At 35.5% G+C, this 72,089-nt stretch overlaps 1 long non-coding RNA gene across 1 annotated transcript; it reads left to right on the plus strand.

Moving 5' to 3' along the window:
- Positions 1–24,778: 24,778 nt before the first annotated feature.
- Positions 24,779–34,331, plus strand: LOC140624322 (uncharacterized). The gene is made up of 3 exons (XR_012023810.1): positions 24,779–24,830; positions 24,940–25,022; positions 31,868–34,331. It is a non-coding gene; the product is annotated as an uncharacterized lncRNA (long non-coding RNA).
- Positions 34,332–72,089: the final 37,758 nt, after the last annotated feature.

Consider the following 72,089-nt stretch of genomic DNA (forward strand, 5'->3'; position numbering starts at 1 on the left):
AAGAAAGTAAAATTCCACCATATTCTCTGCCTTTGCTATACCTTGACCGATATCCAAAGTTTCAGAAGAGAGAGTTTTATTGACTAAATTTCCTTCAAGGTCTAATTGAATCTAGTGGAAGCAATAGAAAGGAAAGCATCTAGCTTTACCACCCAAGTAGAACTTCACACAATAGGGAAAAGACAATTCCCCAAAGAAAAGAATGAGAAAAATGGGGAAGGGGTACTGAATGACCAAAAGGGAGTAAACATCCACATCCCTCCTTTTGCTTTTGTGGGACAAGTGACAAGTCTCACTGTCAGGAGACTCAAAGAATAAAAAAAAAAAAAAAAAAAAAAAAACTTACTAAAAACTCTGAAGTTGAAGAAAGTAGGTATCTTTTTACTAAATACAAACAAAATAAACTAAACTAAATAAAGACAAAACCTACCTCTGAGTTAAAGTAGGGCTGTTAAATTTTAGTATCCAGACATTTCTTTTGCTTTCTTTCAACTCTTCATTCTCTCATGAGATTCTGGAAACAAAACTCAGCAAAGAATACTGAGTAGTTCTAAAGGTACCACCAGTTTGTTTGACTGGTCGGGCTCCCGTATCACTCATTGTTACTTATTTACTTAACTCTCCAAGCCATGAGGCTATAGTTTTAAAGTCTGGATGGATTTTAGTTAAGTGGAGGGTGGATAACGCTGGGTTTGGAAGACCCCTCTAGCTGCAGAAAGGTGGTGTGGTGGGGCATGGAGTCATTTCTACGGGATCTTTGGCATCAAACTGAAATGTGACTGGAGAGGCTAAAAGCAAAGTAAAGAGCCAGTACTTAGGGAAAACATCAATAGAATAATAAAATCCTATGGTCATCACAGAGTTACATTGATCTGGAATGGCAAATACTTGTTTACAAACTCTTCTGATCTCACCCTATACTCAAAACATATGCCGCAGATCATTCAAGATACTCCCTACGGATTAGCTGCAGAGAAAACTGCCCATTGTTCCATCCTTTCCAAGCCCATCTACTGGAACACTGTTCTCATTATCTTTCTAAAATGTCAGACTAGACCCCTAAGACTCCTGACAGTCTTGCTCCAAAAGCACTTACTCTCCAACCCATATCCTCCTCAAGTCACAGTGACCTTCTTACCATTTTCTTAAATACATCTCAATCATTCACTATTTCATGACTTTATGTGTGTAGTTTGTTTTCTCAAATACTCTGACCTTCTTACCTACTGGTGAACGTCTTCCCATCCTTCAAAACATTTTGTCCCCATTTTATCTTTAAGAACTTACTGAATTCCATCAAACTGAGTCTGTCATTCTTATCCTCTATACTCCTGTACCACTTTGCATTTCTCTAACACTTTCATTGAATTTTACGCTTTATACGTCTGTGTCTCCCATTAGGCTTCATGACACTTGAAGGTAGACATACATCTTATTCTTCTTTTGATCTGCTCTACCTTGAGGACAGTCCGGCCATTGTAGATGCTCAATAAATGATATTGATTGAATAAACGAATGTCATCTGAATTTCATAGTCATCCTGCCATAACCCCTGAGAAAGGAGGGATCTTTTGACTCCATGTTACATTTCCTTCCTACTGAAAGGTATATATCTTAAGGTTCATGTGTATAGTATATGACCTAGCTTCACTTGAAATATTAAATTGAAGCCTATAGTTTTGCCTGTTTCATCTTGCTTCAGCCTTATTTGTATATTGGTTTTTGTAAATGTAAATTAAAGTCTTATGCTATTTAGGGAAGCTGAGATTCATCAAAACCCCTGTGCTTTAAATGGAATATTCATATTTATTATTTGAATTATATGTAATTCTGTTTATTTTAACAACATTTTTCTGGATACAATTTTGAATCTCATTGAGTATATGTCCATTTTCAACCCCATCTCATCATATAGTATTCACAGGAGTGTTTTGTTTAAAAATGCACAAAGGTATCTTATTAAATAATGTCACAAACATGAAGTTCATTATTATGCAAATGCCATCCTTGGAACAGATTTGTTAATTGCAACTCATTTGCATAATTAATGAACTCCCAAATGAATTATGCCTTTGCAGATTTGTGCAGCATTGTTTTAAAATAAATTATAAAATACATGTCAAAGGAAGAGCGCTTTCTGGGTTCCCATAGCATTGTTTGAAAATTAATTACCAAATGCTTGTCAAATTAAAATGAGTTTGTAGTTTTTACAATGTTATTTTAAAATTAATCACAAAATAAAATGTCACTGCATTAAAGTAAACAACTTGTTATTTTCTCTAAAAGAACCACAGAAAATAGCATTTTAACTTCAATTATATTGTTTAGTGATTCCAGTGTTTTATGCATTTCGTTTTTACACTGTGACTTAACAAAGTTGTTAGCATGTTAATGTTTTGGTAAATTGAGATTCAATTTAATTTTATTATGTAGCTTATTTTATACAGTTGATGATTAATGCATTGCATATGAACCCAGTATGGGTTTGTTCATGATAAAGTGGGAGTTTAAAAAACATTCAAGGTCACTTAAATCTGTTGTATAAACAGTCTTCTTAAGATTTATTTTATTGAAATTTTGACTGCTGCCAGTTAAAATGATTAAAAGCATATAGTGAGGTGTCTTCCCACCTATTCTGTCACTGACACTACTGTAATTCCTTTCTTCAGTCTACTGAAAGCTTTTGGTCTCCCACACTACTCTCTTCACTCTGTGGCAATTCTCTGTTCTTGCACAGAAGCCACAGCTACTCCCCAGTCCTGGCGTCTCCAGTCCACGTGGAATCCCCATCCACCTGAAAATTAGATGGAAAACACCAGTATACTCAAACTATGATTTGGCCAAAATTACTTTCAAAACAATAGATTTGGTAAATAGTTTTCAGGAATTAATGTTGCTAACCAAATACCTTTCAAAGCATTAAAATATCACCACCACCACCACCACCACCACCATCATCATCATCATCATCACCATCATCATCATCACTGCCCAGCGGTATAACACCTAATGGTGAAAACAATCGCTTTAGAAGAAGTTGCTCTTTTTTTGTTTTTGTCTTTTTAACAATAGTATCCTCTCTTTGCTCCATCTCTCCTTCTCCTTATTCTCCACAGCAAACCAATTGTCTGTGGTTTACATTCTATTTTGTCAGCTCCTGACCATGGAATGTTAATCTACGGGGGAAGGCCTTTGTTTTACATGATTGCAACTATGCAAATTGATACCAACTAGACAATAATTCTTAAGATGCTAAACCATGTCCTTTCTGTTTTTTGTTCTGTATATAGCTACCTTTCTAAACTCCTATGAGCTATTCCATGTTTCCTTTTCTATAAATTGACAAACATAGCAGTCCAGTTTAGAGAGGCAGTATGTCTTCTAATTTATAACTGGCATGTGAATAAGAACCCAGTCACTCATGTTGATAAATAACTTTAAGCTTCGGTCATTTCCCATTCAATTCTGGCACAGATATTAGCCAAACACTTAAAACATATATTTTTAAAATAATTGAATCAACTTTAACTACAGTTGTCAAAGCTATGATGCTGCCCTATACATATTCCTTTGTTTAAATACCTTGGGATACTTTTACTTGACATCCTTTTCTGAAATCCTATATTATTATGCTTATCAGTACAAGAGAGTAAAACATCTAATAGACAAAACTGTCTCATGACTAACATTTTCAGTGAACCAACAACCACATACTGAGAGCATAAGTTAATTTGTACAGATGCAGGATCTTTGAATTAATTTAATTTAATTAATTCCCATTGAATTAAAGCAGAAGTATTCTAAGAGAGAATATCATCCACAGTTTATGTTCTTCAATGAACTGTAGTCTGTGAAACAGTTGTAGACATTCCAGTCTTTGGAAAATTTCATGTTGATGGGAATCAGAATAAACAAAGACATAATTTTTGTTTCATATTTTTTTTCATAATTTTTTATTCAATGTCAACTTTTTGTGAACTTTTATAAGAATTACCAGTCTTCTTTTAATATAATCTTCATTTTATAGAAATGAATTCAATTAGACTTTAATTTAGGCTTTTTAGACTGCATTCATCTCTGTATTTCATTATATAAATTTTAGGATTTTAGACTGAATCCATTTCTGTATTTCATTAAACAAATTCTAGAAACATGGATAAGATTGCTATCCTGTGGAATAAATCATAATTTAAGCTTTCTTTATTAAAACCATAGCTTTTTAACTGAGTTGGGATGGCACTTTATACAGAATGTCATATATATTGGACTTGGAGGAGGCAATGGAGTTTTTCTTTTAAGTTCTCCTGGAAGCCTTTCCGGTCTTCCAAAAGAGACTCTATTGTTTCTTTTTCTGGAGGTTTTGCCAAGCAGCTTTATCATCCGGATCAGAATGAGAGCCCATAAAAACTAAATCTCCCTATCCTTTATTCCCAAGAGTCTACCAAAGAGAAATAGGTTCAATGGTGCTTTGTAAACCAAAGCTATCCTTGAGGCTGCAATGTCTAGAATGTTAATTTTCTATGATTTTTGTTCTGGTTATCTGAAATTGACTCCTCCCTCATCCTTTTCCTGATTGCCTTTATAGTCATTAAATATATGCTATTCAAAATTTGTAAGTTGTATATATATTTTAAGCTACAATTTGAAAAACTTACATTTTTCCCCAGACAAGCGATGAATTATTGTTATCACTGGACATCCATTGGTCATGTCCTTCATAAATGATTTTGAAAAATAAATTATGTTATTTATAACATAAATAATTATCTCATACAAACTTTATACAATATTGCATATTTAAATAACTAGAAACTTCAGCCTTTAATGGAAAGAAACTTTCAAATATTGCTCAATACTATGTGGGTAAAATAACTGAATTTATTTTTACTTTTTCAATTACATGCTTTGGCTGTACAGATACATAATTAGAAGGAATAATAGGCATTCTACGGCTTTGTCAGTTGCACAGAATTTCATTTTATTTGTTTTTTCTCTTATTTTTGAGTGTACCTATACTCCTTTCTGAATCTTAACTTGTGATTGAAAGATTCAGACTTACTGAATATTCATGCATAGAATTTGAGATCTTTCTTCCCTAGAGTTCAAATTGAAATACATTGTTGATATATGTCCACTGTGACATGATATGACACTCTTTTGCAGTTATTTTTAATTAGATATAAAATATTAATCCATTTGAGTTTGTGTATAGAATGCATTTGGAGGAGGAAGAAACCTGAGGAAGCATACTGTGACAGAATTTTAATTAATTTATTTTTAAAAAGAAGCCACATTAATTTGAAGGGCAAAAAAGGTCTGTCTTACTAATAGCCTCCTTTGTGATCAAAAGAAGGCAATTCCCAGTAACTACAATGTATAGAGAAAACTAAAATCCCTTTATGGTTTGGTTCCACTAATCCAAAATAGGTAAAACAACTTGTTTTCTCCTGGGCTTGAAAAGCAAGATGCTGAACTTCCGACTCTTCTTCAAATCATACACTTCTGCTCCTTGGGATATCACTTTGTGCCAAGTTTCAGTGAGTAGAATATAAAGCATCTAAAGAAATTATATTGGTAGCGGATCTCTGTCATGCAATTTCGGGTTCCCTCCTGAAAAGAAGTCTAATTCCTAGAATTTAAAGAATTTGTCAAGCCTTCTCTGCTGAGACTATTAGATGACTGTTATTAAGGAAAAAGAATGACTTCCACCTCAATAGTATTTTGAGAGATGTGATTATTTAGAATTCCATCTTGCCAATATCGTGGCCTTCTTAAATCACTGAGTAGCATCAAGAACTTCTACTACCTTAGGCTATGCATATACTGCGAAGATTCTGCGCCCATGAATTGGTCAGTGAATGTTGATGCACATATTCTGATTCTTATTTCTTTTTGTTTGTTTGTTTGTTTCTTCAGTTTGGCTCTATCAGCTAAAATGGTGGGGAACGGGGGAAGCAGATGACAACTGACATGAGCAGTTATCATTTGATACAGTAAATTCGGTGATGGTAGTATGTGGAAGGCTGCTAGTACAGCTTGGAGAGAAGTGGGTCAGAGAAGCCCAGAAAATGCTTCCAAGTGTTTTAGCATCATTGGAATTTTCCCTGCTGTAGAAGTCATCTGACCCATCTGACCATCTATCTGATCCTGTATGACTGGATAATAGCAGAAAGCTGATGTAAGATTGGTGATTGCCCTGTGCAATAGCCCAGTACTCCACATCATAGGTAAATGTGGAAACAGTATTATATATAGAATGTTACTCTAGTTCATTAAAGACAAATCAGCCCAAACTCTCCATTAATTAAACTCTGAAGTGATCCTGTATGCTGAATGTTTAGAGAGTCCCCAAATAATTCTGAATGGGAATATTATCAAGATTCCATACATGGTACATTACTCACCTGGTTTGTACTGATTGGTCATCATTTCCACTCCCATCCTCACCCCCAATTAAATGCTGAAATTCTTTCTCCTTTCATAAAATCAAGTCAGTTCAGAATTATATGTACTATTAACTTTCAATTGAATCTGCATGAGAAGGAAACCATAATTGCCATTTCAAAAAGCAATGAATAGCTAAAAATCTATCTCCCTCAGTTCTTAAAAATAAGTACTTAGTGCTTTACATACTCTATCTTGATTGTAATAACTCTATTTGGTAATACTATTATGCTCATTTTACAGAGAAAGAATTTGTCTCAAAAAATGAAGGAAAGATATGAAGTCATCAGAAAGTAAGTTATATGGTATTTCTGTATCCATGCTCTTAACTACCCGCTATGCTGTTATACAAAATAGTCATACTCCTAAAAACACTATATTGGCATATACTTCAAAATTCTTCTTAGCCTTACCAATTTTAGGTATTGAGACAAAAGGAGAATGGTATATCTAAACATAAAGGAAATTGAAATCCCTATATTTGTACAACATGACCTGACATATTCCTCTGATATTCAGAACTTCCCCCAAAGATTGCAGCTATCATCACTCAGTTCTCTCCTCAGTGTGGAGCAACAGCAACAACAACAAAAATAAAACCAAAATCTCCAGTCCTGCCACATTTTTCCAGTGAAGGGGAGAAGTCTCTTCACAAGATTTTCTTCGTGAGCCGAGGCTAGAGTCCGAAAGGACAGCATGAGTCACAATTCTTTCAGTATTCAGCAGATATTTACTAATTAACTATTGGACATGTGGTCTGTGCCTCCCTGGAAAAGTTACATAGAAGCTGAAATCTCAATAAGGAATAGGGGCTAACTAGATGAAGATGGGAAGGATGTAGGAAAAGGATAAGAACCACCTTAAGAAAACTGGACACTTGAAGATATTTCAAAGACATAAAATTAGCTACGATGTAACTATGGTTTAGAATAAATCTGATATGGTTATAAATAAGATGTCCAACTAAGAAAAGATTGGAAAGATGATGATGATAATAATAGCTCATATTCATCTGGAACCTACCATAGTGGACACATTGTTTTACCATATTGCAATGTACTATCTCCTGTAATATTCCTAACAACCCTAAGAGAAAAATATTATCAGTAGCCACATTTTACAGATGAAATAATTTGGTCATGGTCACATAATGAGTAAATGGCAGAACTTTGCACTCAAGATTTTTGATTCCAGAGCCCAAGTGACCTCTGATGTCTTCAGATTATGATGGGCCTTTAAGGACATAAGAATTTTTGTCTTTATCCTGTAGGCCAAAATTCTCCATTTCTTCAGTATGCTCCCCTCCCCAGACCTACTGACTCAGAAACTCTGAGGCAGGCCCAGCAATACAGGATTCCACAAGCCCTGCAAGTAAATCGGATGCTCAGCAGTTTAAGAACCTTTGATATAGGCAGTAAGAAATCCTGCAACATAAGCAAAGAAGTCATGATGTTTCCTGAAAATCTGATTATTCTCTTATCTACATACCCAAAGGGAAAGTAATGGAGTTAGGTCTGATGGTTCTCTCTTTGGGGTAAAGGAAGATCCAAGCGTTCTCATTTTCCCCTCTACACCTATAAAGGCCAATACCTACTCTCCTTCACTTAACACAGAATGAAGTTAAAAATAAATGCTACTATAAGTGGCAGGACTAAAAAGTAACACAGCCATCTATTAGGGGGCATTGACCTGACTGCTGAATTGGAAGAGATGAAAATATCCTTTGTGATCTTATTGCAAGAAAAGTGCCACTAATCAGACAGTGTGACTTAGATAAATTTTAATCTATTAGACTCGCTTAGTTTTTTGAGCAAAAAGAATGCACATATAATAGTTAATAATTATTTCTTATTTCCCTGAACCAAAGGATATTTTTCACTAGAAATAACTGCAGTAATAAAAATTAGACATAAATTTTTCCAAAATATATTCCATGGTATTAGAGTTACATAAAATCTTCACTCCTCAAGAAAGGGGCCAAATCATAATATGAATAAAAAAAATTCCATAACCTTGCCTTTAGAAAGTCACATTCCATATGGACTATAGAAGGATCACCACAGAATAGTAATTTTCTTTTTTTTTAAAATTTTTTTTAGAATAGTAATTTTCAATTTGAAATTATTTTGCTTCTTTCAACTAAATTACATCCATTTCATTAACTTGTAGTGAAGTGCTCTTCCTCTACTAGGTTTTATATTTTAATGTACTTTAATCTGACTTTCAAGGATTATATTTAGGGCACTATGATTTATTTGCTGACACGTCGATTAACCTAGGAAACCACAAATTGTGAAAAACTTTTCAAAAAAACATCCACTTAAAAGTTGATTTAAAATCACCAATATGAAAATGACTGATAATGTCTATTCTCTTGAGGATAAAGCTAACAAATATTTGAAAAATTAACAGAGCAAATGACTAGTTTTTCCCTTAACTTGCCTTTGAAATGATTTTAAGAATAAATAAAGGACTTAATATGATGCCTGACCCCCCTCCAAGTTAGCATAAATTAGGGTAAAGATAAAGAAATTTCCTATTCATCACATGGCTAGGATTCAACATGTTGTGCTTTTTTTTAATTTATGGAAGAAAAACTAGGCTTTCAAATATATGTATATAATTTTATATGAATATGCTATGATGTTTTTTATGTAATGAGTCAAATGCCTCTTTAAGCTAACCTAATAATTTGATAAACAAGATATTCATTCTCATTAGTTGATGGATATAGGGAAAAATGACCACTCAAGCGAAGTGACCCCTTGCTTCTTTCTTTCTGGAATATTTCCCTTTCTCTCCTCCTTCTACTTTCCTCACTCATTCCTATTAGCTCTTCATGACTCCATCTTAACACTGTTGCTCCTTTTCCATACAACTAGGATAGATTTCTGTAAGCTCCCATAGTTCTCCGTACTTCTTTGGTGCATAACAACAATTGTAATTGAAATAGTAAACATTAGTCTTCTCCCAAAGTGTAATTTCTCTAAAAATTTAATTTCCAGTAGGACAGGAAGCATTCCTGATTTTCTAAAAAAGATTTTATTTATTTATTCATGAGACACACACAGAGAGAGAAGCAGAGACACAGGCAGAGGGAGAAGCAGGCCCCCCATGGGAGCCTGATGCTGGACTCAATCCCAGGACTCTAGGATCATGACCTGAGCCAAAGGCAGATGCTCAACCACTGAGCCACCCAGGTGTCCGGAAACATTTCTGACTTATTTCCTGTTGTATCTTCAGCAAGTAGTAGAAGAAAGGAAGGAAGGATCCTGCAGGATAAGGGCTCCAACAGTGAAAAGAGAAACACTGACAGTGTTCTAAGCTAAACCTTCATGTGATTAAATACCACTGCATTTTGCTACATGAATTCAGAACACTCTAGTTTAAACAACACCTACATGTTTAGGTAAATTATCATATGCTTATTACTGACAAGTGAAAGGAGACAAAGTTATCTGCCTTAATTCAAAGTGATTAAAACATATTTTGGAAATGATCACATGACTAAGGAAACTGCTGAAGAAGGACACATTGGGTATACCTATTCAGGAGAGCCAGAGAAAAACCACTTGACTGAGGGGGGAATAGCATAATTGATCCACATAATTAATGATCAAACATTTTCAAGTAGAGGCCACTCTGATCTGACATGTGGCTCCTAAAGGAAATATAAAGATAAAGTGAAATAGGGATCATGAAGAACGTGTCTATACAAGTAGTCCAGTTAACCGGCCTGTTGCTGCATAGGTGTGCTAGAAGTACACACTGCTTTCTACTTCCCAAGGCTGAGAAATCCGTTCCTGGAAGCAGCTGTCAAAAGAGACAACCTTTCACTTAGAGTTATTAGAAATCAATGTTTACTTCTCATTTATTCAACCAATATTTATTTAGTACCTACTATGTGCCAGTGGTGTTCTAGATGTTCAGGATACTTCAGCAACAAAAAGAAGCAGTAGATGCGAAACATGACTCTGGGTGAGAGTAAGTACTAAGTATAGAATAAATACTAAAGGATAGTAAGTACCAAACTGTATAAAATCTGATCCCTATTCTTGAAAAGTTCATAATCTTGAATGAGGGGGGGTTGATTCACATAAAAATGGTGACCTACCATTTGAGTAGCTCATGATGAGTATCAGATTGCCTGGTGCAGTGACTCCAACATTTTAGATGTTAAATACATGAGATTATGTCAGAGAAGAGACCACTTTGAACTCAGGGGTCAGGGAAAGCTTCATGAGGAACTGTCTTGAATGAGCCTCCCAGCCAAGTTTAGAGAAGCGCACATGGGGAGGAAAGGCAAAGGTGAATGCTCTCTGGAATCTCACGTACAAAAACTTTCTTGAAAGTCATGAACTGTCTACATTGATCAATTGAGCACCTGCTGTGAGCTGGATATTATAATACGCTTGGCAGAGTGTATAGTAAAAGTAAAAATTCACCCGCAAAAATTTATGGACTAGTAAGGAAGTCGTAAAAATGTGCATTAGTCAAAATACAAAGTAGAACGTTCTGAGAGTCATAAATAAGAAAGGTGCTGATAAAGTTTTATGACATTATAGAAGAAACATTCATTTATAACTGGTTATTAGAGAAGGCCTCGTGGAAAACAGGTGGCATTCAGTGGGGCCTTACAAAATATGAACGCGTGAAGGAGAAAGTCATGTAATGGCAGACTCAGGTATGAAGCCTGATAAACAAGTGCGAGAGATTTGAATGTGGGAGGGTCATTTCAAAGCTTTTTTTTTTTTTTAAGATTTTATTTATTTATTCATGAGAGACAGAGAGAATGAGACAGACAGACAGACACAGGGAGAAGCAGGCTCCAACAGGAGCCTGATGTTGGATTCGATCCCAGACTCCGGGATCACGCCCTGAACCAAAGGCAGATGCTCAACATCTGAGCCACCCAGGCGTCCCCATTTTAAAACTTATTGCAATAGTTGAGGTAGGGTAGTCTAGGTAAAGACATGGATATTTGTTGATTGACTTTAAAATTATAACTGGCCACATCTACTTTCTTGTTCCTCTATCATCTCTTATAAATTATTTTGCTATGTTGGTTGAACCACCAAACCTTAACATAACATGAAGTTTTCCTCACTATTTAACATTTAGCATTCGCATCCCATTAGTTTTCTTGCTTTAGCTTTTGAATCTTCAGATATTTCCAATCCCACACTTCATCATCAGATTTGATTAGTCTTCACAATGTTTCATGTTGTTTTTATTATTACAATCTGATTTTTATATGCATTTCCTTAAATAGTGGTCAATGCTTATTTTTATCTATTTTATCTTGTTTGCTGAGTTTCTTCCTTGTTCCTCTGGCTTAGTATGTTATGTATAAATTTTTAATCATTTATTTTCTAATTGTACTGTATGTGGTGAGTTATTACATTAATATTATCAGAATAGACAACACTAAAATATAAAACTTGGCTAGAATTCTATTCCAACTATCTCACGTTCTTTCTCTGACAGTGGCACTAAAGAGAATTATATGAAGTGCCTGATTTTTTCTCCAAGGTCAACTTCAGAAAGTTAAGGATGTACTTGAAATGGTATAGTTTTCTACAATATATTTTCTCTGTGAAAGGGTCTGAATATAAGCTACATGAATAGTGTTATGAGGATGGCGTTGGCCATGTGCAAAGGCAGTGATTTTTTGGCAGGGCACTGAAACTTTTACTAGTCTCAGAATAAATTATATCCCTGTTTATGTCCACAGTAGTAGGACTACTGACACCGAGAGCCAAAGGAAGAGGGATTGAGTATGGGCTCATACAGAGGTTTGAAGCAGGAAGAGGAACTTGCTCCCTGGGTCCCCTCTGCTTCCTCAAGGGATCCCCACTATGCACAGAGCCTCAGAAAATCCAACATAGGAAAGCATAGGTTTCTCCACTCCTTCTTGTCTATCCAGTCTTTAATTTTAAAAAAATGTATTGATCACCTATTTTGTGCTGGGGATGTAGTATCTGCCATGAGTTAAAACTTCTGCCATGAACCTTGACTGCTTTCAGCTTATAGTCTTGTGGGGATGACAAATGTGAAATGAATCATTATGAGTTATCACATCATTACAATGGTGACAAATGCTTCAAGGTGAAAGTGCAGAGCACTCTGAAGTCTAGCTAGAGGGTTGCACTGTGGCAGCACCCATCCCCAGAGCAGAAGAAAAAAAGCCAATTGTGTTTGAAACATAACACTGACTATCAGAATAAATTATAAAAATCTCCTTTCTTGGGGCAACAGTGGTGTAGAGGATATCCCAACAATGGTAAGGCATTTAGAAAACTTTGGCCACGGTAAATTATACATAAAATTTTGTTATCGTGAAGATGACAAGGAATCTCTGGAACAGCCCTCCCATCTTTCAATAACACATATTCCTCATAAAAAGAAGGAAATCTCAACTGAAATTTTATGCACCTGTGTTGCTAGTTGATTATTCACAAAGCATCATGGATATGATATATATTTTTCTCTACCTAATTCTGTTAGACAGTCAGTTTGTAATGCTAAACGAACTATGCACAGGAACCTTAAATAGAGCATTTCAGACATTCTCTGAACATTCACTTGTTTGTTTACTATGGGATATTTACAAAAATTAGATATGCACACTCATCATCTGAGACGTCTGTCATCTAAAATTGCCAATAAATATATTGCTTAAATAGGGCAGCCCGAGTGGCTCAGCAGTTTAGCACCTGCCTTCAGCCCAGGGCCTGTTCCTGGAGGCCCGAGATCGAGTCCCACGTCGGGGCCCTGCAGGGAGCCTGCTTTTCCCTCTCCCTGTGTCTCTGCTTCTCTCTCTCTCTCTCTCTCTCTCTGTGTGTGTGTCTCTCATGAATAAATAAATAAAATTATATATATAGCCTAAATAGCAGCAGTTAGGAACAGAAACTCTCACAATGAAAGAGCTAAGAGTAGATCATATAAATGATCAGAGCCACACAAAGATAACCCACCAGACAAGCCATGAAAGGATAAAATAACATAAGCAGTCCTTGACAATTTCTTCATGTGCTCCATTTCTAAGGATTTTTGAATAATATACAAATATAAATACATTATTTCCAAATAATTGAGAAAAGGAGGAATTAGTAAATGTACTTCATTAGAAGTAACTTAATCCTAGAAAGCAAAACCCAGATTTTATGAACCCCTTGCTCTCACTCCTTAAAAGTGGAGGCTACTTTTGTCTTTACACAATATATTCGTTAAGATTCTTTAGTTGCATTTACTAAAAAGCTAAATCTGGATATATTACTCTTACTGAGGTTCTTGAATTCCAAGCATCTCTTACTAATATTCCTCTCCTGGGTTATAGTGCACTTGTCAGAGAGGCCCTGACTTAGAAAGGAAACTCTTCTTACTTGAATGAAGTTCTCTGGGATGATGAGTGCAGAGGGAGCAGATTTTGAAAAGTTACCCATTCTTGCTAAACCTGCCATTACAATCAGAAAATGAAAAAAAGAAGCAAGAAACCCTTTCTCAAAAGCACCTGCCATCCAGGAATCCCCAGACAGAAGTAAACATGCTTCTGGCTTTGCATTGTGGAAAAAAATAATTAAAGGAGCAAATAATTCATCTTCCATTAAAATAAAAATATTCCTGTTTTACAACACTCTTTCTATAGTCACCAAAAATTACAATACTATGCAACATATGTATAGTGCTTTTTAGACTATAAAGATTTCAAATACTGTATATTATGCCAATTCTTTTCTGAGAGGACTGGAGTTGGTCATACATGTGTATCAACCTTTCAGATTCTTAGAGTATGAATCCCCATATACTTTGTAAGAGAAAGTCTTCTTAACTGATGAGATTGGAATTGATGAAACTAAAAAAATTTAGGTTAAATACTTATTTAATCAAAAATAGGTTAAAGCTTGGCATCATTAAAAAGCATATGCATATATCTTAATATATTAGTTTCACTCAGGACATATACCCACTCATTTGCCAAAGTTCAAATGTAGGGTCAAGATTATTTCTTTGGTATGGGGCTACTATCTAGAGGCCTGAGTTGGTTGTTTGCACCAACAAATCCAGAAGCACCTTCAATAAATACTATTTTGCTTTGTTTGTTTTGCATGTTTTATTTTATATATAAATAATTTATTTATATTTGTGAAATAAGAACTTAAAGACATAGATGAACAATTTAAAGCAGAATCTATCTAGGTTTCTCTGACTTTTTCCCGATTTTTTCTGTTTTCTCACCTGTACTTAATTTGATAGCAATGCTAAAATTTTTTTCAAAACTTGTCAAAGCATCAAATTTAGTGTTCACATAAATAAAAACTCTTTACAATTGCATTTTGCTCATTTAATATTAGGTTAAATGTTATACTTACAAAATGAGAAACAAATGTTATAAACAAGTTCAAGAATAAACACATTCATGTTAAGAATAAAGGGGTATGTGCTTATCCTTAAGAAGAGCCTATTTTGAAAGATCATATGATCCAATAACTCCACTACTGGGTATTTTCCTAAAGAAAATGAAAACACAAATTCAAAAAGTATATATGCACCCCTATATTTATCACAGCATTATATACAGTAGCCAAGATATGGAAGCAACCTAGATGTCCATCTAGTAAATGGATAAAGAAGATGTGGTACACACACAAACACACACACAGGAATATTATTCAGCTTTAAAAAGTGAAGTCTTGTCACTTGTAACAACATGGATGGACCTCAAAGATATTAAGTGACGTAATTCAGACAAAGACAAATACCACATGATTTCACTTATTTGTGGAATCTAAAAAACAAACCAAAAAGAAACAGACTCAAAAATACAGAGAATAAACTGATGGTTGCCAGAGGGGAGGTGGGTGAGGAATGGGCAATATTGATGAAAGTGATTAAGAGGTACAAACTTCTAGTTATAAAATAAGTCACAGAGATGAAAAGTACAGCGAAGGGAATATAGTCAATGATGTTATAATAAGGTTGTATGATGACACATGGGGACCATACTTGTGGTGAGTATTGAGTAATGTATAGAATTGTTGAATTAATATATTGTACACCTGAAATTATTAGAACACCATATGTTATGTTATACTATACTTCAGTGATAAGTATTTTTTAAGAGTCTATTTCTACAAGTTTCTGGGTACCATGGGGCGGAAGGAACAGACAGCAAGTCCAGCAAGTTGGTCAAGTAGGGAGTATATAAGAGAACATCCATGGTAATCATTATATTCCATATATTTCAGATGCTTCTCAAGAGTTATTATGGTATATAAATTAGAATTGAATTCATTTAAAATCATTTGAAATTTCTATGTTTAATGTAAGTTTTTAAAACAGAGAATTTCAGGACTATTACTTGGCATGGCTCCATGCTCCTCCTCATATAAAGAGAATCAGCAACTCCGCTGGCAAATAGTAGTAGATTCTGGGCAAAATAGCATTACTTTGAAAGCTCCGGGGTGCAACACTCTGCATTACACCCAAACACATTCCTTGCCTAGTATTCTTATCTGTCTATTTTCTACCTTATGAGCTAGATTCGCTTAGGCCAGTGTTCTCAAAACTTGAGGGGCATAAGAATTGTAGAATGAACCCTTAAAATGCTGATCAGAGGCTCTGATGGAAGGTTCTGACCCTGTAATAACAAGGGGGAAGCTCAGGAATCTGCTTTTCTAAGCATCTCCTATAATCCAAACACTATTTTTAGGCACTATTTTGACAAACAAAACTTTGAACACTATTCAAAATATCATCATCAAGGACCATGCCATCTATCTTTTGACTCCAGCCATTCTGGACTTCCTTCAGTTCTGGAAAAAACTAAGGTTTATCTCTCCTCAAGACCCTCAAGAACTATATATATAGTTCCCTTCCCAGGGCTGATTTTTCCCATACTTTTGGACCAACTTCAACTTCTTCAAGTGCAAATATCATTTCCCCAGGGGTATTACCTGCCTCTGTAGATTAGGTTATCAACTCTTGCAACACATTCCATTGTATCCTTTATCCCTCTTTGTCAAGCATGAACTATTCCTGTTCATGTCTTTCTCTTCTACTTGCTCCACCTCCAAATCATGAGCTCCATGAAGGAAGAAACCATGTTTGCTTTGGTCACCATTACATCTCCAACACTTCTTAGGGGACTAGGCAGAGTACCACTCAGCATTATTACATGAGTAAAAAAAAAAAAAAAAGTGAATGAATATCAATATACAAATCTCTTCATGAGAGACAATATTACCTGCCATTTAGATCCATTTTTAAGACTAGGATTTAATAGGAAAAAGAAAAAGGACATTTATTTTGGGAAAGAAAGAGGAAGACATGAAATCTAAAATGTCTCACTTCAATTTTCTCTAGAACTGGCTTGAAATAAACTGCCCATGTTGAGCTGGAGTATAAAAAATTTTCCATTCAGGGGATCTCTGGTGGCTCAGTGGTTTAGTGCCTGTCTTCAACCCAGAGCATGATCCTGGAGTCCCAGGATCAAGTCCCACACCAGGCTCCTTGTATGCAGCCTGCTTCTCCCTCTCCCTGTGTCTCTGCCTCTCTCTCTCTCTCTTTCTTTCTGTGCCTCTCATGAATAAATAAATAAAACCTTAATTTTTTTCCCATTCAATGCTCACTTATGGTTTGCAAATTGTTCACTGGTGGCTGCTTATCCTTATCGGCACAAGTTCTTATTGTTAAGAATTATACACTAACAATGTCAGGGGTGAGACTCATGAAATTGCTGCTGAAGATCTTAGGAAAGAATTCTAGAGAAAAATAGAATAATTAGTTACATGTCATTCACTAAGTGGGCCTCTACTATTAGATTTTGAGGCATTCAAACATGGCTATTTAGCATGACCTCTTAAAATAACAATAAAAAAACTGAGTACAATTATTTCATTGATAAATTAATTTAAAAAGCCATCCATCCAATATATATTAAGTAAGCCCTGAGAGTCAGACGAAATGAATAAAACACAGTATGTGTCCTCAAAATGTTTTTAGTCTGGTTGGTGATTCTATTAACAACCATACTGGACAGAAAAAAAGAAAAAAGAACAATAAAAAAATGATAATAGGAGTGCCTGGGTGGCTCAGCAGTTTAGCATCTACCTTCAGCTCAGGGCATGATCCTGGAGTCCTAGAATCGAGTCCCACATCAGGCTCCCTGCATGGAGCCCCTGCTTCTCCCTCTGCCTCTACCTCTGCCTCTCCCTCTCCCTCTGTCTCTCATGAATAAATAGATAAAATCTTTTTTAAAAAAATGAGAATAGTTTGGGGCACCTGGGTGGCTCAGTCAGTTAAACATCCAACTCTTTATTTCTGTTCAGGTCATGATCTCAGGGTCATGAGATAGAGCCCTGCATTGAGCTCCATGCTGGGCATGGAACCTGCTTAAGATTCTCTTTTTCCCTCTCCCTCTGCCCCTGTTCCACCAACTTGCACATGCACACGTGCGCTCTCTCTCTCTCTCTCAAAAAAAAAAAAAAAAAAAGGAGACTAGGTTAAGGGAAGTTAGAGACATCACCATGTATAATAACATTTGCATTATAGACATCGCAGAAAAGAGAGCAAAACAGGCAGAAAAGTTATTTGAAGAAATAATAGCTGAAAACTTTCCTGAATCTGAAGAGACATACAGATCCAGGAGGTACAGAAAACCCCTAAAAGAATCAATCTGAGGAGGTCTACATCAATACACATAATAATTAAAATGACAAAGAGCAATGACAGAGAATTTTAAAAGTAACAGGAAAAAAGAATATAATTACATACAAAGGAAACCCCATAAGGCTTTCAGCTGATTTTTCAGCAGAAATTTTGTGGGCCCAAAGAGAGTGGCATGATATATTCAAAATATTAAAAGGAAAAAATCTGCAGCTAAGGATACTCTACTGAGCAAAGCTTTCATTCAGAATAGAAGGAGTGATAGTTTCCTAGACAAACAAAAGTTAAAGGAGTTCATCCCCACCAAACCAGCCTTACAAGAAAGGGAATTCTTTGAGTGGAAAAAAAAGGCCATAATCAGGAGTAAGACAATTAGGAAAGGAAAAAAATTTCACAGGCAAATACAAACAAAAGTAGCAGATTAATCACTTAAAACACCAGTGCAGAGGTTAAAGCAAAAAGCAGTAAAATCAATTATATCTATAAAAATTAGTTGAGGGATTCATAAAATAAAAGGATATAAGTATAATATTATAGACATAAGATGTATGTGGGTGAGAGTAAAAATTTAGTGCTTTTAAAATGGGTTCTAAGAATGTATTTAACTTGATGAGCCATGTATAGAATTACTGAATCATTATATTATACACCTGAAACTAACATAATACTGTATGTTAATTATACTTAAAAAGTTAGTTTAAAATTTTTAAAAATACTTTTACAAAATTCATTCTTTTACCAAAAGAAGCAAAACCCCTCAAAAACAAAAATACATAACACACACACAAAACACCCACATACCTATGAAACAAACAATAAGATACTATGATTATACAACAATAAATATCTGTTATGTGTCTTTAAAGTTCAATTTATCTATACTGGATTCACTCCTGTCTTTGGTTGTAATCTGGGGGCAGACTAATCCAGGCTGGTATTGGCTAGGTCAACTTGGCCCTGCTTCCTATGTCACCTGCCCTTATTGTGGGACCAACAAGCTAGTCTGGACCTGCTATTTTGTCAGTGACTGAAAAACAAGAGAATAAATCCGATCTTTAAAGTGCTTCTTCAAGTCTCTGTTTGCATCTTATTTACTGAGATCCCATGTGGCCAAAGCTCATCATTAGCCAATTCAGAATTGAGAGGCAAGGATAATACTTCACCTCTTGTTAGGAAAACTGGATATGCACATAGAAAAGGGTGTGGATACAAGGAAGGGAAGAAGAATCAGAGCAATTAAATCAATCTATTATAGTAATATAAACAGGGAAGCAAAAGATTAGGAAGAAACTTCAAGGAGTGTCAGGATCAAGAAAATCAAGTTTATTACTTTATTTTTATATCCTATTTTTAGCACAATTCCAGCGACTTATTATTAAATTTTAGCAGCAAGTCAATGTGCTTGCTTAAACCTTACTAATTGGACAAATTTAAGATCTATTTGAAGGATCAAGAATTTTCCATTAAACCCCTGAATCTAAGTTTGCTCAACATTAGAAAAACATCAAGTAGCAAGAGTTTTAATAGCATGGGATAAGAGCTATGAGAAAGTGTCTTAATGGTATTTTAAAGCTACTAGGTATCAGAATACCACAAGGAGGATGCTCCGAATTGTGTTTCCACTCTTTATTAAGATGCTTTGTGTAATTAGTAGTGTTTCTATCAGAATAAATGGTAATTTGGAATTCATCCAAATTAAAAGCCCAGATGAAACAGGAACATTAGTGATGAGTAGAATGTTAAAAGAGTCAAACTTCTCTAGGGTAGATATGTCTGTGCTAGTCAGAGCAATTTAAATCAAATCTGTAGAATCCATGTGGAGTAAAGCAGAATAAATAGAGAGAAAGTTTGTGGGAGGAGGAACCAGGAACTCACACAGACTTCTAGCCAAAAGGGAAATTCACTTCCAATTTAGAGTTCAGAAAACTCGAAAAATCAGACTAAATTCTATATATGCCTTGTGAAATCCGCATTGGCATCTTAAAGAATTAAACAGTAAATATAGTAAAATAAATCATTATTCATCTCTTGTTACTTAGCATCTTATGGTTCCAATAAAGGTGGATGCTACAAAATAGAATAATTTCTTCATGTAATATTGTAATACTAGGACTACAAATACAATCTTCTATAGGAACATTGACAAAGTATTCCCAATATCATTTACCATGAGTATTCAAGAAAAATGATTAGGCAGCTTCATCTGGATCTGTGTTACTATGTTACCAGGAACATCTTGCTTCAGTGTCTGTTGGTCATATAACCATGATTTGGCAGGCCTATACACAGCCACATTGCACCTAGGTAATGATGACCAGTCTGTGATATTAAAAATTAGTTGCTTATCATGCCTAGGAGACAGTTAACATGGCAGTCCTGGCCTGTGCCTACCATAGAAGCAAATAATCATGAGTTTGAGATAATATAGGTAAGTGTCGATATTAAGACCTTCTAATCTCCTACAAAACTAGATTCTGATATAGTGGGAAGAGCTATGGCGTAGAAAACAACAACAACAACAATGACAAGAACCTCTTATGGAAAAAAAAAAATAAGCTCTAGGATTACCTCATACCATGTGTAAAACAGCCAAAAATATAAAACTTCAGGGAGAAAACACAAATACACTCTTTGTGACCTTTGGTTAATCAAAATATTCTTAGATAATACAACAAATTAGACTTCATGAAGCCTTAAAACTACTCTTCAAAAGACACTGTCCAGAAAAGAGACAAGCCAAATGCTATTAGCAAACCATCTACCTCTTGAAGGAAATTAATCAGAATATATAAAGAATTCCTGGGATCCCTGGGTGGCGCAGCGGTTTGGCGCCTGCCTTTGGCCCAGGGCGCGATCCTGGAGACCCGGGATCGAATCCCACGTCGGGCTCCCTGCATGGAGCCTGCTTCTCCCTCTGCCTGTGTCTCTGCCTCTCTCTCTGTGTGTGTGTGTCACTATCATAAAAAAAAAAAAAATTCCTACAACTCAATAAACAGAAATGTCACAATTAAAAAAAAAATTGACAGGAGATTTTAACAGACACTTCACAAAAGAAAAAATAGAGGTGACAAAATAACCATATGTAAGATTTCTCAACATCATTAAGTTGCTAGCTAAAAGCATAATGAGAAACCACCTTATAGGTACTATATTATCTAAAATAAGCTGAAAGCATGAGAAACTATCTCAAATCTATTATATTAGCTAAAATTAATAAACTGGAAATACCAAATGTTGGGAAGGATGCAGATTAACCAAACACTTATGAGGTGGGAATGCAAAATGATATGGCAACTTTAGAAAATAATTTAGCAATTTCCTGTAGAGTTCAATATATACCTACCACATAATCAAGCAATTCTATTTCTACATGTTTACTAAAAATAAAATGTTTGTCCATACAAAGACCTGTGTATGTTCATAACATTACTTTTTTCATAATAGCCCCAAATAACCCAGATGCATATTAATTGGTAAAGAGATAAATTGTGGTAAATTCATAAAATGTAATAATGCTCGACACTAGGAAAACAACTACCTCTACAGGAACCAGTACAGATGAATCTGACAATCATTATGTTCAGTGACAGGCTAGTCACAAAAGGCTACATTCTTTAAGATTTCACTTGTAGGATAATCTTGGGATAGAGAAGAGGTCAGATATTACTACTGGTGGGAAGGCTGAGGGGGCTGACTACAAAGGACCATGAGAAAACTTTATGGGATGATAGAAATGTTATATATTTTAATTGGCATGGTAGTCATATAACTGCTTACATTTGCCAAAACTTATCAAATTGTAAAACTGATCATGAGAATTTTATTGTATATAAATCAATCTCAATAAATCTGACCTTAAAAAATAAAAGAAAGAAAGAAACAATGGCAGCTTCAACCAGGACGAGAGAGGAAATGGGAAGAAGTGAAGGAGTGGATGGACAATTGCTGAAGACGGTGCCATGAGAGGCTCCTAAACTTCCCTCTTTCCCATAGACATACCAAATGTAGAGCTGCACACAGAGCAGTTAACTATGAGAGAAATTAAGAAACTAACTGAGCGACTCTCATTCACGTCAGGTGAATGGGAAAGTACCCACATTAAAAATGGGGAGGAAAGACTGACACACTCTTGCCATAATCCCCAACCCTGATACAGTACCATACAATTGGGAAAGAACTGCCAATGCCCTGCTTCTTCTGGAGGAGAAAAGGGTTTGGACCTTACACTTAGTGCCCCCAACTTTTAAGACTTGCATCAGAGGGATGGGTTCCCAAAACCCTAGCTCTGAAAACCAGCAAGGTTTTCATCCACAAGACCCACAAATCTACAGCAAACAAAGGAGCAGTTGTTCCTAGGCATGTAAGCCCTCACTATGGCTATTCTCCCAGGACCCAGCACAGAGGGAACAGCATAGTCCCTCATCTCCATGATTTCGCTGAAAGGGACCCATCTGCATAATTTGAAAGCTGCTCCCCACTTCTAATTTAGAACATATCTAGGAACTGGCTGTGATCCTCCCATGAAAATGGAAGCTAGTGGACACCTCCCCGTCTACCTACTTATTGTCTGCTCCAAGTCATCACTATCTACCTAAAAAAAAAATGTGTATATACCAGTTTCACTCCAGATTTTACAGCGACTGTCCAAGAGACAGGTCCTCAGATCACCTGGTCTGATAGCCAATGAGGCTTCCATATACCTGTTCCACATATAAGGTAAGCTCATCAACTTTGGTCTTGGCAATTATTTTTTGGATATAACAGCAAAAGCAAAGGCAACAAAAGCAACAACAAACAAGTGGGACTGCATCAAACTAAAAAGTTTCTGCTCATGAAAGGAAACCACCAACAAAATAAGGCAATTTATGGAGTGGAAGAAAATATTTGGAAACCACATATCCAATAAGGGGTCAATATCCAGAGTGTACGATAAACTTATACAACTCAATAGAAAAAGAAAGACCCACAATTAACACAATTAAAAATGGTCAAAGGACCTGAAGAGACATTTTTCCACAGAAGACATAGATATAACCAACAGGTACGTGGAAAGGTATCCAACATTACTGACCACGAGGGAAACGCAAATCAAAATCACAATGGGATATCACCTCATACCTATTAGGATGGCCATTATAAAAATGGTAAGAAATAACAAATGCTCTCAAGGATGTGGAGAAAAAGAAACCCTGGGAATGTAAATTAGTACAACCACAATGGAAAGCAGTATGGAGGTTCCTCAAAAAATTAAAATTAGAACTAATATAGGATCCATAATCCTAATCCCACTTCTGGCTATATATATCCAAAGGAAAGCATTATCTCAAAGAGGTATGAACTCCCATGTTCAATGCAGCATTATATACAATAGTCAAGGTATGGACACAACTCCAGTGTTGATCAAGAAATAAGTAGATTAAGCAAATATGGTACACGTATAAAGTGGAGAATTAATCAGCCTGGAAAAAAAAAATCCACCATTTGTGATAATGTGGATGGACATGGAGGGCATTATGCTAAGTGAAATAAGCCAGAAAGAGAAAATAAATACTGCATGGTTTCACTTACATGTGGAAACTTAAAAACAAACAAACAAAGCACACACAACATCAAAAAGTGAAAAAAAGAACCCATAAAACCAGAGAGTAGAAAAATGGTTGCCAGGGTGTCAGGGCCTGAGAAGGTGGGGAAATAGGGAGAGGTTGGTAAAAGGCAAGAGACTTCAGGATAGGAGTCAAGAAAGTTTTTTAATGCAAATTCCAAGGAAACTGAGGACTAGTGGGTAAGTATGAGTACTTTGGAAGGGGCAGGCAATAGTGGGTTGTGGGAATATAGGAGAGAGATACATTCTGTGCAGAAGGCAGTTGGTTTGAAAATCCAGGCACAAATGGCGCTACAGAGCATGCCCAGCATCACTAATGTTGAAGATGGCTTGAGCACATAAAATTGCAAAGGGTGAAGCTGGAGAGGCAAATAGGGTCCAGGTTAAGTTGGGCTTTGTAAAGCATCCTAGGGATTTAAAGTTTTTATCCTTAGAATGATGGGAAGCCATTGAAGGATTTTAAGCTGGGAATGATCCATTCGAATTTGTTCCTCACGAAAATTTCATTGGCTTCAGTATGGAGGACTACAGAAAGTAGCAGTGAAATTAATGGAAGGGACCAATAGTCATGGTGCAGTGGAATGGAGAAAAGTGAAGGATTCTGCAAACTCTTGTAAACATATAAAATCCAAGGACTGATTGGACATGAAGCTTAAAAGAGTGGTAATAGTCAGGAATTATGCCCATACTTCTGACTTAGGCAACTTGGTAGATGATAATTCCAATTATTAAAGCTAAGAAATTTTGGAGAGGGAGGATGTTGGAAGGGAAGATGATGGATACATTTTATTATTACTGTTATTATTTGGTCATGCTATAAAAATGCTAGTCATATGATATATCTGGCCCCTTTATTTAAAGATCAGTGTTTCTGATCTTCAGAACTATAATTCTTATAATGTTAAAAACCTTTAAGTTTCTTACTTTAAAAGTTACTTTTGTCCTAAGTCTATGGGCACATTTTTACTATTAGATATGGATACAAAGAACATTGGAAGCAAAAGCTCTTATTGCAAAAATGGTGGTTAAAGACTCATTTCCTTCCTCCTCCTTTTTGTCCTCATGAAAGAAATCAGCCACATATCTGAGATCTGGTGGAATCAAGTTTTGTCTTCTTGTAAAGTTGCCCTCTTTTTTCTTTATCCAACTTAAATGACTTTATTTCCTTTCTCTGTATCTTTGTGTTTATAATTATGTTTATATTCACATTGTTTTCTGTTATCTAGTACCATCCCCTTCTGTCTTGAAGACAGAAGTTCTGCTTAGTTATTGGAAGTACTCAAGTACCTTGGAAAATCCTATGAATTAGGTGAGTACTTCATCAATAATTGCTAAATGCCTAAAGAGTCTGCATCCTGAACTTGCTCATCTAATAATGTAGTTTCAAAAGTCATTCTGTTTTTTAATATTTTCTGTCAAATCCTTTAGCAACATCTATATTATTAGAACGGATGATAAAGTCTTATTCCAAGTAATGTGGAGGTGAAGTAGGGAGGTGTGAAATGGGTGAAGGAGGTCAAAAGGTGCAAACTTTAAGTTATAAAATAAATATGGGAATGTAATATACAGTACGTTAAAAAATAATAAAAAAGAGTTACATAAAGAAAATTCATTTAAAAATAAAAATTAATCTTTAATCTGTTTGACATTATTCCCTTTATTTCTAAAATATGTATTAAACTTAGTCCTTATAAAAATTTATGAGAAAAGGTAATTTATCCTTCAAAATGTTTAGTTACCCAGATGTTAGAACACTTAAGCTACAAGTTGTCTAGGGGGTGAATGAATGAGTGCCTTTTCTGAGTGGTGAGGCCACAATAGTTGCAAAAGTAACACAAAAACATAAACCATGAAAACCAGAATGTATGGCTTTCCTCAACTGTCACGGGTTGGTTGTAAACGTTAATGTGCTCAGGTGAAGCCACAAATGATGTTACCAGAACTATACAAGAGTGTTGTAATCAGAACTTGAATTGTATTTTGGAATTGGCTATAAACATGACTTGTGGTATAGTTCAAACTGACTCATTTTAGGTTTACTGCACTTGCATACTTTCCTGGTAACTGAAAGATTCTTAGTGTTTTTCTTTTCTTTTTTAAATTTATGCTATCCAGTTAAGAAAATAGTGCTTTGTGTTCCAGTAAAAGATTTACTCTATTAATATATGTTATCTGAAAAAAAAAATCCATATCCTCTGTACCAAATATAAAAAGCAAAAGGAAGGAAACTGAAAATATGTGTTTACTTTGAGTCAGTAATGACTCTGATATAGCACAGGGAATGGTTATAGTACGAGCAAAAACATCAGTGTTATCTGATCAAGGCTCACCTGGCAGCAAGGCAAAGTTCTTTACTCATGGAGGAATTCATCATGGTGTCTGGGGGGGAAAATAACACACATTCTAGAACCTCTATCAGTATTTGTTTTAGAAAAGTAAGGTAATCTAGGAATTAGGAACCCATAGGCAAAATTTGTTATAAAATGTCAAATAAATACCCTGCTTGTTCGGAAGCATCTTTTTTTCAATATGTATAATTTTTATCTGTAGCTTGTATGCTTTGGAGTAGAAAAATAATAAGTATCACTTGACCGTATTATAGCAATTATGAACATGGTCACTTGGTATATGTACTTCTCCCCTAGAGTATATACATACATGAAGAGAATACCAGAGCAAAACTTAATTCATGTCTTGAGTCTCTAATAATTCAAAATGTGGTCATATTCCAAAACCTATAGGTCTTCTTTTATAAAAGCTGAGTGGCTTGCAACCATTTCATATACTGGGCTTTTCAAAAAATGGGATGTATCCACTAATAGGTTTTCTGTATTTGAGAAATTATGTATTATAAACATGTGATTCAAGAGAGCTAGCAAACAATTAAATCAGAAATGAATTCCTTCCCTTTCAAATTTCACAGATGCAGGTGGGCTCTGAAGTCAGCCAGAGAGGGACAAAGAACTTGCTTATGAGTAGCAACTCTTTATTTTTTCAACGGCAACACTCAACATACGTAAGAAGGGCATGGGAGATTTACTGCTTTATGAAATAAATTAGGTATTTATCTACATCTGGATTCATTCTTTATGAAATAGAGAACCTATATCAATTATTTTCCCATATCATCAATTATTGTTTGATAAGAAAAAAATCCAGATTTCTGAAAATACCAAGTTTTAAAACCACTCTGTACCCAGAAAATTTTTTTAAAAATTAAATCCCAAAAATTCTTTGGTATTTAAATGAGCACTGAAAAAAATATATATATTAAAAAGCTACCTGATGATTATAGGGAATAAGAGCTAATTCATAGTTTACCATATGGGATAAAAGAATTATTTGACCGTCATATTTGAAGATGCCAGACAGTTAATGCAAAAGAATGAATTTCTTAATAAGTTTACCAGTGATGAAGACAAGAGAAAGAACCGAAAGGAGGAAACAATGAAAGCCACACATTAGGGCAGCTGTGTGATCTGAAAAACTCTGCCTCCACTTTGTGTCCAATTTGAAATCTCCTTAAGATACAAAGAAAAAAAAAAAAAGATACAACGAAGAGCCTTTACCAGGAATGGGATTATGCACTGATTGAAAAAGCCCACTCTAGAACCCATACATATGTGATAGCGAAAAAATATATATATATATATATATTGGCATATAAATGGTGATATAGCATCAGTTCTCAAAACTCAGCCACTCATTCTCAAGAGATCTGGAGAGTCTACATTTAACTGTAACTTGACTTTAACTGAGCTCAAGCATTTTGTACCTTTGAAACTCTTTGTTTAATTCAAATCCTTTACAAAATATGATATCTGAAGCAAGTAAAAATGGAACTCGTTTGATTTTAGGTGAGGAGGTGGGATTGGCAGCCCCTAATCCTATCCATTAGCAGCTTCTTTCCCTTCTTTTCCTAGGTGGTAGCTTTCCAAGGTAATTCTTTTTTTTTTTTTTTTAAGATTTTATTATTTGTTTGTTTGCTTGTTTATTTATTTATGAGAGAGAGAGAGAGAGAGAGAGAGAGAGAGAGAGAAAGCAGGAAGAGGAATGGTGGGTGGACAGAGAAAGGGACAAGCAGACTCCCTACTGAGCAGGGAGCCAGGATCTCAGGACTGGATCCCAGGACCCTGAGATCATGACTTAAGCTGAGGTCAAATACTTGCCCTACTGAGCCATGCAGATACCGGTCTCTGGGGTAATTCTGTAGTATCCCTGTGGCTGAAATATAGAAAAAGCAATTTAGATGTTTCAGTCATATAGATCATATAGTCATATAGATGTTTTAGATCATATAGACTGATGTGTCAGTCATATATAGGGAAATACTTCCTGCTTAAATTAGTCCTACTGTTTGTTGATTCCCCAGACCCCTGGTGAAAAGAGGAGGCTTGACAACTGTCAATATTCAGTTAACACGGCAGACTGAACAAATGGCTACCACTGCTCTATCTTAACATTCCTCAAGTTATAGTAAAGCAACATCATTATTCACAAAGACAAGAGGAAGAAAAAGAGAAGCCAATGTAAACAAATGTTGGGCACATGGAAAATTGAAACCTGTAGGTCCCAGGAAAGTGAATTGATTCATAACACAGAACCCCAGAAAGGCTTGAGAACCAAAGGCACCAGCTACTGAAGCTGAAAGTACTGAGAGAGGGTCGTTTGAGCTAAGCAATCACCCCTCGATGATCCTTCCAGGAAAGAGAAATTTTAATTTCTAGTAAAGCCTCAGACTCTCAGGTATCTTCCTATAAAAGACGGTTAAAAGGAAGATATACTTTCTTTTAGCCCATCTTCCCTATGTAGGCTTTTAGAGCACTGGAAATGGGTAATTGGACACAGGCAGACTCAAAAGGAAATCTTTGAGTGGTGACTCTGTACCCTGCTAGGGGAGCTGGTCTAGAATGCAGCGGAGAATGGAAGGCTGCCAAAAAGGCCTCTCCTGGAATGGTTCTCCTTATTAGCTCCACAGTACTTTAAGCAATTACGTCCATGTATACATGATAAAAATACGTTTCATTGCAAAAAGAGAATACTCAGTGCTTGATTATTCAAATGCATGAGGACAGAAACACAGGTTTTGAAAAATAGATTTCTAAAAATCATTTCCTCTTGTCCTTTGAAAAATAGTTACCTTCTCAAATGTATTTTATCTAGGTTGGTGGAAAACATTCTGCATGTGACTGCTTTAGGAGGAGAGAAGTGATAGGAAAGCTTACAGGAAAGTAAGTACTAGCAATAGCTACTGTTAGGGTCATGGGTAATTCATCTACAAATAATCCCATTCGGTCTTTGTCATTTAAATAGAACTCCTCATTTGATCACGTATTGCTCAAATTGAACTTTTGGACACATTATACCTTTGTAGAGTACTAATGTCAAAAAAAAAAAATAGCCAGATCATGTTTTTTCATATACTGCATAAATGGAATTTGTCCTCTTTAAAGTCTGGAGTGGTTACTTACTTTCTGGCAAATTCATCTGTAAAGATTTCCAACTGGAAATGTATTTTGCATGATAACAGGTTGAAGTCATGAATCACTTGGTAATTCATTAGAGTGACTAGCATCAAAGGATCCCTTAGGAATTTAGGGGAAAGGTAGTTAAGCAATTAATGAAGTTATTTAAAATCCTGATATGGTTGAGCCTGCTTTGAAGACTGCTAGGGATTAATATTTATTTAATAGATTGTCAGTTTCCATGCCAAAAAAAGAAATGTGACAGAAGTCACCCTAGTCTAAATGTAAAAAAGGTAGCCCATTTGAAGCATATTTTATTGCGGTAGTTGACACCATTATAGTCTGTACCATTATATCACCATACAAAAGCCATCATTCTCAAGCTGAAATTAACATTGCTGTTGTTTTCGATTAGAAGAATTGGCTCTAAATCCAGCAATTCTCTGCAGTGATTTATATTTTAGTAGCTGCCATCTTGCACCAGGAGAGAACATGTCAGAGTATAACTGCTCTCTGATGAGACATAAGGTATTAAAATTGATATGAGATGACAAAATGGGAGAATAGCATTGTAGGGGTAAAGTTTTCACTTGAGGACCGTCTCTGTTACGGCTTCATTCCTGAGACTCTGCTAATCTTTATGTTTGATTCAGAACCTAGTTCTTCCCATGGCAGTGTAGAGGATGTGAGCCTGGTGTTATATAATTAGCTCTCATCTCTTGCATAAAATACCGCGAATGTATCAAGTTGCCAGAAAGATCTCATTCGTAAGAATTAATGATAGCTGAGTTGATTGACAGAATGAACACTCCTAAGGACATTTGGGGTTTCCTTCATTGTGTCAAGATTTATTTTTATATGTTGTAGCTAGTCCCACCTAGTTTTACCCCTAATGTCTTCTTAAAAAGCAGTGTAATTAGTGATTTTTTACCCTGAAGTTCAGTACTAAAATCTCAGCATATTTCATAGTATTTTATCATACCATTTAGTTTTTAAACAACCTTTATCCTTAAAAATAGTCAGAGCACTCTACAATCTCTGTTTTAGATTTCTCTTGCTCATCCTTGAAGCACTCTGAAATAGGGTTGCCATTAAGAAATAATAGGCATGAGTTGAAACTTTTTTTCATATCCTTAGAATACCAAACACCTAAATTAATGACTAAAATGCCACAGTGTTCAAATTTATAGTAATATTATCATCATAAAAATATTAAATACCAATAAAGCATATTAGATTTGATTTCTACTCTATCTTGAAGAGAATATCTTTTAGGGGTGGTGCATTCCGTACATCCTATGTACAGGATACCTTTTTACTCAAAGTGCTCATGTTTGCTTTTAAGGAATGCATATTCTCTTGTGTAGCTTCTCATGCAATGAGTTGCTACTAAAGTTTGGTAACTGCCTCTGTTGTCCTACCTCCATCTTGTCCCATGCAAGAGAAATAAAAAAAATATAAAATCTTTGGCTTCTAACTTTGCAACAATGGCACTTTGGTTGTCATGGTTGAGTGGAATAGTAAGGTTGGAGATAGGAAAGTAGAATGGATTGCTCATCAAAGAAAGGCATTAGTCAAGTGGCTGAGAGTGGCCAAGTATCAGCAACCCAACTCTAATGCCTATATTATAATAAGACCAGGATCTTGAAATGCATGGTCAATGGCCTATGAAATGCCTGGTGTAAGTAAAATAAGCCAGACAAGCGGCAAGTCAGGCAAATAAGGTATATGAACAAAGGGTCTTAGTTATGACTTATTCAAAAGCAAGCATTTCACGCCATAGCATCAGTTTACTATTTGTCACCTAGGAATGGGTCAATGTCCAAGGGCCAAAATAATGCCACCTATTAATAAGTTAGAAAAACCTGTTCAACCTGTGGTAATTTGTTTTGCATTTAATATTACAAATACTGTGAAAATGTGGGTATATCTGTGTGCATTCTATCCCCTTTGCACCACTTCTCACCTGTCTTTCCCAACTTGATTTAATAATAGAAAAACCAACAACCTAGTATTGTTATCCTTGGAAGGTAAGTTATTTTGTGCCTGAGTAAAGGTCATTGTGTAAAAGAATAATTGTTTTACTTTATTAAAAAGAAAAGTTCTGAGTAGGATTTTCACCGAGCAATTCAGAGACACTTTTTACCTGCCTGAAGGTCCGTTACCTCTTCACCAGTGACTCTACCAATGAATATTAAAACATATTTGAATCCTTTTCCCAGATGTTGGAGTGTCCAGATCTCTCAAAGATGTATTTTCCTCTTCACTATGGTCTTTCTTCCCTGGTTGTAACAGTGGCATCCAGCTATATAATCTAGTCTGTTTTGAAAACCACCTGCTATGCTTTCCTTTCTCATTCTCTACATCTAGTCTCCTCATTCATTGCTAATATGTCTTCAGAGAACCACTGTTTAAGCTTGAAATTTTATCTTTTTTGACTCCTTTCTCTTCTCTGATATTTCTGAACAGTTTCAAACTATTCTCAAGCTCCCATTATCTCTTCCCTTCTGTAATTATAATTCTCTCTTAGAGTGCAGCCTGAATTCTAGTCTTTTCCCTGCTCCCCACCATCTCCACATACTCTCATCATAGTCTTTCTAAAATCAATTTCCTGATTATTTGACTCTTTGAAAACCATAGTAGACACAATGCAGAGTGCTGTGTTTACCACACCGTGTCTTCTTCCCAGGCACACAGAAGGACCACATTTCCGAGACACTAGATTGGAAACTTGTGACTGTATTCCGACGTATGGGAATATGAGTTGACACAACATATCGCTTCTGCTGATGACACATGAGAGCCAATAGGCCTCTGGCCGTTTCTCTTTCTCTTCCTTGATTATCTGGGATGCCGTGTCTTCAGAGGACAGTATCATCAGATGGAGGACACCTGAATCTTCAACTAGAGGAAGGACGTGACCACCTCCCAGCAGACTTTTCATGAGCAAGAAATAAACCTTGTTGTGCTAAGTCAGTGACTTTCCGGGATTTGCCTGTTGGATTAACTTGGGGTTATTTGCCTAACATTCTCAGAAACTTTCATTTCCAGAAAACAACCTATTACTGAGACATTTAAAGTTCTTCATGATCTGCTCCTAAGATGAGCACTGATTAGATGCCAGGCCCCAAGTTTAACACTACGTATCATAACTGGTTCAACTTTATAACAACCTAATGAGAGAAACTGAAGTCCCCAGAGATAAAACAATGTACATGAGTTCACATGGCTAACAAAATGAGTAAGACCAATACCAAAACCCATACCCAGTTTTTCTATCTCTTTGGCAAGGTCTTTCCTAGAGATGTGTCAAAGACATGCTCTATAGTCCAACGTGCCTGAGCTTGCTGTATGTTATACCTTTCTTTTGCTGTGCGTCTACTTAGAAATAGGGCCTCAGTTGCCTTCAAATAATTTACCAAGGGAGGTCTTTCTGATTACTGCGCAGCCTCTTTAGTCACTCATTAAAAACTGCAGAGCATTATGGGAAGGGAGGCAGGTAAGTGTACCTGCTCCAAGCTGAACGTGGCATTTTGTGCCATAGGAGTTTCTGGGGCCATAGCAAGTCCACCAGCAACAGATCTTACTGCTCAGTTAGAGGACACTGTGAGCCAGTGCATGTGAAAGAGCTTCGAGAAGACGTGCAGCCCTCTGCAAATGTGAAGTAAGCCTATCTATTTACTTTCTCCCTAAGTCTGTATGCAGAGACATCACCTGACCACCAAGGCAGCAAACAGTAGAGCCCTTCCATCCTGACTTTCAAACTCATCTCATAATGTTTCTATTAATATCTGGCAAAAATCCACCGAGAGCTGCAAAAATCCCAGGGAGCTTGTGTGAGCCCTTCTGAAGAATGAGCGTTGGCAAACGTCAGAAACAAAGCAGAAGCCAAAGCTTATTTATAGTTCTGGGCAGACCTAGCTCCTAGGGCAGAGCAGGCTTTATGTTCAAAGACTCATCTCAGGTTAAAACATCCTATTTTATTTAAACAGAAAGTCCTTGCTGGCAGCTACACAACTTTGACCAGATATAGGATTTTCTCTGTGTCACTTGGCATAAAGACATGCAAAAGTTTCCTAATATGATATTCTTGTAACTTGGAAAAATTAGTAACTCCCACCATGCAACCCTTGTAGGATCATGTGCTAATGAAGAAGATGCTCTAATAATTAGGCCTAGAGCCCACTGAATGTAACACCTTCCAATTAGCACTCCCCAGCATGAATACTGCCATTATCATTAAACAACAAAGACAAAAATGGGTATCAATCCACATAATAGAAAATAATTGATGAAGTTGGAGGGCGTGATTATTTGTGATTACTTTACAGTCATGCACAGAAAGTAGGAGAACCACAGCTAGTGGTTAATCTCTGGCTACCTCTTTGAAGATAATGAAATTGGCTTCCTACTGATGATTATTCATTAACAATTAATTCTTTCTCAGTGATCTGCCTCATTTTCAGCTTCTCACTACAAACATGCAATGGAATAATTACAAGTGGAAATGAAAAAGCAATTAGTGGCAGATAATGCCAACATCTGATTAAAAAACAGTAGAACAGATTAGCAGTTTCGTAACTGCAAGTCTGCTGCCTTCAGCAGGGAGGTGTAAGTCACCCAGTTATACTGCAGTTCAAGCTGTGCTTTCTCTTTTATTGCCTCCCTTCCATCATGGTCTGCCACATTAAATGCTCTCTTTTATTCTAGGGGGCATTGGCTGTTGTAAATACTTTCCACAGATTAAGTAGTGTTTGAGATGATTTGTGGTCCTAGAGGCTGAAATTCGAAAAGGCACGGTCTCATCATATGATGGCTAAACCCCGTATCTATATACGCCTTTCTTTGGGGACCACAGAAAATATCACCATACATTGCTTTGCTTTTGTTTCAACTCAACCTTTGTTAAGTATCCACAGAACAAGTCTCACTAAATCAAAAACAAACATCTTCTTTAAGAAGGTTGGCTCTTTTGTTACCTGCATCCATGGCTGCTTGGGTCTTGTAGGTTGGATTCTTGCCTTGCATAATGGGAGACATAAATTGGCGGTTAGTAGAGTTTTACTTAATGTTTAATAAGGGTTGACGTAGTGCTGGCTGCCATATAAATAATCCTTCAATAAAAAGCTTATAATTTCACTCTTCTCAGCAATCCAGCTGGTGTGTCAGTACTTCGTATAATGTAGAACTACATGGGGAGTGTCAAAACCATCACTTCAGAAGGTAAAAAAGGTAATTCTCTTTTAAGTCATTTGGAAGATATGTTCATCCAAAGCTCTGATAAGACCTCGCTGTAGAACTTAACATGGTAGAAGCATAGCCAAGAGCTATTTCAGAAAATGGAGTTTTGAAAAGAACTATGTATTTAACTATAATATCATTTGGTCATATGCTATTTTATCAGGTCCGCAAAGATCAACATAATGAAGGAGGGAGTTATGCAATGGAAATAAAGCAAACTTTGATGAATTGATATTCATTTAATATGCAGTAATATGGTGCCTTTATGATCAATGGAACATCTGTTCAGATTGGTCATTTCTTGTTCACTATGCCTGCTGGAGATTTTAAATATCACCCCGAATATTATTAATTTTATGATTGAAATTTTATTAAGTATCTTTTATGTACCTGGAACTGTGGAGGGGCATTGCTATTAATTAGACATAGTACCCTAGCCCTCCATCAGCTCAAAATCTCATGGAAAAGAAAGACATATAAAAAATGAACGGGATAAAAATGGAATAATTGATACATTGGGGCATTTATAGGGTACAAGAGGGAGTTCTGCAGGGTTTAAGTAGGACCAGTAGTGACCGAAATGACTTCATAAGCAGAGGATGCCTGAAGTAAGCCTTGGAAAATGTCCTTTAAGAGAGCAGCAAGGTCTGTTGCTGACAGACCTGCTGTGGTTCCAGAAATTCCTATGGTACAAAAGCCCATGTCCAGTTTACCACAGGTACATTCACCTGCCTCTGTGCTCTATAGTTCTTTAATGAGAGCCACTAAATAAGGTCCCTAGTGAATCTGAAAAAACTTCCTCAGTGCTTGTAGTCAATCCCAGGCAACCAAGGCCCTATTCCTAACACCCAGGATAGTTTTCAAGATCATCTATACACTGATGACTTCCAAATTTGTATCTGCAACTCTGACCTCTACTCTGAACTCAATTTGTTTTTGTTTGTTTTTCAAGATTTTGTTTATTTATTCATGAGAGACACACGGAGAGAGGCAGAGACAAAGGCAGAGGGAGAAGCAGGCTCCCTGCGGGGAGCTGGATGTGGGACTCAAACCCAGGACCCCAGGATCACAACCTGAGCCAAAGGCAGACGCTCAACCATGGAGCTACCCAGGCATCCCTCTGAACTCAACTTGTAAAATCCCATTGTCTAGTCAGCATCTTCTCCTGATGCCTAATGAGCATCTCATACCATCAGGCTGTACACCCAATTATTGATTCCAGTTCCTTCCCACCTCTGCCCTTGTCCCAAAGTTCCCTTCATCAGAGAGTGACACCAAAAACCCAGGAGATGTCCTGGACTCATCTCTTTATCTTATATTCTACATTGAACCAATCTACAAATATTATTTACTTTACCTTGAAAAAATATTAGAATCTGATCACATCTAGTCTCTTCCCTGCTACCATACTCTTATAAGGCCTCCTTATCTGTCACCTAAACCTTTGCAATAGACTTTTAACTAGTCTCCCCTCCCCCTCTTGTTTATTCTCTCCATTAATGAGGAATTCATTAAATACAAATCTTATTGCTTCCCTGTTCAAAAGTCTAATGGTTTTGCGTTTCAAAGTAAAATCTAAAGTCTTTGCCATGATCTCCATGCCAAGTCATGATCAGGTCCCAGGTCAACCACTCCAGTCTTGCTTCTTGCCACTTTTCCCATCACTCACTTGGCTTTATCACAGTTCTCAGTGTCCAGGAGATGAGAGTGGAAGTTGATTCAGGGAGAAAAATCAGGAATTCAGTTATAAACACATTGATTTTAATATCCTTGACATACCTAGAGATGTCAAGAGGGCAGTTGCAGTACAGATCTTAAGTCTCAGAGGGGAGACCTGGAACTAGAGATATGTGCAAATTATCTGCTGCATATACTGTCTTTTAAAACTCACCATGGATGTCCCAGAGAGAGGAGGAAAGGGATATAGGACCAAGCTTTGAGGAACCATGGCAAACGAAGGCCTAGTGGAGGAATATGACCTTATAAAAGAGTCAGGGACGGATAAGCAGTCCTCGAGAGGTAGGGGATACATTGGGGGAATGATTTGGTAGGAGTCCAGGGATGTGAGAAACGAGTACAGCTGGTATCAGCATTTTTTAAGACTTTATTTATTTATTTGTGAGAGACAGAGAGAGGCAGAGACACAGGCAGAGGGAGGAGCAAGCTCCCTGCAGGGAGCCTGATGTGGGACTCGATCCCAGGGCCCCAGGATCATGCCCTGAGCCCTAAGCCATCCAGGTGTCCCTCAGCACTTCTTTAGAGAAGTTTGGTAGTAAGGAGGAGATGAAACAATTGAAGGGGGAAGATGTGTGGTCAAGGAAAAAGCATTATTTTTATGGCTGAGATCTGAACATACTTAAAAGCTAAGAATTGCACATGTGAAGGGAGTACAATTTTTCAAAAGGAGGGAAAGAAATAGCATCTCTAGTCTGAGAAGATGGGATGCCATGGGATCACAAGCACAGCTAATTAATTTTTGAAGCTAGTAATGTAGAAAATAAACTTTTAAAGATGTTTTCAAAAAAAAATTTGATGGTTGGTTGTCTGAATGCAAGCTTTACGACTTAAAATTACCAGAGAAGAAAATAAATGAAAGATATCTCAGATAATATAATAAAAGGAAAACGAAACAAAGAAACAGGAAGAAGGGGTGCCTGGGTGGCTCTGTCGGTTAAGCCTCTGCCTTCAGCTCAGGTCATGATCCCAGTTGTCTCAGGATGGAGCTTGCATCAGGCTCCCTGCTGAGCAAGGAGTCTGCTTCTCTCTCTCTCCCTCTGCTCCCCCCCCACCCTCACTCGTGCTGTCTCTTGCTCACTTTCTCTTTCAAATAAGTAAATAAATAAAATCTTTTTTAAAAAATAATTTTAACTTGTTATAAAGATGGCTAGAGTCTATGATGAAAGTATAATTGTAACACTAAAATGCTGAATAATTTAGTATCAAAGTATCTTAGGCAAAACTAAAAAGACCAAAAAAAAAAAAACCCAAAAAACAAAAAAAACAAAAACCAACCAAAACCCAGAAAAGTAGTAGGAAACTACTATAGCTTTCTCAATCTCTGAAAGGACGAGTAGATAAAAGTAAAATGGATATACAGAGAACAAGAATAATATCATTAATAAATTTTATTTAATAGTTACATCATGAGTTCCATACTCTACAAAGAGGAGAATCATCATTTTTCAAGTGTCTCTGAAAATTTCACAAAAAAAAAAATTAGGTAGGTTATAGATAAAAAGCCCAAAATAATCACTCCAAATATCCTAAAGAAGACATAATCTGAACCATTTGCATAGATCACAAGTGCAAAAAAATTCCGTAAGTAACATTAGCTCAATGAACGTTTGGAAGAAACCATTTGCAGAATGTATTTTAATATGAAATACGTCAAGGATAATGAAAAATGTAGAGCTTCTCCACTCACTAGTCATTCTCCCTGGCCAAGTATTTATGGAGATATTTATCAAGTGAATATTCATCATTTCCAGAATATTTTCAGTTACTTCTTTCGACGAATTGTTTACAAGGTTTATTCACACCAATATAATAATCTAGCTCACTCAAATCAGGGTATGTGTCCCAAAGATTCAGATCTGCAAGTATCACATTCATTTTCAATTTCATCTGGAATAATAAAGTTCGCTTGCCTTGAAAGATAAGTTTAGTTTATTCAAAGGAGTGAAAATATATCATTAATATGCTGATTTGCAAAGCTGATCCAAATTATGCATATGCTTTTACTCAGTGTGTACATTTTATCACCAAAGACGTGAAGTTTTTCTTCAAGTTACTGCAGAAAACAGTAATTGTTTGCAATCCACGTGAATATTTTCTCTAAGGCGAGAAAGAAATGGAGACTTCGATCTGCTTGGCCTTAATGTGGCTGACAGTCTTTATAGCCTGGTTAGCTTCTTTCCTTAAAATTTTAAAACCGTCTCTGATGGTGAAAGCTTTCCTCACGCATGAAATAGTGAGTAGATCTTCTTTCCAGTACAACAGCTTGAATACATGGAACAAATTTTTCTTATTGGATACCACTGCCTTAGCACCATCTGTGCATAGCCCAGTATTCACGTCACTTGCGTATTCCTGTTTATCTTGAAGTTATCAGTAATATTAAAAGCTCTTCTCCAGTTGTAAGAGTTAACAAAGACTGGCCAAACAATGTCCTCAGGATCCTTTTTTCAGATCTATCTGACAAAAGATCAGTTGAGATGCTAATATCGGGGAATTCATCTTAGAGTCTCCAGGGAATATTATGTACTTTTCTGTGCTAAGGATAATAAATGCTGCTTTACATCTGGGCCATATCTGTCATTGTTTGATAAATTATTGTATTTGACAGAGTTGCCCCATCAGAATTTTTTTCTCTTGCTTTGTCCCAGACAGCATCACTTGACTGGCAGCCAAACAGTAATTGGTGTCTCACCAATCACTTGAACAATTGAACCTTGGCAGTTGAACCAACCACTATACACAAGGCTTCTGCAAATTTTGCGATTTCATCTCTTTCCACCCTGTGCTGGTGTTTTTGAGTTACTTGAGTAGCATCCTGCTTTGCTTTTAAAAAGCCAGTACTTTCCAGAGTAGTCTTTGTGCATTTCAAAACTAATATTTGAGATAGAATATTTTCTTGTCAGAATGTTAGTGTCCCCAAACACTCTGTTCCTAAAGGAAGAAGTTTACAGTCCTTGTCAGTCCACTGAAGTCCAAATTTTAAATTATTAATGGGATATTTTTGCACCATATTTGCATGATACTTTTGTTTGCTTTGCAGCTGGTGTTTTTACAATAATCAGGAGTTTCAGGTAATTCATCAACTTGGTCTTCATACCATTTCAAATGCATGTGACTGATTTCATCACAATCACCATTCTTTAGCATTATGTTTTAAAAGTCTTATTTTAAACCACTGATTCATGATAGGCTCAAGAGAAAAGAAAATCAAAGAGTAAATAATCTCAACTGCAATTTATAATTAGTATTTTGCATATTTAAATGATATGTAAGTGCATAACCAAAAAAAATGCCATAATAACAGAAAAATTCAGTATACGAGAATCTTAGTGATCAAACAATCCATGTTATACTTATGTCCTAAAAAACTTAACTACTAAATATTTTTATAAGTATGCCTGAGCACCACCATAAAATTCATGTGGCCTATGTAGGTTGCCTACTGTGCTAACTACTTTAGCCTCATTCCATGCAAATCTATTTTGAAATCACAGATTTGATTAAAAGTTAAATTTTTAAAGATTCTATTCATTTATTTGAGGGAGAGAATGAGAGAGAGTGCAAGCAGGGGAGGGGGAGAAGGAGAAGGAGAAGGAGAGGGTCTCAAGCAGACTCAGTACTGAGCACAGAGCCAGACATGGGACTCGATCTCATGGCCCTGAGCTCATGACCGGAGCCAAAACCAAGAGTCCAAAGCTCAACCAACTGAGCCACACAGGCACTCCGAATGTCAAACCTTCAAAAATACACATTTCAATAAGTAACTTTTTAAAAAGTTTTTCTACCCCATACATTGCCTTAAATCCCATGCTATGCATATTATACATTTAGAAACATTTTATAATGTTTAGAATGTATGTGATAAGTCAGGTATTTTGGGTGATTAAATTTCACCTCTAACACTAACTGCAGGACATGGAACAAGTGTCATACCCTCTCCAACCTGCAGTTCTTTTACCTAGTAAAGGTAAAAAATACTAGTACTTTTATCATAATGGGAAGATTAGATGAAATTATCCATGCATAGTGCCTGAAAGATAATAAGTCTTGACCACTATAATGACATACACTAGATTTTCATAGTTAAAAATCGCTCTTTAAAAGTTTTTTGTTGCTGTTAAATAAGAGTATTCATTTTAGAATTTGTATTTGCATATTAGCTGATGAGTTCTAATCTCTAGGTAATTAAGCAAGAGCAAAGGAGACAGATTACATAGCATGGGAGTCTAAACCATCAGCCAGAGAGGCTCAGTGCGAGGCTGCTCCTGTTATAAAAGGCTGCTACACTGATTAGAGCTCAGTTCACTTGCTTTAACTCAAGGTCCTCTCACAGAACATTAGGTCACACTCAGTTCCAATCACCCAACCTCTGGAAGGTGGCTAATATATGTCACTACCATTTGTTTGAAAGTTACAGTAATTGTATCTTTTTCAAAGCGGTAAAGAGCTGCCACTTTGCCACTGAAAATTGGAAGAATATTGGTAGACCAAGCTTAAATTAAAGCTCAAAAATTTCTCCAAATTCAAAAACAAAGTATTTTCATTTTGAAAGTATTGGAAAACATTTAAAAATTAGTTTAAAAATATTTCTAAATATTTGAAGTAGTTATTTAAAAAAAAATTAGGAGTCAAAAAAAGAATCAGTAAGAGTGCTAAATTCAGAGTGACTGAATTACAACTTCACTCCATTATTGAGAAATTTTATCATGATGGAGTTATATTGTACTTCAATGTATTCAGACATCAATTTCTATTTCTTTTATTAAAAAATGCCTATGTTAGTCATTTTACTGGATGCTGGGAAGAGGTAGTAAACAGGGCAGACAGGTGCTTGCTTGCCCTTAATGACTTTATATTCCAGCTTGTCACTATCAACTGATACAAGGATTTCAGTAGTTTGGAGAAAAATTAAATCATATAGAGGTAACTTTCTGATAGGTTAAGGCTTAAATGCTAATAAAACCTTGAGTCCTGTGGACTAAGTTTCTAGCATCTTACAAACATAAAACAATTATTTAGTTAATAACCAGAGAATCCAGAAAAAAAAACCCCAGATTTTACAAGTAATTTCTTCCTTCCTGAAAATAGATAATTTTAGAAGTCACGATTTGTCTTCCTTGTTGTGTTTTTTTTTTTTTTTAATCAGCAGTATCACTACATCCAATAAATACTGGGAGTCAAGATATGGAGCAGATTGTGGCAGAGAAGGCAACAAATTAATTATGAAAAATGATAGAAAAATTGAGAGGCTGAATATTGGCTCTATGGAATACTGTGATGTATTAGAATCGATCTTTTAGTGGCATTTTACAAAATTGGGGCTTATCTGAAAGGGCACGAATGATTCTATTAGTATGTTTACACAGTCCACTTATATGGCACTGGGAATATTTGGGGCCAGAAAATTCTATTTTATGATTTGTAAAGATTTCATCTTTGAAAGAGTACTGTTGGACACATTTAGTTTTGACTGTTATAAACAGATTTGCAACTTCTATTTGCTTTATTTGAAGTGCCTTAAATGTTTTACTTGGCCATGTTTGGAGGACAAATGGCAATATGGATAAGGTTTCTTTGTTCTAGTAGCCATCAGACAAATTTAAGCACAAAGTCAAAAAATTCTGAATATTCCTCTAATTGAACATTTCCTCTGCCTTCTATTTTGGTATTGCCCTACACAATAAAAATCCCTACCTACTTAAGAAAGTGCAAACTTTAACTTCTAAAATAATGTTGGAAAAAAAATGCCTTTTGAAAAATTAAGTTCCTTTACAATCACATTAGGCTCATAAGCTTAATGCAGGAATTCTCTACTCTGGCTTCATTATTAGACTGCAAAAACTTTAAAAACGGGGGGGGGGGGGAGGTGGTGGTGGGGAATAAAAAATAAATATGATGCTGGAACCCAGCCCAAAACAACTAATTCAGGACTTCTTACTGAGGCTCAGGTGTATTTGAAATGTTTCTCAGGTGATTCTAATGTACATCAAATGTTTATAACCACCATTCTAGAAAAATAATGCAGAAGGGGAAGCAAGTGAAATACAATGAAACCTGAACGAATCAGATCATTCATATCAAATAGAAATATACTGTAATTTTTTTTGAGATCCATTCATTTATTGACCCATGTGGGGCTTGATCCCATAATCCTGAGATCATGACCTGAGCCAAACCCAAGAGTCCAGCTCTCAACCAACTGAGCGACCCAGGAACCCCCTAATGTGAGTAATTTTAATTATTTTAATATCTACATTGTAAAAAGTAAAAACAAATAGGTGAATTTTAATAATGTATTTTGTTTAACCCAATAAATAATAAAAATATTATTTCAACATGTAATGAATAAAGTTACTAATAAGATATTTTAGTTTTTTGTATTAAATCTTCAAAATTTATATTTCAATTCAGAAAAGACATACAGTAAGCGCTCAAGAGCTACACATGCCTACAGTCTACCATATTGCTGAGTGCATCGCATGCTCTGTAATGTATGACATAAAACCCTAATCTTCATTGAAAAATACTTACTTTTGCTTGAATGATGAAAGGCTGTGGGCATTAACAAACAATAAAATACCTAGGCATAATTTTAAAGAATTATATTCTAGAGATAAGTTAGGGATGTAAACTCCCCCTCTCCCTCTCTTTTTATTTTTTTATTTTTTATTTTTTATTTTTCCCTCTCTTTTTAAATGTAGATTTCTTTTACAAATGAGTGGATACTCTATAAACCTTTATAGTTGTTTATATGGTGTAACACAGAATACAAACACCCTAGGTTTCTATTCTGGCCTCATTACATTCTACCTTTGTCACTATAGGAAACCTCTCCACACCTCAGCTTCTTAACCTATAAAATGAGATTAAAAATAATATATACATCATAGAGATATCATGAGGATGCAATGAAATTGATAAATTAACTCTTCAATAGCTGTTAGTATTAACGTTTTAATAATTTTATCATTTTTTAGTATTGTTCATTATTTTAACACCTCTATGTCCTTCTACAGCATGGATATAGCAAACATAGTTTATCACTTTTCTATTGGTGACATTTGGGTTTTTTCTAATCTTCAGTATTATAAGAATGCTCCAATGCATATCATTGTGCAGGAATCATTTTGTACATTAACCTATATATGTGGAGGATAAATAAGTACCTAGAAGTGGAATTTATAAGTCAAATTTTACCTGCTTTTTACATATTAATATATATTGCTAGGTTGCTCTTCACAGAGGCTCTACCAATTTACACCCTCATGACAATATATGACAATGTCCATTTTCCCTTTCACAGGGTGTTAGCAACTTACGGTGTTTTTATTTATTTATTTTTTGCGACTTAAGGTGTTTTTAAAATGACATGTGAAATGCAACTTGATTTAAGAAACATTTCTGTGCTTGATTGTAGAAAGCATATTGAATTGACTTTGAATGAAAGGAAGTCACCAAGTTTTCATTTTAGAGTTTTAAAATATAGATCTTAGAACTCTAAAAAGAGATATAACATAGGAGAAAAATAAACGATATCATCACTTAATTTCTCCAATATTTTCTTCTATCTGAATGGGGACTTCTAATATTTCAATGTCGCACAATAATTAACAAGTTAATTTCACTAATTTATCACTTTAGAAAGTTTAATTATTTCTATACATCATTTTGGATCACTTTACATTCAATTAGGAAATAAAAAGTAGTGGACCTATGGTATTACAAGTTAATTTATACATTATGGTTTTATAACTAGCTCATATTATTAAAATAACTTGTTTCAAAATTAGACTTCTTGATTACCGATCCGTGAATTACTACAGACTATGATTATAAAGGACTAATGATAAAGCTCCTGGGAGCCCCCTTTGTCCTTATTCTAGTTAGGCCCATTACCCCTGGGTCAGGGCATGAGCTATGCCAAAGGAGTATGCTGCCTAGGGCTTCCCTCTCATTAGCAAGAACAAGAAAAAACAGGATATTGCAGAAATTTTCTGACAAGTTGGTAGCATGCACTCACAGTTAAGCAAATTGAATGAACCTGACAATATAATACCTAGAGAGGCAAATTTTTAAAAAGCTTATGCTCTAGATAGAGAAGGGATAAAGATTTTCTTTCTTTCTTTCTTTTTTTTTTTTACCCCCAGTTGTGACCGCTGAAGCTCTGAACACCTGCTTCCTCTCCTGGCTTTGTTACTCTCAATAAAGAAAGAGATTCCTGTTGAGGAGTGAGAGGTTAAGTGCCCAGAAATATTGCACCAAAGCATAATATTGTAAAGGGAGAAAATCAGCTATAAAATAACTTCACTTAGGAAGCTGTTGTTCAGGGGAGTTTCATCTTGGAAGTTTTTCCCAAATATCATCTTTAAAGGAAAAATAAAGAGGCAAAAATGCCACGCTGTGAATGAAATCCTTCTTTGGGCATCTTTTCCCCTTTATGATTAATACTAACCTTATCATCTTATGAGTTCTTCCTGAATAAGATGGATGGATGGATAAATAAATAACGTATAAATATGGGCTAGGTGTGAGCTGACAGGAAAGGGAGAGAGCCTGAAAATCAAAGTGAATAAGAGAAACTGTCAGGGAAATAATATCTGAAGTGAAGGATGGGGAAGCCAGATGACTCCCTGAAAAATAAAGCATAGTGTTGGTAATGTCTACAAGTGTGAAGTCCTTAATAATGGATGATGACAAAACTACCCGTGTCATATGCCTCCTAGGGGTGTTCATCTCCAGATTGACACCACTGAGCAATATTCTTTTTCCTTAATCTCCTTCCTATCTTGAAATAAAATGGAAGAAATCTTAAAAGACAACCCATCAGGTTGTAAAAGTGGTATATATAACAAAAATATTTCTCATAACCAACTTCACTCAAGAGAAATTAAATACATTAGACTAGATTTTTAAAAATATTTTGTGTCTTAGTTTCAATTGTGTCCATATTCTCTAATTCTGGATTCATTTCTGTGAGTAGTAAAAATGAGAAAATACAAGACCGTGGCTCTCTTCCAAAATTAGGTAAAATATTAGTTATATATTATGTTTGTCATATTCTATGCACAGTAATTAGGTTTTATTGCTTCATAATAAAAAGAAAAATCATGAGTCTTTAATTTGTCTTTCTCTTAGGCTCTATTATATCTGAACACCATACCGAAAATGATTTCCCATTAGGTTAAGTTGTAGCTAAGGTCCAAAATTCTGTATGAGAAAATTAACCTGACACACACACACACACACACACACACACACACAAGTTTTCTATGTGTTTACTTATGTAAACTCAAATACCCAAATCAGGAAACAGGAAGAAAAAAGGAAATGGGTTTTATAGCTGCTGTAAGTCAAAAGTGTAATAAACTCCGAGCAAAACAAATCCCTAAACTGTACTACTTTGTGGAGTTTTCCCTGAAGCAAATACTTGATCTATTCCTCGATGCTGTATTTTCACCCTGTGCTATAAAATACTAACTCTCATAAGTGACATGACTAAAGTGCTGTCTCTGCTGTGTGATTGCACAGGTGCTCTTTCACAAGCAAACGGCTCCATGCTGGGTCTTACGATCACCTAGAGAAAAGACAATGAAGCAAAAGAGGTTCACCCAGAGTTCTGAAAACAAAACAAAACAAAAAACAAGGTGAAAGCTATTTGTGTGCATTAAAACCCAGGCTAGGCCAGAGCACCACATTAGAAGAAAGTGGTAGATAATTCTGAGTGCGGATAGCAAAGAACTTATCTACTAGATAAAATAATGTTGAAGTAGTTATTTTTAATTTAAGTAACTGAAATCATTGGCTCCCACAGAGAAACTTTAACTGCTCCAGTAATACTTTTAATAAAGGAGGAAAAAAAATAAAATATCGAAAATCACAGTGTAAGAAAGGAGAACTCAAAACATGGATTTGAGGGTTTGCATTTCGTAGTCTTCAGCAGTGAGTACTGATTTCAAAGGTGGTGGCACAGAGCGTGCAGCAGGTGTGATACCATCTCCTTTCTTAGAGTCTGCTGCTGGTATCACTTTGGTCTATGCACGTACCACACTCAATTTCCTCATTTATAAAGAGAGGGTATTGGATTGAGTGGCTTCTAGAACCTTCTCCCTCACATTCTTAACTCGACCCAACCTGTTTGGGGTAGTGATAGTGTGGGAAGAGATGTAGGTAGAGGGAAATTCACCTTTGTTGACCATTTATTTACATGAGCTCGCTCCATCTCCCAAACACACTTACACAATACGATCCTTCTTCCCTTTTTGCCACATATCTGATGCTGAGAAGTTGAGCCACTTTCCTCATACAACTGAAGGGAACAGAAGAGTCAGAAGTCAAATTAGTGATCTATGGACCTCAGCACTAGCTCTTTCCATGCCAACATACTGCTATTTTACTTGATTTTGCCCAAAGCAGTCTTTGAAGCTCTGACTTGAACAAAGTTTAGATGAATAGAAACTCTTTTTCAAAATTCTGTTCTCCTCATTATTGCTGTTGGGCCCCCCATCTGACATTCTGCCTTTGAGAGCTGTACGTATGTAAACCATCGGCTGCCTGTGTTGCCTCAAAGACAAATTTCTCTATAAAAACAGCTGAAAATATTACTGTAAGAAACCTATAGTCTTCTTAAAGCAAGTGAATAAATATGCTTATTCCTGCCTTGGCTTTTTACTATTATATAAAAACAATACTGTGAGTCTTCTATACATAAGAGTGAATTTTTGCAAGCCTGAATGGTTAAAAGTAAACCAGCTGATGCCTGGCAGAGAGAAAAGCCACCCTAGAAGCAGCTATCGCAGCTGTAGTTCTCCTCGCTGGTTGTGCACCGAGATGGAGCTGATGGAGGGTGTAACCCGCCTACCTGCCAAATATCTGTAACAGAATTAACGTGGGCTGGAAAAACAAAACTCAGCCCGCAGGTACCATGCAGACACTGGTGTGAACTAACCAGGAGCTTCGAGTATAAAGCTGGATCCCCCAGTAGAGTTCTGCAGGATTCATGTAGCTATTTAAATATAAATTAATTAAAATGTAAAGCAATTTGGGGGCACTTGGGTGGCTCAGTCGGGTTAATCATCTGCTTTCAGCTCAGGTTGTGGTCTCAGGTCCTGGTGGTCCTGGTGATGGAGCCCCAGGTCAGGCTCCCTGCAGGGAGTCTGCTTCTCCTTCTCCCTCTGCCCCTCCTCCTGCTCTCTCTCTCTCTCTCTCTCTCTTATTCTCTCAAATATATAAATAGAATCTTACATTTTTTAATTTTCATTTTTTAAAGCAATTTTGAAGTAAGTTCCTAGACATATTTCAAATGCTCATTTGCTCCTCTATTAGTGCAGATCTCAGATCTCTTCGATCAATACATTGTGTTGAATAGTACTGGTATAGGGTGAATTCAAAATCCAGAAGCAAGGAATAAAATCAAGGCCCCCTTGTCAGGATAGTGACTCCAAGCAGAGGAGGAGAAGAGTTAGAAAAAAGGCATATTTTTAGTTTCATCAAGGGATTTGGAGAGAGAGAGAAACAGAGAGAGAAAGAGAGAGAGAGAGAGAGAGATGCATATACCTACTGAAGTTCTATGTGTTTATTTCTACAATTTCTATTTAATTTCACTGGTCCGTCTCTTCATAATGTGCCAGTTATGCACCATTTCATTGATAAATGATTGACAGTAGGTTTTAACGTCTGTTACAGCTTGTCCTCATTTATAATTTTTTTTCTTATATGTGCTTTTTATTTTTTAAAAAATTGAGATATAATTGATGTATTCTTGCATTAGTTTTAAATGTACAACATGCTTATTTGATATATGCTTACATTGTGAAATGTTTACCCAATTAGTTTAAATGTCACCCCCACATAGTTACAAAATATTTTTCTTGTGATGAAAATTTTTATGATCTACTCTCTTAGAAACTTAAAAATATACAACATCACAGACATCATTCTGTTTATTACATTCCCTGGACTTATTTATCTCATAACTGGAAGCTTGTACCTTTTGACCCTCCATCACCCATTCCTGCTCTTCACCTTTGGCAACCAATTTGTTTTCTGTATCTATGAGTTCAGTTTGGGGTTTTTTTATTTTTAAGATTCTACATACAAATGACATAATATTAATATTTGCATATATCTGACTTATTTCAATTAGCATAATGCCTTCGAGTTCCATTCATGTTGTCACAAATGGGAGGGTTTCCTTTTTCATGGCCAAATAATATTCCATTGTGTGTATGCAATTCCTTATATATTTTTTATAATATATATATGAATATATATATTCATCCATTTATGGACACTAAGGTTATTTCCATCTTTACTATTGTAACTAATGCTGCAATGAATATGAGGGTGCATATATCTTTTCCAAGTTAGTGGTTTTGTTTTCCTCAGATAAATACACAGATGTGGAAATGGTGATCATATGTTCATTGTATTTTAATTTTTTGAGGAACCTCCATACTGTGTTAAACCATAGGGAATGTACCCATTTACAATCCCACCAACAGTACACAAGAGTTCCCTCTTCTCCACATCCTTATCAGCATTTGTTATCATTTGTCCTGAGAGGTGTGAGGTGGTATCCCATTGTGGTTTTGATTTGCATTTTTTTGATGATTAGTGATGTTGGCCATCTGTGTGTCTTCTTTGAAGAAATACCTGTTCAGATCCTCTTCCCATTTTTAAACTGGATTGTTTGTAATTTTTACTGAGTTGTAGGAGTTCTTTATATATCTTGGGTATTAACGCCTTATCAGATATATGATTTGCAAATATTTTCTCCCATGTAGTAGGTTGCCTTTTCATTTTGTTGATAGTTTCCTTTGCTGTGCAGAATCTTTTTAGCTAGATGGAGTCCCCTTTGTTGATTTTGGTTTCAAATCCCAAATATGATTTCTAAAACCAATATCAAAGAGCTTACCTCCTATGTTTTCTTCTAGGAGTTTTCTGGTTTCAGGTCTTACAGTCACGCCTTTCATTTAATTTGAGTGAATTTTTCTGGTAGTGAAGGATATAGTGATTCAGCTGCATTCTTTCGCATGTGGCTTTCCATATCCCTTTTATTTTTTAGTGGTTTTTCTTTTTCCTTGGCTCTTCTTGTACATTTATTTTTCCACACGAACTTTAATATCAGTCTTTTATCTAGCTTCATAAAAGTGTGTGTTGATATTTTCATTGTACCTTTTGTATTTTCTGCACGTTTAACTTTTGCCCTCTCTTTCAACCTGAATTCTTTTTTCAGAATATCTTCAGTTACAATATGGATTGTGTTATTTTTTAAAGTACAATCTTCTCAATAAATCAATAAAACCTACTCCTATTACCGAAATTATTTTGACTTCAAAATGATGTAGATAATATGTATTGAACCTATTGTATGTCAAGAATATTACACGCATTCTTACTTGATAAAATTCCTCACAAATCAAGTACAAATCATCTAGTAGAAATCTGAGGCTTATAGAGATCATGCAACTTGGCCAGGATATTTAAGCTTGATCTATCTAAACAAAGGCCTGCACCTATTGAAAATATGACGTATGACTTCCTTTAGAAAGTGACATTTCATGATAGCTACCAAAAAAAAAAAAAAAAAAAAGAAAAGTGACATTTGTCAGAGTCCAAGTCATACATAATTCCAAATGAATGCATCTGGTTTCACTAGTGTTATATCAACTGAAGAAAGATGCAGGGATGATTTTTACTGACTGTGCTTTTAAAGGTCAGGGAGCACTGGAGTGAATATTATATGTCTAAAATAAAACAATATCACGCCAAAGACTCAAGAAAGTTGGTTTCCAGCCTACTTACTTAGTCAGGCACATTCTCTTGCACAGTCCGTTTCCCTCTGTAACGCATCTTCTACTGTGCGATGGGATAACATATCTACTCTATCTTTCAGTTATTGTGGTGATAAAATGAGTGAACATGCATAATAATGCATGGAGATAATGGAAATATTTAGGCCAATGATATCTAAAAGCCATTTCAAAGGCTGACCTAGCAAATTATATAATAGCTTTAGTAAAAGAGACAATTTAATCATAGGTCAACTCCTTTCCAGATCATTCTGCCTCACTTAGCACTCTTTGTTCTTTTTATACTAAGTCTAAAGGGTGCCGAGATGGTTATTTAATGTTTCTAAGCAACCATATTTCTTTAATCTAGAAATAGCAATACTAATATGTGCCGCCCTGTAGATAATACTCGCCAGCAATTCTAATAATTTCAATTAATTTTTATGTAGAAAAGCCCACTAAAAGAATTTGAAGGACAATTCTTACAAAATATATGTGGCTTTCATTTTCAGTACTTCCTATTTTCATCTAGCATTTTCTCACGGGACTTACATACTTCTGCTTCTAAATGAACAGTTGAAACACTAAGTAAACTTTCAAGAGGATCATATCTTTTTTTTTGCCCAAACTGACTTATACATCTCTAGTTTCAATTCTGAGTTGGTATAATCTGTTTTGAGAGAGAATTTATAGTGAGGAGCTGGGGGGAGGGGATTTACTTTGTTCCATAAAATAACAGCTTTCTGATCCACAGTGTATTTAATTTTAAATTCCTTTGAATGATCTATTTCTCCAGCAATACAGTCCTGCAAACTTGTAAAGCATGTGACTTGCTTTTGTTCCCTTTTGCGCACTTCCATCTTCCTGTCTCTGCTGTGACATTACCATTTTTCCCAGTAGTATCTTTTTTTTTTTAAAGATTATTTATTTATTTATTTGACATAGAAAGAGAGTGCGCACAGCAGGGGAAGTGGCAGGAAGAGGGAGAGGGAGAAGCAGGCTCCCTGCTGAGCAAGGAGCCCAATGTGGGGCTCCACCCCAGGACCCCAGGATCACGATCTGAGCCAAAGGCAGATGCTTAACCAACTGAGTGACTCAGGCACCCCTTTCCCAATAGTATCTTAACTCACTTAATTTAGCATTTCCTTTCACTATGTCCTCTCTGTTCCCAAGGTCCTTCTGAGAGGCCACACCACTAGATGAGAAATACAAGGCATATAGAGATCATGCAACCTGCCCATGGGGGTTAAGCTGCATCTGTTTAAAGTCAAAGCTCACGCAGAAGAGAAAGTCACGTATCTGTTACTTTTATCCTCATCCAGGCTGCCCCAGTTTGAACTTTATTACATCAAAATTAAGCTAGTCTAGCCTCAGTCTAGCTCCCTTCTGAGCCACTACACATTTTTTCATGGCCCTACACACAAATTCCTCCATCCTACCATCCCTCTCCCAGGTCCTGCTTGGAATTTTTTTCTCTATCCCGACCCTTTATACCAGAGGGACTCACTTTGGCTGAATATTAAACTCACCTTGGTAGCTTTTAAAGCATATAAATGTCTGGGCTTGACCTCAGATCAGTCAAATAAGATTTGCTTGGGGTAGGACCTGGATGTTCACTACTTTAATGTGCTACCTGGGTTGAGAATGACAAGCTTGAATCTATACATTTTTTAAGTACCATTCTGAATCCGAGTTTCTAAATTTAAAAAAATATATTTTATTTATTTATTCCTGAGACACACTGAGAGAGAGAGAGAGAGAGAGAGAGGCAGAGACACAGGCAGAGGGAAAAGCAGGCTCCCTGTGGGGAGCCTGATACAGGACTCAATCCCAGAACCCTGGGATCACACCCTGAGCCAAAGGCAAACACTCAACCACTGAGCCACCCAGGTGTCCCCCAACTTTCTGAATTATAACAACCCACTTGGCACTATGATCCTCTGAATACCTCCCGTATAGTTCTTTATATTTCTATTACCATTTATAATTGTTTTGTTTTGTTTTCATTATTCACTTAATGAGTACTCAAGTACATATTGAGTGCCTATTACTTGCAAAACCTTATGTCTGTCATATATATAATCTTCTCTCTTCAACTCATTAAAACAATCTTGAAGACATAAGTTATGTCTAACACTTTTCCTCTACCCCAAAATGGACCTAATGCAGTTATAAGCTCATTTTGTATCCAATTACTACTTTTTGGTGAATTGCTCTAGTTTTAGATTTTATTCTTTCAGCTGCCCAGCTTTTCAGCATATATTTGTGAACTGCTAATTATTCAGAAAACACTTTGATAGAATTTCTAGTTTTAAAGAATAATCTTCACCTTGCCTGACTATACACACCCTTATTTACTTATTTTATGGTTTTCTGTTTTAATGTTTAGAAGTAATTCATGGTCTTTTCTATCTATACTGGGCAATGCGCCGTAAAAGCTCAATTTATCAAATACTTCTTATATGTCAGACATTCTTCTGAGTTCTTTGTAGTTATTAATTCACTCAATGTCCCAACCTTGTGAGGTAATACTTCATAAGGAGTACCTTCTGAGAGGAGAAGCAACTTTTCCTGAGATTATCTGGATAATAAGAGGCAGTCCTGGGACTCCAGCCCAGATAGAATGGCTTCAGAGCCCAACACTTTTCCCTCAACAAAGAGACAGTTTTCTGAAGAGACAGTTTTCAAGAAGAGAGATGTTTCTTCAACTCAAGGAACATAGCCATAATGTCCTTATACCCACTGGGCCATGTGAGGTTATTGACTCATCAGAAGAATTCTAAAATAATTGTAAAGCAAAACCTACCATTGCTGATACTAAAAGTGATTCTCACTCAAATGTCACTGATGTCACTACAATATTTTGCAGAAAAAAGATCTGAGAAATCTCAATAGCCAATAAGAAGAGCATATTTGTTCTAATTTTTTGTCGCTTTAGATTATTAAAGAACATTTTGAATCTCTACAATGGCCTCCAGATGAGGTTTGCATTTTTAAGTAGCTGTGAACAAACTTCTCCCTTCTAACTTCACATTTCATTTTTTTCAAAGAGGAAAAAGCAAAGGTTTCAGTTACTAAAGTAAACAGTCTATAAATGTATATCCTGTCTAAAGAAGCAGAGAATATGAAACCAGAGGATTCTCAAAATTCAAGAAAGGCTGAAATTCACAGCTAACTTACAGATACCTTTGTTCTTCTAGACATTTTTCTTTCATCCACCCCCCCATCATTTTTCTCCATCCTATTTCCCACCTTCCCATAATTTATTACCTTTTCTATTTCTGTTTCATCTATGATTCATTTCTGAATCTCTTTGCAGCTGTGAACAAAATTCTTTTAAACGTGTAACTTAAGACATTACAAAAAACTTTCAAAATAATAAATGTTCTTCTCTTCCCTCGTGTATCTGCTTTCTTCTTCATCCATCCCACTCTGCCCTTCTTCTCTCTTTTGTCCATCCTTGCACTATGAACAGTCTCCACATCTGATTCTCCACATACATGTAATCACAGAGCTTCTCCTTCCAATAAAACCCAACTCTTTATTAGGAACATCTAACTTGTGAGGAGTTAAGAATTGGGTACTTCTTCCTTGGTGCGATGTTAATACTATTCAAGACCCAGTATTTACTTAATAAATTCATTATTAAGCTTCCTACCAGGCACATTTAAGGCACAAGTTAAGACCATGTAAATTTTGAACTCCGATATTTAGGCAGAATTGAGAATGGAATCAACAGTGAGAGGGAAGAAGACAAGTAATATGAAAACTCTCAGACACGTCTACAAAACTATGTGTCAAATGATATGAATATTTGGACTGAATTGTCTGTAAGGGACTAGGTATGTCTTCTGGGTCTAATCAGTCCTGCCCAGGAAATACTAAAATAATTGAAAGTGGCAAAGAAAGGCCAGCTTCTTCTTGGACCCTGTAAACTAGTTGTTTGAAACAGCCCTACCTAAATGTGGCTTACTTGCGGTAACTCATCCTATCCAGAACCCTTCCAACAGACCTAAGAAAATAGATAGTAAGCATTCATGGTAAATAATAAGTAGCACATCTCTTACTCTTGTGGTCAAAGTCAGAAAATGTTGATTGCTAAGCCACAGGCAAAGCAGATCATGGTTAGTATATGTATGTGTATGTGTGTGTGTGTACATGTGCGTGTGATTGTTAGAATAGTATTGTAAAAAAAAATAGTATTTTTATTTTTGTCTAAAGGGCTTGAGGATCTTTGGAAGATATGGCCAAAACTATTAGGAATAAATACTTCCACTTCACACATAAAAATGGAAATATAATTGAGAAATGAGAACCCTCAGCAAGAACTATATTCCTGTATATTTACTTCACAAATATTTATCGGGCACTGGATATGTGATTTGCAAAACACTGTTAGGTTCTAAAATCAAGTTGTCTTGAGTTCCCCTGTTCCATACTTTGATCTGTTAACTATAATAAAATTAATAAATCTTTTGCAACATTAGCTTAATAATCTCTTTGCAGGGTGAAATTGTATTTATATTTTATTTTTCCAGGGAAATAATAAACTGTCTACAATCTAATGAAAATTTGGAACCGCATTGCTCACAGCTGTCAGCTGTCAAGAGATAGAGAAAACTAGAAATAAATCCATAATTGATCATCTTTTGACTGGTATGTTCACATCATAAGCAGGCAGTAGCATTATCCTTTATCAACACTCACAGGGCCAACTGAACACAAATTATGAAGCAAGGAAATGTCAAGACCTGTGCTTTCCTTACAGACCCCATTTTGTCAACATACCTCAACTATTTTAACACATGCTCTTCAAGATAAGAAAGCACACCACATAGCAGATATATAAATACATAAATACGCTCAAAATTGGTACAACAGCTTCAAACTGTCACTATAGCTCTCCAAACCACAAACAGTGCCTCAACTTTGCGGGGAGAACAACTGAAGTATTTTAAGCAATCCTCTTGTACAATGGTTTCTTTTCTGTTGACAGTTACTCGGAGCCTCTGCCTTGGATTGAAGGTCAAGGAAACTGAGCTGTAACTGTTGCTGCCTCTCACCTGCTGATTCCTGTGTGTAAACGCTCCCAGTCATTCAAGAGGACTCTGAGGTGCATGGTACTGTGCTTTGTGCATTGGTTCTACAGAAGTCAGGATACAAAGGCTCACATTTCACACTTGGACTTCAATCTATGTTTTAATTATTTCAAAAGAGGTATTTACCTAAGCATACTGGTACTTCTCAGTTTAAAACTTGACACTTGCCTAGGTATTCTGCATAATTTCCATACTGCCAATGAAAAGAGTAAATGGCTCCCCCCTTCTCTTAAAAAATGTTCCCCTTCTTTAAAGTATACTGCAGTTATTAGTGATTAATTTAAAAATTAAAAATAACCAAGATTTTTTAAAATCCCCAAATTTATAGTCTTGTGATAGACAGAGCACAACTGATAGATCCCACTTAGGGCCTGTGTGACCTTAGGCAATTTACCTACTATCCCTGAGATTCAATTTCTTCATCAATAAAATAGAATTAATATCCATCTCATACATTTGTGTGGAGTTTAAATGAGATCAAATATCTGGCATGCTGTGGACTCAGTGAATATCAGCTCCTTTCCTTAGTGTGGGAAAGAAAACCGACTAGGTTCACAAGCTTTATTTGTCACTGAATACTTTTATATTGCTTTTGAGGGGAATTACCAAATTGAAATTATAATACAGAGGAATAATGTCTCTGAGGCAATTTTTAGGGCTCTTTACCTTCTTACATAACACACATAGTGAGTGGTCTGAGGGTGTTTGAACAGCAATTCAAGAATTAGGAGTAATTTAAATCCAAACATTCGGTTAAGTTTTATTATTCAAAATCAGTAGTAAAATGAAAAAAGCAAGTTACGTACTAAGTATAGGAACCTGTTTGAAACTCTGTTTTCCCTCATAGCGTAAGGAGTCTTCACTTATAGCCCAAAAAAAGCCTATGGTGTTCTTCCCAGGCTTGTGCAAAAGAATATAACATGTATCATCCTTACAGAAACTAAATTTTTTAACTTAAATGCTAGGGAACAGTGAAAAGCATCCTGTAGTATAAAGAGTAGTCCTCAATCTCTGGTTGAAGAAGCAAGCTTAACATCATCCTGTGAAGATCTAGAGCTAGATAACCTCACAACATTACATCATTAATGGAGGCCAATTGATACAGAGACTCAAATCTTTAGTCCTAACAGACTTCAAAAAACACAAAACTCATACCACAAAAACCAGTTTGTAACCATGGCTAACCAAATACCAGTATCCGTGGAGTCAACCAAAGATAACAAAGGGGTCACCTCTGTGTCAAGTAAAGAAAAGGGCCGTTTGATGCCAACTTCCCCTTTATCACCTGCTGGTTAGGTGCTCTGCAGACCTGCCCAAGAAGAAGGGCAGGTAGGTAAGAAATGACTCAAACTCCTGGGTAACACAAAGAGTGACAAGTGGAAGCAAAGACTCCAGGTCCTTGGATGTCCTGCAGTCAAGGTACCAAGGCGTGGCTATTCTTTTCTGTGCCCTTGACTTCAAATTAATATATGAAACCGGCTGAGATATCGCTGCCAATCCTTTCCAAACTGGCACATGGACTTGGAGTAATTTTCTGTCCTAATTCTGCTGCTTGGTTGCCTTGCCTACGGCAAGCTACTTCCTCATCTGTAAACTGGGCATCCTATGAGTTCCACTACATAGGGTTGTCAGGATTGCTAATCTTATTAATATTTGTTAATATTTGTACTTATTACTCAAGTACTATTACTTAAGTACCATATGTACTTAATAAAATATTGTTAATATTTGTGCTTGGAACCCCGACTGGTCTGCAGACTTGGCAGGTCTGAAACAAATTTCAAATTTCATAGAGTTTCTCAAATAAAAATAGTACATTTCCCACATAGAGGCTTAAGATATAAATCAGAAAAATAATCTCAGATTTATGCCAAAATCTTAAGTCTTCGAGTAGGCAAGGAATCCAACAACCAAGTTTTTTAATGGTTGAAATATTATTTCACTTATTTAAATAGAATAATTACATTTCTTTTTTAATAATTAAATTTCTAAGTACATATATGAATAGCATATATTTAAATCAAATATGTAAATATATAAATCACATATACTATATATTATTGACCTATTTCATTTCACATGCTAATATAGAGTTCTATTTTTAAGTGTGATTGATTACAAAATCAGATTTTGAAGTATTTAGTCTGTGTGTATATGTGTGTACAAGCAGAATGTTTTCATATAGCTTTGTAACATTTCTATCCTGCAATTAATTAGTTAAGATTATGTTTGTTGACTCTTGTCAACACATCATCTTATACTGCATTATTTTCAAGGAATACAAGTCAGATTTTAGAAAGTTGGCTGTGCAAAGTAGAGTCACTGATTAAACAGCCTATATAGAAAGAAACGAGATTACCATGTGGTCTTAACTTGAAATAATCACATTTGTGGTCTTCAAATATTTTTTTTCTTTTACATTTATTTTTGTGACAAGATGCATTTCCGTCATTCATTAAATATATTGTAAGGAGATGATTTATAAGAACACATAGGACTTAGATACTCTCATAATTTATATTAGAACTTTCAGCGTGTCTTGTAAACTTCAAAATTCTTCACTCTTGTTTGCAATTAAGAGTACTGCAATGCTGACAAGTGGCTCCAGTTTTCTGTGAATGAGTGTCATATTTCTATCGACAGATACTGGTAGATACTGGTAGATATTTGAATAGATATATATTTAAAGCACCATGGGGTATTTTTGTGTTTTTTAATATTATATTTGAAATTAGACTACAAATTTAAAAATTTCTAGTGTAATTATAACCTACTAACCAATTCAATAATAAAAACAAGGTATCAAACCAATGGTTATTTTACTCAAAATCATACTAAATACTCAGTTTAAATGACTATCCCTATTTTACTCCTTGAACTTATCAAATATTTGATTGACTAGACCAAACCAACAGCCAATTTTTTTCAATATATAAAGCTATATGCTTCCAAAGCTGTTTTCCTATGGTTTATGGTCAGATTTACAGAAGTGAAAAGACTGAAGAACTATGTTCTCATGTAGGTATTGAATTAAATCCATTAACCTAGTAGCCTGAGATCTTCCCTGTGGAGTATGGAGAATATATTGCTATTGTAGCTTTATTTTTAACCAGTTTTTAGTTTTAGTTTCCTCTAGAGGGGAAGCTATGTCTGATTCACCTATTTCCTCAGACTTTTTTTTTGTTTTTTTTTTATTTATTCATGAGAGAGAGAGAGAGAGAGAGAGAGAGGCAGAGACACAGGCAGAGGGAGATGCAGGCCCCACGCAGGGAGCCCAACGCGGGACTCAATCCCGGGACCCCAGGACCGCGCCCCAGGCCAAAGGCAGGCACTACACCACTGAGTCACCCAGGGAACCCTCTCCTCAGACTTTTATCACATATTATGTATAAGCAAAGGTATACTAACTCAAATGGGCAAGTTGAGCTCACTCTAGAAGATGCTGAACAACACAGGTGTGTTTAAATGACAACCATTGTGTTTGAGATGCAGTACATGGTGCTGCACATCTTTTTCTCAATACTGTAAAGTAACAATCACATTTAGAAAAGTAATGTTTTTGTATGTGTAGATATCTACTCTCAAAAAATTTTTAGGGTTCTTTTTCTATCTCTTCCAATAGGAAGTGTTTTTTGGGAATTATGACCCTCAACTTGGGTAGCACACTATTCACTAAAACACACACACACACATCTATAGGCTTCTTGGGCTGGCTTTTTTTTTTTTTTTTTTTTTACATAAGTCGAAAATGGTTCTCCAGCTGTAAGAGCAGTATAATATTAGATTCAAATAGAAATTGAAATCAAAGCTTTCAAATGGCATATTTTGGGAACCATCAAAAAACTTACTTCATAATTCAGATAAGGTATCACTGACGAGTAATGTGTACACAGTGCACATTTACAGGTTTAGCCATATGCAAGGACAGGATTCTGTGCCTAAATTAGTTATTCACAACTAAAGACTATAACCAAACTGGTTTAAAACTGAGGCACGGGGGGGTGCCTGGGTGGCTCAGTTGGTTAAGTGTCTGACTCTTGATTTTGGCTCAGGTCATGATTGAGCTCCGCGATAGGCTCCATGATGGGCATGGAGTCTGCTTGGGATTCTCTCTTTCCCTCTCCTTGTGCCCCTCTCCAACTCTCTCTCTAAAATAGTAATTAAAAAAGCAACTAAGGGCAGCCCAGGTGACTCAGCAGTTTAGCACCACCTTCAGCCCAGGGCCTCATCCTGGAGACCCAGGATCGAGTCCCAAGTCAGGCTCCCTGCATGGAGGCTGCTTCTCCCTCTGCTTGTGTCTCTACCTCTCTCTCTCTCTCTTTCTGTCTTGTGTCTCTCATGAATAAATAAATAAAATCTTTTTTTTAAAAAAAGCAACTAAGGCATAGGATAAAGTTTGCTTTAGTATAATAAATAACTGCTTCATGGTATGGAAATCCACAAATTTCACACAAATGGTATTTTCAATAATTAGAAAACTGTGGCAGTAATCCAGGAGAAATTGGATGGGGCTTGAACCTCTATAATGTTATCGAGATCAAAGAGAAGTGGACAGTTTTGAGATACAATAAGGTGATAGAATTGACAGGTCTTGATGGTCCACTGGATGCAGCAAAGAGGGAGGGATGAAAATAATGATCAGATTTCATGCCTGAATGTGTGGGTAGGTAACTGTACTATTTATTAAAATCAGGAGCACAGAAAAATATGTAGATTTGGGGCTTGGAAAGAGGGAGGAGACTGAAAAGATGAGTGAATTTGGGATGTGTGTGAGGTATACATGAAATGTCCAAATGAGGATATCCATTTAGCAATATGTCATTGATAAGATACGGAGTTAGATTGAGTATAAATTTGGACGTATTAGAACATAGGCAATCATTGAAGCAATGAATGTAAGATCACTCCAGAAGATAATGTAGAGCAAGACGAGGGAAAAGCATGAAAAATAGCTTGCTATGCCATTAAAATGATCACTAACAGGTGTTGCCTTATTGAAACATTGAAATATTGAAAATATATGTTATGATAGCATTGAGTGATGTTTTAAAATAGAAATACTATAAAGCTGGCAGGGTTGTAAGTTAATTTTGCTTTCTAAGCCGTTCAACATCCTTTAGTTACACAGTGTGGTTTCCTTAAGTTACCACACATAACTCCCTGGGCTGTTGAGGCCAGTTGGTTTCATTTTATGCCAGACAAACAAGCATGTGGCATGAGGTTAAATCCTCCTAAACCACACATCTTATTTATTTGTGTTTTAGAAAACTTAGACTTACAACCTACAACCAAGCAATTCAATTAGAATTATAAAATCTTCTAATTTCTCACAGATAAATTATTTGTGTGAATGATATCATACATGTTTCACAACTGCCCATTTTTCAACTTCCTCTCCAGTTTTTTTCTACATCAGCCTACAAGAAAAGAAATAATTGATTTGAGTTTTTGCTTTTTTTCCAATCTTTGTTTCTTTTTAAACTTCCTTAAAAGAGTCCAAGACCTCACAAATCACAGGATCTTTATCTCTGTTCTTTGATCCTAAAAGAAAGGACATTCTACAATTTTTAAATTCTATATTGAACTTTACTAAAGAAGCAGGATTCCATGTATATCTTGTAAATTAATGTTAAACTAAAACAATAGGACTACAAATAAAATAATCCCAGGTCATACATGCTATTACACACTATTCTTAAACTATTATCCAAGCCCATTAGCATTCTAATAGCTGCTATATGCCATTACAAGATTGGTCCATTTTCTCTCAGTAATTTTTTTTTCTTTTTAAAAGATTTTATTTATTCATGAAAGAGAGAGAAAGAGGCAGAGACACAGGCAGAGGGAGAAGCAGGCTCTCCACAAGAACCCAATGTGGGACTTGATCCCAGACCCCGGGATTATGCCCTGAGTCAAAGGCAGACACTCAACCACTGAGCCACCCAGGCATCCCATAAAATTTTTTTAATAGTTCAAGAAATCTGAGTTATGGGACACCTGGGTGGCTCAGCGGTTAAGCATCTGCCTTGCGCCCAGGGCGTGACCTTGGAGTCCTGGGATCAAGTCCCACATCGGGCTCCCTGCATGGAAACTGCTTCTCTCTCTGCCAATGTCTCTTCCCCTCTCTCTCATGAATAAATTAAAAAAAAAACCAGAAATCTAAGTTATCTATCAAACAGATGAATCATTCCGATCCCTGTTATCAAAGCTAGGGTTCCAAATTATTTTTTTAAAGTTATTTCTTAAGCCTAATGGCCTTATGAAAATACCTCCCCCACCAGTTTTATACACACAGAATTAATCTTAATTTACATTGTAAATACACTGTAAAGTTCCCTGTGGGAAAGCTGTTGAGTCTTCCTTCTCAGCTACAATATCAGTAATATCTATGATATAAAATATGTCTATTAGAAAGTCAGGTTGTTTTTGAAGAAAGGCTAGAATGAGGGCATAATGCTCACTATGACTGTGTAGATATAAGACATTACTGTGGTCTTTGGTATTGTAAGGTATTTCTGACTTCCTCTGCATCTAAAAGGAAAAAAGAAGGACATGTACTCTCAGAATATTTAAGGCAGGAACTGACTCTGAAAGTCTTAGGTTGACTGTGGAATTAAGTCCTTCTAAGGTTGGATATTCCTAAAGTGTTTTTCCTGGCTGTTTTCCAATAAAATGTAAAGCTAGGTTGAAAATTTTAAGAATTGTAATTTGTTAATAGAGTCCCATTCAGACTCAGAAAAAATAGGGAAACTAATACTTTGGTTTGATCCAAAAAAATAGAGTCTAGTTGTTTCTTCACAATCAAGTGATTTTTTTTTTCCCCTAGAATGAAAGCAAGCACAAAGCACCTTTACCTATCCCCTATAGAGTCCTGCTGGTTTAGATTGTTTTCATTAATATCACCTTTTTGTAATGAAATGATATATGACTCAAAGAATATCAGCGATGACTCTGATCAGTCTGATGTTCCAATATTTCCAATCAGGCCTGGTGGCTCAGTATGTTCTTATATTCTATTCACTCCAAATTGAAGATCTTTTCTCTGTCCTATGAGTAAAATAATTAAAATTATTTTAATACATTTACTTTCTATTTACCTTAATCTCGAATATTGATGGGCTAATCTATCATAAACATTGAATCTCTAGATTATCACAGGACTGCTTGTGTTTGCATCTGCTGTACTGTAATTTAGCAGTCTACTTGTCAACCTTCCTTTGAACTAGGAACCCCTCAAGGATAAGAATAGATGCAGAATGAATGAATGTTCATCTATATAAATGCAACATCTGAGAAAGTATTCAGCTCATAACAGGCAATAATAATAAGTGTTTGCAGATAAACGTACTAAATAGACTAAATGGATCATGACAGTATTAATTTAGAAAGAGAATAGGGAAGCAGTGTGTAGAGTTATTAGAGGATAGCTTCTGGCACAATCAACTGTAGGTTTAGCTCTCAAATCCATCAATTGCTGGCTGTACAAAAGGGGCAAATTATTTAGCTTTCCTGAATATCAGTTTTCTTTCTCTAAGAGGGAAATGGTAATGCCTGCCTTTAAGGATTTCATGAGGATTAAATGAGAAAATGTATATAAAACAGCTATCACTGAATGTGGCTCATGGTAAAGCTTTCAGTAAATGACAACACAAACAAAATGAGTTTAAATAAATACATATTTCTAAAAGGAGTAATTTTTTTTCCTTACTCATTGTTAAAAAGGAACTGGACTTTTGATTAAAAATAATCGACTGAATACCCATATTTATCTCACTTCCTTCCCATGAGCCCATTTCAATGACAGTAAAAACTGACCAAAAAATAATAAATCTGTGACAGTGCTAAAAATAGAACCTCAAGAGAATTTAAAAAGTAGCCATAGTGGGGAAAATATTTCAAAGGACATTGAAAAACTGTTACCCAAAATATACAAAGAACTCAAATTCAATGAGAAGAAAATGAAGAACCCAATTTAAAAATGCTATATCCCTGAATAGACACCTCACCAAAGAAGATATATAGTTGGCAAGTAAGCATATGAGAAGACAATCAACATCTTATGTCATTAGAGAATTTCAAATTAAAACAACAAGATACCACTACACAACTATTATAAAGGCACAATCCAAAACACCGACAACACTAAATGTTGACTAGCACATGGAGCAATACAAACTCTCATTCATTGCTAGTGGGAATGAAAAATGATACAGACACTTTGGAAGATAGTTTGGCTGTTTCTTACAAAACAGAACATGCTATTACTTTTTTTTTTCTTTTTAGAACAAGCTAGTACTATGTAATCCAGCAATTGTGTTCCTTAGTATTTACCCAAATGAACTGAAAATTTATGTCCACACAAAAACCTACTCATAGATGCTTATAAAACTTTATTTATAATTGCTAAAACCTGGAAGCAACCAAAACATCCTTTAGTAGATGAGTTAATAAATGTTAATAAATAAACGGTAGTATATCCAGACAATAGAATATTATTCAGTACTATAAAGAAATGAGCAATGGAGCCAAGAAAAGACATAGAGGAAACTTAAATCCATATCACTAAGTGAAAGAAGCCAATGTGATGACTACATATTATATGATTCAACTATATGAATGACAACCTGGAAATTGCAAAACTGGAGACAATGAAAAGATTAGTAGTTGCCAGGGGTTAGGAGGGAAGGAGGGATGAATAGGCTGAGCACAGAGGATTTTTAGGGCAATACAATTAGTCTGGATGATATTGCAATGATAGACACATAGCATTTTACATTTGTCAAAATCCATAGAATGTACAACACCAAGAGTCAACCCTAAGGTAAACTATAGGCTCTAGGTAATAATGATATATTAGGGCAAGTTCATCAATTATAACAAGTGTATCACTGTGGTAAGGAATGTTGATAGGGAGGTTGTATGTGGATCCATGTGTAGTAGGAAAGGGAACTCTGTGTACTTTCTACTCAATATGGCTTGGAAGCTAAAATTGCTCTAGAAAATAAAATTCATTAATTAAAAAAGAAAACAAATATTTTCCTTTATTTAATTAAAATTTATTTATTTTTTTAAATTTATTTTTTATTGGTGTTCAATTTACCAACATACAGAATAACCCCCAGTGCCCATCACCCATTCACTCCCACCCCCCACCCTCCTCCCCTTCTACCACCCCTAGTTCATTTCCCAGAGTTAGCAGTCTTTACGTTCTGTCTCCCTTTCTGATATTTCCCACACATTTAAATGCATGTATCATTTTCTTCAAAACAAAAACAAAAAATCCTGGTTATTCATATGCAATATTATTTGTTATTATTTAACAAAGTTAAAATAGCAAACAATAATAATCAGTTTGTTATCATATGGTGATATTAAGGGTAACACTTCCAAATATTAGACATTCTATAATTACTGATTTCTTAAGAAATATCTTCATTGGTTTCTAAATATTTCATCACATCCCCTTTTCTCTTAGGGTAAAGTATTTCTGAATTCTTTCTAGTGTTTTGAGTAGCACAACTTCAAATATACACAGCTAAGTAATAAATTCTTTTATAGCTTATAAAATGTAATAGAGATTAAATTTTTATTAGTCCATTACCCTGCAGTATAGAAACAGGAGCCTTATAAATCAATCTATGTTAGTTAATGGTTTTCTTTTGTAAACTGCTATCTGCCTTAGGTTCCTATTTTATTGTTAAACACAAGCAAAACACCTTAGATATGATAAAAGAAGTATCAGTGTATGACTGCAGCTCAGTAGAAATTAATTTATAGGTTAACATTCATCATTTTTATTTCTATGGAGAAGCAATTAACCATTAATAGTAACTAAGTTTAAACCTAATTTAAACCTTAGTCATTAGATTGTTTGCTCTTTTCATTGCTACGTCTGACCCAAGATGGAAATTAAAATATTGACTTAATTTTTACTTCTTATCCTAAGTCTCTGGACACATATTTACAACCCCAAGTGGTACTGAATTTGAATCCTATAATTAAAATGTGGCCTTAAGAAAATTTCCAGAGCTGCGTCATGTAACAAGAATAAGACACAGAAGCACAAATAGAGAGAGATCTTGTACGAGAGCAAGATAAAAAAGAAATTTGAAAATCGTCTTTTTCTTGTATTTCCCTAAGCCAAGTAAAAAAAAAAATGCACACATGAAGAAAAAATTAATATTAAATAAAAGAGATGAAAATAGAGAAAAGGGCATTCTCTAATGTTTGGTATACAACTTTGTAAGGACGTTGATTTGCTGTGACAATCTAAGTTTTTTTATTCCAGTTTGCTAATTTGTCATGAGACAATGGAGGTACATGTGATGATTTCCAAGGTGGAGAGGAGAAGGTGGGCTGGTATTAAAGTGCATGGATAGGGGTGATCTAGTGCTTGTGAGTAATCATAGTTTACCAAAAGGAAGAAAAATTTGCTATAAATTCTTCTCTTTTTGGTGACATAGAATTTATATTTGTGTTGCATTATGGTGTAAATATACAGGAAATACAGAATAAAATATTTATAACCCTACCTTAGATCTATCGTCCATAATCAGACGATCTACAATGACAGATCAAGAAATTAACGCAATGTCTGAATAAATTGTCTAAAACAATATAATGGTTATTCTCTGGTTTGTTAAGAACTTGGCTTTGTCTACCTAACATCTCTCTTTTTAGGATTCTACCCCAATTCCATCCACAGTAATTTTGGTTAGTCATGCTATTCGGATTAGGTGTACTACCAACCTGTGCACCCTCTCTTTCCCTGGCCTCAGTGGAGTTCTTCATTGAGCCTAAATGCTACTTTCTCTTGGCCGTGGTGATTTGTTCAGAGGTGGGGAATATAACCAAAGCCAATCCTTCCCAAGAGTTTTGGAAGGGATATCTCTAAAGATATTGTACGATTTCAGAAATATACAAGAAGCATATAAAGAATTGTAAGCTGTTTGGAAGGAGATATAGGCAAACTTAAATACATGGAGAAGCAACCATGTTTCTGTACAAAGACTCAAAATTGATAAAAATAGTCTCCCCAAATTGACTTATATATATATATATTATTCACTTTAACCAAAATGAAAAAACACATACTGTGAGAATGTTCAGTTTGTCTGAAAGGATAAATACATTAGAATAATTTGGATGGAACAGATGAATTAGATTTAAGTGTAAAAAGACTGGAAAAGGACTATGACCCTCAGTTATGACACTAGTCTTAAGGGAGAAGGTGATTGGTGTTACCACAGATCCTATATGGTGTGGTTTCCAGGAATGAATTTGGACATAAACAAAGACTGCCTGTACTGTTCCAGGATGTGAAAATGAAATAAACCAACATTGCATGAACACTGAAAGCATCCAGCAACCCACCACTGGATAAGGTATAAGATAAATAATGATTCTAATGAAACTTGAGGGAGAGCATTGGTATATGTGAATTATACCTCAGTTTAAAAAAGGGCTTATTTAACAAATCAAGATAGAATAATAAAATGAATGCAAAATATCCATTACAACATATAACAGAGATCTATATGATTTTCTATGAAAATAAATTTCTGCCATATTGCAGGATAAAAGATTTTAGTTACAAAAAAAGTTATCAAACAAATATGCAATTTCATTACTTATCAACTATAATTCAGCTTGTATCTATTGAGTGCTTATCACATACCAGGCACTAAACTGCATAACAAGTGCTGGATATGCAAATACACACATGTGCAAACACATAGATATACACAGTGTACATATGCATCAAACTTTTATTGCCATTGTGGAATGGGAGTACTTGAGCATTGAGTAAGAAGGTGTAGGGAGAGGACGGAAAAGAAGGATGAGGTTCCCTTACTACTACATAGAGCAGTATTTGCTTGAATTATTTGTATAATGGACATGAATTTACTTTATTATCAAGAGAAGAATCAAAGATACTTTGAGAGAAAAAGAAATAATGATATTTCGTTTAGAAAAACTATTATTTTCAAAAAGATCAACTATAATTCTTGTGTGTGCTACTTTCCTAAATATGGTGTCTTATTCATATTTTTAGCCCATATAGTTTCTTCACATGAACAATTATTAATAAATGATGGCTTAACTGAATGACAAGTTACTCTTATTAGAAAGTCTTGGGAATAATAAGATTCCATAGACTGGGTCTATCAATTCAGAAATTAATGCTATAACATATTCAGTTTTTAAAAAATGTATTTTCTCATAATATGCTTATTTAAAATAATCAACAAAAGTACAATTTTAGTTTTGTGATTAATGTTGCTTTTTGGATATTTAATATTTTCAAACACAAACACAGTTTATTCTGTTCCCTTTGGTAAAGAAAAGTTCAAGCAAATTTATAAACTAAATATTGTAAGCAAACATATCGTGTACATACGTATTTTGGATACCTTTGATATTTTCTGAAATTGATATATTCTAAGATAATATAAATAATTTGTTTTATAAGAACTCTTCCAGCAAATAGTTTCTCAAGCCATCACTCCTATTGCCCTATTTTAGGATATATTTGGGCTCACAAACACACAATTAAAGTGATTTGCCATATAATAAAAGCACTTTGACTCGAGGGGCAGAATTATTCATCCAGATTAAAAATATCAGAGAATGACAAAAAGGGTTCTTAAATTCAATTTTTAAATTCGCAAAGGGTCACTGCCACAAGAAACACTTATAACTGAAGTTTTGACTTCCTGCTTTTCTGTATTGCTATCTTGTGTGCCAGTTGTGTTATGAAACATGACCACACCAAGATTATCCCATTCAATCAAATGAAATCAAATTACCTGAAAAGTTTTCACCTCTGTGGGGTGAAGAATTTTTCTCCTGTCAGGTGGCTATGTTTCAAGGATCCTCTTGATTAAGGCCTTCAATATCTTTGGTAAAGAAATACTAAAAGCCAAACAGTATTGCACTAAAGTCACATAGGGAAGTACGTGGATTTGAAAATCACAGGCACAACTGATTGAAGGATCCATTATTTGACAGCAAGTCACCCTCCTGAAAATAGTGCCCTTACCGTGAAAGTCTGTGTTGAACAATAAATAGTAATGTTTCCTTTATAAAACCCTGCGCTCTCTTCCAGGAATACACTGCTAAGATGATTTTCATTGAGTATTCGGGGATATGGACCATCTGGTCTATAACAGGACTATCTTTCATAAGAGTATATTGTACTTTTATACTATAAGACATGTCTCTACTTCTAAATGAGTCCTTAAAAACTGCCATTTTGAGTCAGAATTCATGCATTCAGTAACTATAATTTGGAAAATTATATGAAATGTGATCTTTCATCAGTGAAATTGGTGGGTCACAAGAAGATATTGAGTGACTGAATGACTAGCTATGTTCACTCTTGCTTAACACTAAATAAAAGTAGATAAAAAAGAATAAGGTAATCTTCATTATGAATAAGTAGATAAAAAAGAATTAAGAACTGGGCACACCTACATTAGAAGCAGATGTTACAGGGTAGAGATACGAGATAGGTCTTGTTCTCCTGACACTATTTACAAAGCATTTCATAAGCATTTTGTAAACCTTAAATTATCTTCTTTGCATGGCAAAAGATTATTCAAGAGGACTTAAAGTAGACCCTTAACAGAAAAATCACTTTGAAGAAGAAAATGCTTCAGTTTGTGTTTTTGTACATAAGAATGATGAGACTAGCATTCTTACAACACTGCTCAGTAATTGAGCTCACAGAAGCATGCTATTGGGCTGGTATTTGGTCTAAATGAAAGATCTGATAGTGATATTTAAATGTCAAATTAAAATATTATTATACTTTTACACACTAAAGGGAAAAAAGAAAGAAAGAAAGAAAGAAAGAAAGAAAGAAAGAAAGAAAGAAAGAAAGAAAGAAAGAAAGAAAAGAAAAAAAGAAAGAAAAAAAGAAAGAAAGAAAGAAAAATTTCACATGTGGAAACTGAGCCAAAGCCAAGAAATAACTGGAAATAAATAATAATAATAATACCTGGAATAATAAAAAAAATAAATAAATAATACCTGGAAGTACTTAAAACGATAGAAAAGAAGACTGGGCAGTTATTCCAATATCTTAGATCTTGTATCAATTTGCTAAGGGGAAAATTAACAGGCATATCTCAATGTGTTAAATGTATAAAACCAGAGTAAACCAGATTTTAATCTATATTTCCTTAAAGCGAAGTATAGTATATAGTGCTCAGCAACATGACTCCTCGACCACAGGAATTGTGAGTGAAAAATCTACCCACAAAGCCCTACTATGACAAAAAAAGAGAGAGACCTCTGCAGATTGTAATCTGAATGAATTTTTTGAGGAGGAAAAAGCACACCAATTGTTAGTAATGATATTTTGAATGAGAATATATGAATTGTTCTGCAGTTCTGAAGGCTGAGGGAGTACAGATGTGGGAGGCATGAATTTCTAAAGCAAATGCCATCTCCAAAATATTTCTTGGAAGGATTTAGTTGTTATCTAGAGATTTGTGTGATTATAAGAATCACCTAGCATGCTTGTTAAAAATACAGATTTGCAACAACCCCACCCCCCAAACACACATACACATTCTGATCCCATAGCCTGGAATGATGCTATAATCTGTTGTTTTGGTTTTTGTTTTGTTTTGTTTTGTTTTGTTTTTTATAGGAACCCAAGTACAAGGGTACCTGGATGGCTCAGTCAGTTAAGCGTCTGACTCTTGACTCAGGTCTTGATCTCAGGGTCCTGAGGTAGAGCCCCAGGTCAGGCTCCATGCTCAGTGTGGAGTCTGCTTGTCCCTCTCCCTCTGTGTCTGTCTCTCTCTCATAAATAAATAAAAAATCCTTAAAAAAAAGGAACGCCCCCCTCAAAAAAAAAAAAAAAAGGAACCCAGGTACATAATAAAAGAAATTTAAGAAACCCTTTCTAGTCTCTTTAATTGCTCTTGACTAAATGCCTGATTACTGATCATTCAGTACTGAATAGAGAAAACCACCATCATTCAAGTGAGCAATATCTATGAGAGAATAGATTTTACATTACTTCAATGGGCACCACTGTGGTTAATTTATGTGTTTTGTTCTCTCAAATATGTTTTATTTTTTAGTTAGAATGCTGGTAAAAAATACCAGAAGTCATGGCATGTTTTCATACTGTTGTTATTTGACATGGTTGTGTTTTCATTTAAATAGAAAATTAAAGAAAAAATTAAAGAAACACATTTATTGTCACTTCTCCAGTCTTTATCTTATTTTCTCCAATCTTCTCCAAAACAGCAAATTTAATAATTCTCATCATGCAGCACTGCTGCTTAATGTGATTAAGATTTCCTTTGGTGATTGTTATGATGTGCCCCAGTTGTCTCATATTGAGATTCTGAAGCCATGTACATACTCAATTTAATGAAATAGACCATAAATTAGGAAAAAATTACAAAGAACTATTTTGCAATTATAAAACTTTTTTAAAGAAAAATAACCCCCAGAACAAGTGATTTTTCTTTGTCATCATTATTAAAAGTCGTTTATATTGAGTAGTCCTCTAAGGATTTTGGTTGACCTTCTTACATTATCACAAGGATACCAAGCTTCCCAATTATTCCTTTGCTCCTAACATGTATGAATTTAATCTTCTTCTTAGGAAGATGAGCTCAAACCTTCTATTTTCATTATATTGCCAACTGAAAATACTGTCTTAAATAAGTTGGCTGCATCTCTTAATTTGCTGTAAATATTTCCTTAAATCAATGAAGCGGACCAGGAAAAGTCTACATAGTTGAACTGCATGAAATTTGTTCTTCATGGACAACTTCGCTGAGTTGTTTATCTTGGGCTTTTGTGAAAGGATCAAACATGACCCATTGTTATCATAAAATGCATAACAAGTAACCACATTTAGTCCTAATGATATACAAAGACATACCCCCCATATAAATCCACAGAGGTACAAACACCTCAGCACACATATCATCTCTGACTTCTTTTTTTCTCCTATAAACTTAAAAAAAAAAAAAGCCCTAATTCTTTTCTTCTATTTATCATTTTTGGAGCATTTTTAAATAATTCATTTAAGTCTTTTGTGGGACAAGGAAGGATTTCCTACTTCTTTCCTCTGACGACTAGCATTTCTACTAGCATTACTACTACTGGCACTAGTACTAACCAACAATGATTTGCTGAGCATTTACTTTGTGCTCCACTATCAGATGAGATAATTATGATAATTTCTGTATTATAGATGAAGTACGGAGAGTTTAGAGGGATTATATAACTGATTGACAGTATAAATATCAGATGCAGGTTTTGAAGCTTGGTCCCAGGTCCCAATTTAATCCCATACACTAACATATGTTGTAATTTTTAAGCACGGTGATATTAAAGAAACTAGTAAACTATCAATTTTGACAATATAACTTGAGATCATAAACAAATAATTGTTATATATGTCTTTATTTTCCATTTTCAGTCAGTGATATTTGTATCTTACAAACAGAACTTAGTACTTTATTGTTAGCGGCTGTGACTTCTTTTTACTTTATACCATAATAATTCAGGAGCTCAGTTCACAGTTATGATAAAAAAAAATGGCAGAAATGATCAACTTTCAAAAAACAACTACCTATTAAAAAGAAATCGTCCTCATATTACTGAACTGTTCTAGACTGCAATGCTTCACTGTTGGGTTACCATATCACTAACATATCATGTTAGACTCTGAATCAAACGGCTAACAGATATTAGAAGATATTGATAGTGAGTCTACCTTACCTGATTCCCCTCCCATTCTAAGAGCCTCGTCAGATCCTAACACCTAATTCTAGTTTGCCGTGCACAAGAAGCACACTCTGCTATATCTGCCTTAACATAAGATTAGTTCCCTTGCAACGCTCTCCTTTGAAAGATGGTTCTGAGAATGGCAACTAGAAGGTAGCCGTCTACATTTCCTGCTAGTGGTAAGCATAAATTAGGCTGCAGACTCTTGGAATACTGCCATGAAGACAGGTGGTCCCTTACATTTTTATTCAGGGCTCATATTTCTAAGTGCTGAGAAACC

This window comes from Canis lupus, chromosome 34, assembly GCF_048164855.1.
Source record: "Canis lupus baileyi chromosome 34, mCanLup2.hap1, whole genome shotgun sequence".
NCBI classification, from domain to species: domain Eukaryota; kingdom Metazoa; phylum Chordata; class Mammalia; order Carnivora; family Canidae; genus Canis; species Canis lupus.